At 33.8% G+C, this 72,089-nt stretch overlaps 2 pseudogenes; both read right to left on the bottom strand.

Annotated features, from left to right (window-relative positions):
• Positions 1-16,419: 16,419 nt before the first annotated feature.
• Positions 16,420-16,749, bottom strand: LOC149258053 (germin-like protein 1-3 pseudogene; annotated as a pseudogene).
• Positions 16,750-36,216: 19,467 nt separating this feature from the next.
• LOC149258052 (germin-like protein 1-3 pseudogene) lies at positions 36,217-36,730 on the bottom strand (annotated as a pseudogene).
• Positions 36,731-72,089: the final 35,359 nt, after the last annotated feature.

Below are 72,089 nucleotides of genomic sequence, written 5' to 3'. Positions count from 1 at the left end.
TATCTTCTCGTCATGGGTAAACACCTTTATGTTTTCTAGCCATATTTTTGTTCCATTGGAAAATGAATACATGTATTTAAAGCATACAGATAAGGGTTATAACATTAAAAAGGATTTAATCTAATGAATATTAAAGAGTGTGAATTAAATAGGGTGAAGATTACTAGAAACTATAAAGAATATATTTTCCCTTTCCCCTCTGTAAACACAAACTTATGAACGTTAGAGTGGACATAGGAAACAACTAATATTCTCCAAAGAAATTAACATTAACGGAGAAATACTTCACAAAACTTTGATATTTCTAGGGTTTAAGAAGAAACCTTGAGGGTAAACAAAGAAAATGAAAGTAAATGAAAATAAGTGTCAAGGTGAATCTAAAATGGCATCCATAGTGTCTTTGTGGGATTAATCTTTGGAATTTTATCGGTAATGAAATAGACAAGTAACAATGGAAGAAAAATAAAATTGTGAGCTCCCAAAGGGGAAAGTTAGAGTCGACCTCATCATGAAATTAAAAAGAATATCGCGAAATTGCGTAAAGAGGGAAACATGATAAGGGAGACTGGAAAATTAAGCTGATGGTAATAGAATCAAATTATTTCTAGAGAAATAATGAGGACAATGCATAGGAAATTTGGGGCTGCATACAACCTAAACAACAAGGGTTTCATTAGTGACCCTTAAGAATGTTTTCCCAAATTGCAATTTAACACTGCAAAGAAGGAAAATAGGTGTTACCTCCCTAAGACAACGAGAAACCCCAATGGGTTGCTCTGGAAACCATCAAGTTCACTATCCAAACTGAACCATTCTCTTCACAGAGCTTCTTTCAATTAAAAATAAATGTCAATGTGAAAATTTATTGAGTTGTGACATAAATAGTAAAATACAACCAAACTCTACAAAAAAATTAAGAGTTACTTGGCCAGATAAGCATTCCAAGCGATTTCTAGTAGTTGCAAGAATCATGATTGGGATTTCACTAGTGTACCAAAGGCCATATGGCCAAGAATCTAACATAAAATAATGACACCTCGTGAACTACTAGAGCGATCGTCTAGCTACCACAACCAAAATGAAAATGAATAAATGAACTAGGAGATGGGTTTTACATTCCAAATCAAACCCTAATCGTGGTATCACTGTTAGATTATAATCATAAGATTTGATTCATTGATAGTGCACTGACCAGATAGGCCATGTGAGTTTGCATGGGCCCTAGTGGCATGGCCCTTACAATTAACACCATTTTATGGTCAAATAAAAGCTACATATCTCACATAGAAAGGCCAAGCATTCATATTATAGTTTAAGGAACTAGTAATTCACCTTGTGAAATACCATAGGAAACACCAAAGAGGAATTAATAATGGTACTTGTTGTTGCAACCCATAGAGTTATGGAATCGTATTATAAGAAGAATTTATTGTGTGGCATATAAGATTGTATAAGGGATAAACATTATAAATTCCTAGAGTATATGGGATCACCTACGACTTTAGAGAATCACAAATTATGAACATATGTTAATATCCATGTAGAAAAACATGATAATGGAATGGAAATAGAAATTAATTTGCTTAGAACAATTGCTTTAAGAAATGGTCCATCAAGAGTGTGTTGACGAGATAAAGGACCACGTTCTAATATATGCAAACAACAGATACAAGAACTATATTAAGCAAGATCAACATTAAGAACCATATACAAAGATTTATTATCTCTATTATAAATACAATTTCTTAGTATGGAAAAATAAGAAATGAAAAGGCTAAGATTCTATGGGATAATTATAACATAATATATATGTATGTATGAAATTGATGCAAAAATGAGGTATGTTACATATGGTATCAAAGTTTTAGGTTCAAAAACTAAGTCTAAGGGGCAAACCAAAGTGAAAAAGTAAATTGCAAAAATTAATATGTTTTAGAAAAGCTAATGTAATTTTGGTTTTTTGCAATAAGGTATCATAGAAAGCAACAAAAAATGAAACGTGGAAAAAGCCTCTAACCAACCTCTGGGTGAAGGAGGATAATTATTAATTGAGTTGGGAGGGGAAAATACACCTCCAACAACTTAGTTTCTCGATATTGTAAGAGATTTGAGGAAAGAGTTAGCCAACATTAGAGTCACTCATAACCACTTGCTGAAAGCAAGTGAGGAACAAGAGAGGCTAATAAAATATTTCAATAGAAAGTCAAGCTACAAACCTCTTGATACAAAGGTAGAAGGTGATAGGGAAGACCCTTAAAGAGAAAAAGTGTTTACCATGAAAAAGATAAATTGGAAATTGGAGAATATTCTAACAAAACATCCCCAAAACCCAACAAATTCAGAAAGAAGAATAAAATGCAACTCGAGTGAGAGTATAGAAAGATAGGACAACCTACATTTTATGGAGAGAAAGAAGAAGATGCAGAAGCATGTCTATTAAATATTACTAAATATTTTCAAGTATATGAATATGATAGTAATTTAAAGGCCATATTAAAAGTTTATCAACTATAAGGAAAGGTAGCATTATGGTGGGAAGAAGTAAAAATAGTGTACGGTCTTGATGAAAAAAGAGTCCCTTGGGAATAATTCCATAAACAGTTAAAAGAAAAATATTTAACTGAAATATATAACAATGATCGTGCTAAGGAATTCCATGATTTAAGGCTAGTACAGCTGAGTATGGATGAGTTTGTGGCGATAATTACAAACATATTAAGATATTTTTCATGCATAAAGGAGGAAAAAAAAATTGTACAATGGTTTTTGAGCTATGTTCCACTCTCTTATAAACAAAAGATTGAATTTGAAAATCCTAAGACCATGGATGAAGTTGTAAGGAAATAAATTCTTCGTAATCAGCAATTTAAAAACAAGAATGAAAGTTCAAAATCCTGATCTAATAAAGAAAAGAAAAATGGGAGAGGAGTGAAGAAATTAAAATCCTCTATCATGAAGAACTTTAGGAGAGACCATCAATGGAAGAAATTATGCTGAAATAACAAGACACAACCTACAAGGGCTCAAACCGGTTCTAAAAAAATTTAGTTGAATAATAAAGGGATGATTGGTGAAAGAGAAAGAGAACCTCAAAAATGTTGGGGTTGTATAGGACCCCACCTATTGATAAATTGTTGACACAATGCCAGATATATTTAAAATTTACAACTTGTACATGAGGCAACTACGATAAATGATATTGTCATAAACATACCATAGATTAATGTTGCACTAGAGGACAGATAAGTGGATCATCAATGAATCATGATCAAAATTGAAGGTACTATACTATACTAGCATGTGTTTATACTGGTATATATAAGGTACTCTTAGTTATGTTAGTCCACAATTCATGGAAAAATGAAAATTAAATGATGAAATTTAAAAGAAATCATGGTTAGTCTAGTTAGCTACAACCACAAAGAGAAAAATAACTAGCTGGGTAAAACAATGTCCTTTACAACTAAATGGTTGTAAAACTGAATTAATCTTCAATATACTTCCTTTAGGTTCCTTCGACTTGTTGATAGGAATGGACTGGTAATTTAAAAATAGAATTGTAATAATTTTTTATAAAATATTGTTACCTATATAAATGATGAATGAAATGCACAGATAATTAAAGGGATATATCAGCCTATCTCCACCAGATAGATTCTAGTCTTATAGCTAAAAAGAAGTCCCAAAAAAGGTTATAAACACTTTGTTGTCCAAATTGAAGAAAACACTGAGAAATTAAAAAAAAAAACCTATAGATGAACTCGCTCTAATTACATAATTCAATGATGTTTTCCCAAAAGAATTTCCAGGATTACCATCAAAAAGAGACATAAATTTTTCAATTGATTTGGTAATAGGAGCCACACCAGTATCAAAGGCACCATATAGAATGAGTATTCTTGAATTACTGGAATTCAAGATGAAACTACATTAATTGTTAGATAAAGGGTATATCAGACCAAGCTTTCTCCTTAGGGAGCCCCAATGTTGTTTGTTAAAAAGAAGGATGGAATTTTCAAGATGTGCAAATATTATTGACAATTGAACAATCTCACCATTATGAACAAATATCATTTACCACACATAGATTATTTGTTTGATCAACTCATTGGGGATACAATGTTCTCAAATATTGGCATTAAATCAGGTTACCATGAGTTAAGGATAAAATATGAGGACATACACAAAACAAAATTTACGACAAGGTATGAACAGGAGGAATTTGTAGTATTACCTTTTGGTCTTACCAATGCACCTTCTATATTTATGTTCTTAATAAAAAACGTGTTTAGTAAGTACATAGACAATTTTGTATTGGTTTTCTTAGAAAATATTCTGATATATTTGAAAAACTAAGAAGAACATGAATAAAATTTAAGAATAGTGTTGCAGATTTTGAGAGAACACCAACTGTAAGAAAAATTTGGCAAGTGTGATTTTTATAAAGATAAAATTCAGTACTTGGGGGATATTATCTCTGAAGAAGGCATATGTGTTAATCCTGAAAAATATTAATGCCATTTTAAATTTTCTAGTACCTAAAGAAATATAAAATATGAGGTCCTTCATGGGCATTACTAGGTATTATAGAAGGTTCATCGAAGGCTTTTCCAAATCAACCTAACCCATCACTTATTTGCAAAATAAATATTAGAAAATTAAATAACAGAGAAATGGAACACAAAAAATATTGTGGAAACAAAAACAGAGGAACACATAAAACAAGAGAAAAAAAATGTACGTGGTTCACCCAATTTGGGCTACATCCATGAAGAATTGACTAGCCCTTCCTTTAATAATATACAAAAAAAATGAAGAGATACAACCTACAACAAATCCTCTATAATTTCCTCTTCACTCTCACACAGTCTCCTCTCCCTTTCTCACTTAGAATAATAATCATCCACAATTGAAATACAATTCCCTCATATAAACTAAGGGTTTCCTTATAGGGAGAAAAACCCTAAATTAACATAACTTTTACGTCAGATCAACCGCCTAATGAACGGCCTAGGTTAACTATGAAATTATAATACCTTACAATTTAATTTTTCTTCTATTTATAGCTTTGGGGGAACTTCCCCCAAACCCCCCAGGGGGCCCACTAGCCCCTGGACCCCCATGGGGAGGGGTGTACAATCATCTTGGCGTATACACCCAGCTGAAAAAAATACCTCTGAATCGAGAAGATAATCAGGCTCGACAACCAAAAATATCCCACTGGGAGACTAATTATAACAACTCTAATGTTGCTTCACTTGCTAAACAATGCTTCCACTTTGGACCTGGTTGTTTCGCATCTTCATCATCATACTTAAATACCAATTAAAACTGAGAAGAAACTTAGTTTCTGCCTCGTTACAACCTTTGTTAACATATAAGGAGGATTTTGGCTAGTGTGTATCTTTTCTAGCTTCAAATGTCCATCTTCCAAAACTAATTGTATGAAATGGTACCTGAGTTCTATATCCTTAGTCTTATAATGAAATGATGAGTTCTTTGCAAAAAGAATGATGCTCTATTTGTCGCTGTATAATCTGTCCATCTCCTACTTCTTTCCCATTTCATCGATAAACCTTTGTAACCAAATCATTTTTTACTAGCCTGTGTAGTAGAAACATACTCTACTTTTGTTGTTGAAAGTGCAACAATGTTTTGCAATTTTGAAACCCAACTGCCAGTTGTCCCACCTACAATAAACACATACCTTGTGGTGCTCCTCCTATTATATCTATCACATGCCATATCTCCATCAACATATCCTTGTAGAGAAATGTTTGAACCACCAAGTCATAATGCTTGATTTATAGTACCTCTCAAATACCTAAGAATCCACTTCACTGCTATCCATTTCTCTTTTCACATATTTTTCACATACCTGCGTACAACTCCCACTACATGTGAAATATCATTCCTTGTGCATACCATTGCATACATTAAGCTTCCAAATATTGATGCATATGTAAGTTTACACATATAATCCATCTCTTCCTGAGCCTTGGGACACATCTCATTACTTAGTTTGAAATGGCTAGCTAAAGGTGTACTAACTAGTTTTCCATTATGCATATTAAATCTTTCGAAAACCCTTTCTTTGCACTCACTCTGAGACAATGTTAATTTGGAATTTTTCATGTCTCTAGTTATTCTCATACCAAGGATTTGTTTCGTAACACCCAAATCCTTCATTCCAAATGAATATTTGAATTTTCCTTTGAGCACATTTATTTCCCGTATGTTAGACCATACAACAAGAATGTCATCTACATACAATAACAATATAATATATTTTTCCATCATTTTGTGTTTAATATAAACACAATGGTCAAAGTGGCATCTAGTATAACCCTGTTCATACATAAACCTATCAAAGTTTAGATATCACTGCCTAGGAGCCTGTTTTAAGCTATACAAACTCTTCTTTAATTTTCATCCTAATGTATCCTTCTCTTTGACCTCATACCCTTGTGCCTGTTGCATACATATTTCTTCCTCCAAACCCCCATGGAGAAAGGTTTTCTTTACATCTAACTGTTCAAGATGGAAACTTTTTGCTATGACTAGACTTAAAATAGTTCTGATCGGTGTGATTTTAACAACAGAATAAAAAAATCATCAAAATATAACTTTATTTTGTGCAAACCCCTTCACCACAAGTCTAGCCTTATACTTGCGTTTACCTCTATCTTCTTCCTTCAACATATAAACCCATTTATTCTGCAATGTTATTTTACCTGTAGGATATTGGACTAAGTCCCATGTCTAGTTATGCATTAAGGATTCCATCTCTTCTTCCATGACTGGCTCCCAACTCTTCCTGATTTTTACCTGCATTGCTTCTTCAAATATTTCTACTTCACTAGAATCAGTCAAAAATACATAATATAATGAAGAAGAGCATTGTTTAGGGGTCCTACTTATCTTGGTAAATCTTCTAACACCACTTTTAGGTGTATGAGGTTCCTGATGTTATTGTGGTGGTTGTTGTTGTTGTTGTTGTGGATGCTGATCAATATGATTTTCAAGCACCTTTACCTTTTTTGTGATCTCATCAAGTAATGTGTATTATTTTTTTTCATTTTCCTATTTCGTTTCCTACATTTGATCCTTATACAATACCTTTTCATTGAATATGACATCTTTTCTCCTAATTATTTTTAAATTTTCACAATCATATAAGCGATAACTAAAATCCTTAACATAATTTCCAATAAAGGTACATTTCTTGGGTTTTTCCTCAAGATTTGTTATATTTTCTCAATTGATGTGGACAAAGGCTTCACAACTGAAAGTATTTAAAAATGAGTAGCTTACCTTTTTACCTCTCCATTCCTCCTCTAGAATACAACAATCCAAGTTACTTGAAGGGCCTCTATTTATTAGATAAAAAAAAATATCTATAACAACTGCTCAAAATTGTAAGGGCAATCCTGCATGTGACCTCATGCACCTTGCAAGCTCCATGATTGTCCTGTTCATCCTTTCTGACACACCATTTTCTGCCATTCCATCCAATGGGTCATAGATACATTGATCATTCAATTATAAGTAAAAACATGAGGAGAGACACACATGGTTGTTGTCATAAGACACATACATAATCCATCATAATAGAAACAAAAATACAAATGAGCTCATAGCCATATAAACCACATATAATCCATCATAATTCTCATAGATATACAAGGAGAAATAACCTTTCATTAATAATGAAAAATCTAAACCCAGGATGGGACTTCCACATTCCACCTGATCGTAGAATGGCTGAGCCAAATATCTCTTCATTCATTCACTCTCATGCCATATTCCAAGAATTAATGTGGGATATCATAGATGTTAGAAAATTATATATATTACAGAGAAATGGAACACATAAAATATTGCAGAAATATAAACACAGAAAACGCATAAAACAAGAGAGACACAGATATACGTGGTTCACCCAGTTTGGGCTACGTCCACAGAGAAACAACCAGTCGTTCCTTTTATATTATCCAGCAAACCGAAGAGATACAACCTACAACAGATCTGTTGTAATTCCCTCTTCGCTCTCAATCCCCTGTCTCTTCCTCACTCAGAATACAGATCTGCATAGACGCAATAGAATTCCCTCATATATAGCAAGGGGTTACCTTCTAGGGCAAGAAACCCTAAATTAAAAATAACTTCTACCGTCAGATCTCTGCTTAATGAACGGCCCAGATTGACTATGAAATTACAACATATTACAGGGCAATTTTACATCTATGTTTAGCTTCAAGGGCGCTGCCCCCGATCTCCCCACAAGGGGGGCTCCCAAAGGTTGCATTCTCCCCCCCTGCAGCGAATATTTTACTGGTGGAATTGCCGCCCCATTACGAATTGGTGTCTAATGCGGTGATACCTTTGAATACAGAAGATAATCAGGCTCCACACCCAACAATCTCCCACTTGGAGACTGATTATAGCAACTCCACCGCAGCTTCATTTGTTGGATAATGACTCCACTTTGGACCTAGCTATTTCTCATCTTATTCATCATACTTGAAGACCAATTGAAACTGAGCAGATTCTCAGTTTCTCCTTGGTTACAACTTTTGTTAACATATTTGCAAGATTCTAGCTAGTGTGTACCTTTTCCAGCTTCAACTGTCCATCTTCCAACACTGACCGTATGAAATGCTACTTGAGTTGTATATGTTTAGTCCTGGAATGAAATGCAGAGTTCTTTGCAAGATCTATGGCACTCTCGCTATCACTGTATAACCTGCCCAACTCCTACTTCTTACCCAATTCATCCAGAAACCTTTATAACCAAATCGTTTCTTTATTAGCCTCTGTAGCAGCAACATACTCTGCTTCTGTTTTTGAGAGTGAAACAACACTTTACAGTTTTTAGACCCAATTGACAGCTATTCCACCTATAGTAAACACATGTACCTTGTTGTGCTCCTCCTGTTATCTCTATCACCCACCATATCTGCATCAACATATCCCTGTAAAGTAATGTTTGAACCACCAAAGCGTAATTCTTGATTTTTGGTACCTCTCAAATACCTGAGAATCCACTTCACCACCATCCAATGTCCTTTTCCTGGATTGTTCATGTACCTGTTTACAAATCCCACTACATGTGCAATATCAGGCCTTGTGCAGACCATTGCATACTTCAAGCTTCCAACTGCTGATGCATATGGAACTTTAGACATATGAGCCATTTCTTCTTGAGTCTTGGGACACTCCTCCTTACTTGATTTGAAATGGCTGGCCAAAGGTATACTAACTGGTTTTTCATTCTAGATATTAAACCTTTTCAACACATTTTCTATGTACTCACTTTGAGACAATGTTAATTTTTTATTCTTCCTGTCTCTAGTTATTCTCATACCAAGGATTTTTTTTGCAGCACCCAAGTCCTTCATTGCAAATGAGTTCACCAATTTTCTTTTGAGCACATTTATTTCCTGCATGTTAGAACCTGCAACAAACATGTCATCTACATACAATAACAATATAATATAGCTGCCATCATTTTTCCTTTTGAGATAAACACAATGATCAGAGTGACATCTAGTATAACCTTGTTCAGACATAAACCTGTCAAATTTTAGATACCACTACCTTGGAGCCTGTTTTAAGCCATACAATCTCTTCTTCAACCTGCACACTAGTTTCTCCTTCCCTTTTACCTCATATCCTTGTGGCTGCTGCATATATATCTCCTCCTCCAAATCCCCATGGAGAAAGGTTGTCTTATATCTAACTGCTCAAGATGAAAATATTTAGCTGATACTAGACTTAAAATAGTTCTGATTGAAGTCATTTAACAACAAGATAAAATATCTCATCAAAGTCTATACCCTTTTTCTGTGCAAACCCTTTCACTATAAGTCTAGATTTATACCTTTTTCTACCTCCATCTTCTTCGTTAAACTTGTAAACCCATTTATTCTACAATGTTGTTTTACCTACAGGAAACCTGACTAAGTCCCAGGTCTGGTTATGTGCTAAGGATTCCATCTCTTCTTTCATGGCTTGCTCCCACTTCTTCCTGGTTTCTACCTATATTTCTTCTTCATAACATTCTAGTACACCTGAATCAGTCAACAATACATAATATAATGAAGGATAGTATCGTTCAGGGGGTCTACTTATCTTGGTAGATCTTCTAACACCACTTCTAGGTGTTTGAGGTGCTTGTTGTTGTTGTGGTTGTTGTTATGGATGTTGATCATTATGATTTTCAAGAACCATCACTTTTTCTGTGATCTCGTCAAGCACTATGTATTCTCTATTTTCTTTTTCCGGTTTATTTTCCTGTAGCTGATCCTTATACAAAACCTTTTCATTGAATATGACATCTCTGCTCCTAATGATTTTGTGTTTTTCATAATCATAAAAGAGATAACCAAAATCATTAACACCATATCCAATAAAGGTACATTTCTTTGATTTTTCCTCAAGCTTTGTTATATTTTCTTTATTAATGTGGAAAAAGGCTTCAGAACCAGCAATATCTACAACATCTGCCCAAAATTGTAAAGGCAATCCTGCATACAATCTCATGCACCTTGCTCGCTCCATGATTGTCCTATTCATCCTTTCTGACACACCATTTTCTTGTGGTGTTCTTGGAACTATCTTCTCTCTGTGAATTCCATTCTCTGAACCGTACCTATCAAACTCTTTGCTACAATATTCACCTCCATTGTCTGATCTAAGACACTTAAACCTTTTTCCTGTCTCATTTTCAACCAAAGGTTTCCATTTCTTGAAACTATCAAATACATCAGATTTATTTTGAATACAATAAATCCAGGTTTTTCTGGTTGCATCATCAATAAAAGTAACATAATAACAAGAGCCACCAAGAGATGATACCTGAGCAGGACCCCATACATCTGTATGCACAAGCTCTAATTTTTTGCTCTTCTTTTCTTTGCCAACTCTGAGGAATCTGACTCTTTTTTTGTTTTCCATAAACACAATTCTCACGGAATTTTAAACCAGCATGCTTCAAACCTGGCAACAAATTTCTTGAGTGAATAATCTGCATCCCCTTCTCACTCATGTGCCCGAGCCTATGATGCCACAATGTCGTATCTTCTCCTGTAGAGGTTAAAGCATTAATAGAATTAGAAATACCATTGCATAAATACAATGTACAAACCTTTTCTCCTTTTTCTATTACTAGGGATCCTTTAGTGACTTTCCAAGTTTTATTTGTAAAAGTAGTCACACAACCTTCACCACCCAACTACCCTATTGAAATAAGATTTTTCTTCAGATCTGAAACATGCCTTACCTCCTTCAATAGCAATTGATTTCCATTTTGTTGTTTTATGAAAACTGTACCCACTCCAATGATTTTATAGGGTTTATCATCACCCAATCGAACCTGTCCCAAATCTCCTTGAACGTAATCATGAAAATGTTTCCTATTAGGTATGGCATGAAATGAGGCCCTGAATCTACCACCCAGGCATCAATAATATTTTCTAAAGAAAGAATCAAAGCATCTTGCAACACATCACCTGTTACATTCACTTCATGATTATTTTCTTGTTGCATGTCTCCTTCTTTTCCCTTCTAAGACTTGCAGTATTTCTTCAGGTGTCCTTTCTTCCCACATTTCCAGCACACTATCCCCAATTTAGACTTGGATCTACCTTTTCTTGACTAACTATGATATCTAGGACTCTTTCCTCTTTCCATTTTTCTTCCCCTAATCTCTGCAGTCAAATCATTTCCTGATGTCTCACCGGAGCTTTTCCATCCCATTTCCTCTCTAAGGATTGCACTGACAACATCATCAAACTTTAAAGTACTAGATCCAAAGGCAGAGTTACTAATGGCCATAACTAGACCATTCCAACTTTCTAGCAATGAGCACAAAAATAACAGAGCCCTAACTTCATCATCAAAAGTTACCCCTACAGAACTTAACTAACTAGTAAATGTATTAAATTCATTTAAATGATCAGCAACGGATCCACCTTCTGACATTTTCATATTAAATAAATGCTTCATAAGAAATACCTTATTTGGGGCGGAGGATTTTTCGAATACTTTGGCCAATGTCGACATTAAACCCTCTGTTGTCGTTTCCTTTGAAATATTAAACGCTACCGATGCCGTTAGGCACAGCCGTATTGTTCCAAGTGCCTTTCTGTCGAGAATATCCCATTCTGGGTCTGTCATACTCGTCGACTTCTTTTCCTTTCCACTCAATGGTTGGTACAGATCTCTCTGATATAGATAACCTTCCATCTCCATCTTCCACAGCTAGTAGTTTTGGTCGTTAAATATTTTGACCCTAAACCTACCATATTCTGCCATTGCTCCCACTCAAACTAGGAACCCTTCTCTCTTGTGAGTTTATTATCCAAATAGACCTTCGGCTCTAATACCAGTTGTTAGAAAATTATATATATTACATAGCAATGGAACACATAAAATATTACAGAAATATAAACACGGAAAATGCATAAAATAAGAGAGATGCAGATATATGTGGTTCACCCAGTTTGGGCTAGGTCCACGGAGAAACAACCAGTCCTTCCTTTTATATTATCCAGCAAATTGAAGAGATACAACCTACAACAGATCCGCTGTAATTCCCTCTTCACTCTCAATCTCCTCTCTCTTCCTCACTTAGAATACAGATCTGCATAGACACAATACAATTCTCTCATATATAGCGAGGGGTTGCCTTCTAGGGAAAAACCCTAAATTAAACATAACTTCTACCATCAGATCTCCACCTAATGAACGGCCCAGATTGACTACGAAATTACAACATTTTACAGGGTAATTTTACATCTATTTTTAGCTTCTGGGACACTTCCACTGATCCCCCCACAAGGGGGGGCTCCCAAAGGTCGCAGTCGCCCCTCCTGGACCCCCCTGCAGTGAATATTTTACAGGCGGCGTTGCCGCCCCATTATGAACTGGGGTCCAATGTGGCGATACCTTTGAATACAGAAGATAATCAAGCTCCACACCCAACAATAGAACACATCAATCAAACTTATCCCGCGCTTCCAAAGGCCATCCATCTCAACCCATCAAAGAGTGATGCCACCTCATGGTCGGACATCACAAAAGCATCATCAAATTGGTCTCCATCCAAGCCTTCTAAGGCTTCCATAGCATTTGTTCCAAACAAGGCTTCTAGGACTATTAACTCAACCCACAACTACTGTGAGGCTTCCAGAGCATTTGTCCAACTAAGGCTTCTAGGACTAGTAACTCAACCCACCAAGGGCTTCCAGAGTGTTTTTCCAACCAAGGCTTCCAAGACTAGTAACTCAACCCAAGCTGTTACAAGGCTTCCAGATCATTTTTCCAACTAGGGCTTCCAGGAACTAATAATTCAACCCAAGCTAAGGAAACATGAGAACCAACAAAAAAAAACAATGAAAATAAACCCACAATCAACATGGCTATCCAAGAAATACCAAGGCTAGGAAATCCACTATCAATTCAAGCAATCCTCCATGCCAATGATAGATCACAACCAAGAAACCACATGCATGTGTCATGCATGCCAAAGCCAGTGAAGGAAACATACATACAACTCGGTACCTGCAAGAAAATATGATGTAACTTTGTTAATCCCAATGCCTCCTGATGCTCTCCTGCTTTTCCTTTGCCTTCCTGCTCCAAGAATCCAAGTATGCCACACCCTCCAAGAGTGCTCCAAGAAAACTCTAAGTTTCCAATAGTATCAGAGAGAGAATAATGAGAGAGAGTTCCAACAATGAACACACAAAAGGTTACCAATTGATCCTCGGAAACCTTTTTATGGATGAGGCCTCTATTTTATTTATTTTCGTTATTTTCCATCATTTTTCTCCTCACATGAAACTTGTGACTGTTCACCTCCCTTTTCTCCTAATTTCCATTATTTTCATAAATAAATATGCCAAAAATGCCTTTTTCCCTTTCCAAATCCTTAGTCATTTCCTTTTCCAATTTCCTTAGCCATAAACAACCAAATGAACACCCCCTAGGATTTCTTGCCCAACATTCAGCTTGGAATAAGTGTCCCAATGACCATGGTTATTGTTTTTAAGTTTTATTACATGGAATTTTTACCAAGGGTATTATAGAACCCTCCCCCTTGGGGGACACTGTCCTCAGTGTTTAATAACACATATACCTCAGCAACCTACTGAAAGAGGGCATATTTCTCATGGAACTTTATAACACAACTCGATTCAGTATTTACAATGAAATATCTGCTCAGGATAAAAACATCAGGACAACATGACAACATACAGCATAGTGGATCTTTATAACACAACTCATTACAGTATTTACAATGATCATCCTGCTGAGTGCCAACTCATATAACATCATGATAACATAACCACATGATGGCATAATAACATGACACCCATACTGCATAGCGGAGCTTTACAACATAGCTTGTTACAGTATTTACATCCATACACAGGTGTACATATAGAAACATCATCAAAAATATAGATACCAAAACATATGTCAAATCATATACCAACGCATATATCAAAAAATATACTAAATACCATGTCTAAGTATATATCAAAACAACATATAGCATATATCAAACCATCATAAAGAATATATCAACCACCATAAATAAAATATCAAACCATCATAAATAATATACCAAACCACCATAAGCAAATACCAAATCACCATATCAAGATGCTTTGCCTCAACTGGAAAACAAGGAACGATACATGGCCTGAATCGTGTCCACCATCTCCCATGTAGCTTGGTTGGGCCCAAAGTGCTTCCATTGCACTTTAACTTGCTCTATTTGCTCGGTTCTGGAGCATGAGCACCTTTTTCTACAATATACACTGAGACTCCTGATGGAATTATCCATTTGGTTCCACCTACATTACAGACCAGTCAATTACAAGATCAACATCTTTAACATACTTCTTAATAAATGATACATGGAAAACATCATGGAATTTCATTGTCAGAGGCAATGAAAGTCGTTAGGCTACTACCCCAATCCTCTCAATAATTCTGAAGGGTCCAAAAAATTGTGGCGCCAGCTTGGTACATGAGTCAATCCACAAGGTGCTCTTCTTCAGTTTGATGTGCAAGTACACTTGTTCCCCAACCTGAAACTCATTGAACAACCTGTTCCTATTTTCATAGCTCTTATGCCTATCTTGTGTTGCCTTAATATTTGCATTTCCTATTCCATGTCTACCAAAATATTTGGTCCAATCAATACTCTGCTAACCGGATCACTCCAACTAATGGAAGTATTACAACTCCAACCATACAATGCCTCAAAAGAACTCATTGTAAATGACTCTCGATAACCATATTCATATGTGAAATCTACCAAAGGGAGATATGCTTCCCACTTCCATTGTTTATGCATCACATACATCCTCAATATGTCCTCCAATATGCTGTTGACCCTCTCTGTCTATCCATCTGTCTATGAATGATAAGTTGTCCTGAAGGCCAACTCTATGCCCAAACCTGCAAATAACTCCTTCCAAAACTTGGAAGTGAACTTTGCATCCCTATCTGACACAATATTCTTCAGAACACCATGTATTCTAACCACATCTCTGATGAATACCTATGCAACATAACTAGCTGAGAACATAGACTTCACCGAAATGAAGTGCGCAACCTTTTTTAACCTTTCCATAATGACCATGATGGAATCATGTTGGTTCACTGTCTTCGGTAACCCTATGATGAAGTCCATGGAAATGACATCCCATTTCCATTCTCGAATCGTGATTGATTGTAGAAGTCCACCTCTATTCTTACACTCTACTTTCAATCACTGACAATAAAATAATCTATCCACAAAATCTACTACATCCCTCTTCAAGTTCCTCCAATATTAGAACTATTCATTACTGTCAATGTCTTCTGGTAACCTGGGTGACCTAAATATGGTTTTGCATGAAACTCCCTCAAGATCACATTCTTGAGATCACTGTCATCTAGCACATATATCCTATCTCGGAACCTGACCAATCCATATATTATAAGAAAATAGTCCAAGTCCTATGCACTTGCACCTGTACCTGTACCTATACATTTACTTATACCATCACATGTACCTATACATGTACCTGTACCTGTACTCTGCTACAACCTGTACACAATATCCATAATACATATCTATGACATCCTATTATCCTGCCTGCAAGATCCTATAATATAAATCTATCCCATAAGAGCTCATACCTACTAAATGATCCACCTATACCCGTCTGCTAAGAGAATCTGCCACTCTGTTCTCCTTGCCTTTGATGTATCTTATCTCAAAGTCGAACTCGTTAATCGTGGCCAACCACCGATCTTGCTTACCATTCATATTTGGCTGGTCAAATAGATACCTCAACCAACTATGATCACTCATTAATGTGAACCTCCTACCCAGAAGATAGTGTCTCCACATCTTCAGTGCATGTATAATTGTTGCCAATTCAAGAGGAACACAAACACGTCTCCCTTCTCCAGCGTTGTGGAGAACAGAGTGTTGTTAGTGGCGATAAATAAAACTAAGAGAGTACCCTTGATCACCACCAAGATTTCGGTGGCCCGCGGATGCGTGTGAGGGGGATTAAGGCCGAGAGGAGCAGCGAAATCCAGCCGGACCATGGCGATTGCCAAGGTGTTTAAGCCTGGTAGCTGCATTACAAAGGCTTGTGTTACAACGAATCCCAACTGGTTACTCGTATATCCTGGTTTATCTAGGCCCCTCAACCGGAAGTCGTTTGTTGTAACCATCATCGCATTCTTACGTGAAACCCATTTACAATAACTACACGCATATGAATTCAAATCAAACAATAAATATATATATATATATATGTGAAACCCTTGGTCAGTTCACATACATTACCAGACATATATATATATATATATATTACAACGTGAATACAATACATTACCTTTACTTTTCAAATCATCAACAAAAATTTCTTGTAAAGGATCTGCATCACTTGCACGCACAATAACAATCCTATTTGTGTATGAAAAGATCACTAGTACTACAAGTGCTAACTTCTTATGATATGATTCCATTAGCTTGTGTGATTGTGCTTGATTCATTAATTCTTAGCAGAGTTTTATAAGATCCAACTGAGAGGTGAAGCTCTCTAGGACCTCTCTGAGCCTCACCTCCCATCAATTGCAAATCAATTGGTATCAAAACAAGTCGCTCCTTGAGGCCTGATCTAATTTTTTTTTAAATTATCGTTTATCTAATGCCTCTCTTTTTTTTCCACCTGCTACATGTTCTTATTTTCCAATCATTCTACATTCACTTTATTTCTTAATATTTATCTTTTTCTTCACACATTCCCTAGCTACAATGTCTCAGTTCCTCTGCATCATCACAACATCTACAGCACCCATGGCCACTTTTGTTACAAGTCTATGACACATTTACAATTCACATATATCTCTGTTGTTTCTTGTTTCTGTACCACACCTAGAATCCATGAGTTTTTACATCAGGAGTAGCATTTGAAGCGGGTTCCCTTTGGAGATGTGCCCTCCTATCTCGCTTTAGTAGGAACCTGCTTCAAATCCATCAGTTTCAGCATAGTAGCATCTGGCTTGGGTCCATTTTGATGCATTCCCTCCCTCCCCAAGCTATGTAGGCACGTGACTATTTCATCGACAGTCATAATCACATCAAATCAACTCCAGCAGCATCTAGCTTGGATTCATTGGAAACGTGCCCTCCCACCGTAGGTTACGTATGAACCTGATACTTCATCAAGAGTGAAAATCACATCACATCAACTCCAGCAGCATTCAAAAATCATTTCAGCCATGGCTTCACACTTAAACCGGGAGGCGGAAAGCAGGGGACGCTTTCCATCTAAACCAGGAGGAATTGGGCAACCAAGATTCCTGGCTCATATTCGTAACATCTAATCCTAGGAAACTTATATCAAGAAAGGAAATATCTAAATAATGTATTAATCTTTTACCCAACCATCAATGCCACCCAAGGCGATCAATTACTCACAATCACACTCACACCCTCTAACTTATTTATTGCTTCTTCACTCCTATAACATTGAAGGCCTTTATTTCATGCTTCATCACTCACAATAACATCGAAGGCCTTTATTTACTGCTTCTTCACTCCACCTTAGATCCCAGTTAGCAAGCCCATCACCTAACCTACCCCCACCCCACCATATATGGGGCCAGCTATTTGGAAACTCATAAGAAAGCAGGCATGTTCTATATATGTATTTGTCATCTCTTTAAAAGGCTATCAAGCCTCATGATAATAGAAGTGAATGTTACATTCTTCTATCTTATCTTGTGTTTTTGTGTTTGATTCATTAATTCTGAGTGGAGTTCTGGAAGATCCAACTGAGAGGTGAGGCTCTCTAAGCCTCACCTCACATCAATTACCGATCAGTAGTCAATCTGAATAGTACGTTCAGTGAGTTATCTCCACTAATAATCTAAATTATTCACACCAAGGGAATGTCAAAAAGTAAAAAATTAGGGTTTGATACCTACACATACATTTTCTAGCTTCGATTTCGAGTTAACGTAAGACTTCTTCATCCAATGAATCCATTGTACTCAAACGATGAAAAATTTTAAGTCAAAAATCCTAGAATTAGAACTCAAGAAGGAATACAAGCAGAAAAGCCCTCGTGTTACTGGGAAAAAAAATCATGATAGGGTGAATTGAACTTTCAGGTGTCATGGGTTCGAGTTTTTAGGAGTATTTATGCTCATGCTTCCATCGAACGCTTAAAACAATGTATAGATTGTAATGAACAGAATGTGCCAAAGTAGATGTGGTTAAAGGTGTGTTGATCCAGAGGTCCCTCTCTGTTAATATTTTTTTATTTCTAAGACCCCGACTAATTTGTTGAACAACAAAAGGTATTGAAAGGATCTTGAAAAGACCTATCAGAAAACCCCTAAATTAGTAGTCGAGTCTTATTTACTTTGAACCAAAAATCAATCCAAATTTACAATTTAAACTAGGAGATTATTGATAGTTTAAACGAGAGAAGAATATTTAAAAATAATAATAATAAGTTTGAAAGGGTAAAACTCTTAATGGAATCACCATCTAAAGAAACTACGACATTACATATCGTTGCAGCTTCAAACAGTGAAAAATAATCCAAATCACTGTGAAAACAAGATTACCATCATTTACTAGAGAAACAGAACACCAAAGAGTTGAAACTCTAGCCTAACACGGAAGAAATATCAGTCTATAGGGAAAAACTATGCCAAATTACAAGTTTGGGAGGATAGTTGGGTAGCCAGGCTTCCTCGCTCGTAATGGTAACTAATGAGGAATGAAACATCTAGTCCTAGGAAACTTATATTAAGAAAGGCAATATCTAAATAATGTATTTAGCTTTTCCTATTTGGAAACTCATAAGAAAGCAGGCATGTTCTAGATATGTATTTGCGACCTCTTCAAAAGGAAATCAAGCCTCATGATAATAGAAGTGAATGTTACAGCCTTCAATCTTATCTTGTGTGATTGTGCTTGATTCATTAATTCTTAGTAGAGTTTTGTAAGATCCAACTAAGAGGTGAGGCTCTCTAAGACCTCTTTGAGCCTCACCTCCCATCAATTGCAAATCAATTGGTATCAAAACAAGTCACTCCTTGAGGCCTGATCTATTTTTTTTAAATGATCGTTTATTTAATGGCTCTCTTTTTTTTCCACCTGCAAAATGTTCTTATTTTCTAGTCATTCTACATTCACTTTATTTCTTAATATTTATCTTTTTCTTCACACATTCCCTAGCTACGATGTCTCAGTTTCTCTGCCTCATCACAACATCTACAACATCGATGTCCACTTTTCTTATAAGTCTATGACACATTTACAGTTCAAGTATATCTCTTTTGTCGCCTATTTCTGTACCACACCTAGAATCCATGAGTTTTTATATCACGAGTAGCATTTGAAGCAGGTTCCCTTTGGAGATGTGCCCTCCTATCTCGCTTGAGTTGGAACCTGATTCAAATCCATCAGTTTCAGCATAGTAACATCTGTCTTGGGTTCATTTCAATACGTTCCCCCCCTCCCCAATCTATGTAGGCATATGAATATTTCATCGACAGTCATCATCACATCACATCAACTCCAGTAGCATCCAGCTTGGATTCATTGGAGATATGCCCTCCCACCCTAGGTTATGTAGGAACCTGATACTTCATCAAGAGTGAAAATCACATCACATCAACTCCAACGGCATTCAAAAATCATTTCAGCCATGGCTTCACACTTAAATCGAGAGACAGAAAGTAAGGGATGCTTTCCATCTAAACCGGGAGGAATTGGGCAGCCAGGCTTCCTAGCTCATATTGGTAACATCTAATGAGGAAGGAAACATCTAATCCTAGGAAACTTATATCAAGAAAGGAAATATCTAAATATGTATTAATCTTTTCCTATTTTGAAATAGATAAGAAAGCAAGCATGTTCTAAATATGTAATAATGTTGATTGACTTGGGCCGTACCCATAATTTTATTCATTGTAAGATAGCCAAGGAATTAAATTGCTTCCTATATCTAGCACCAGAGTGTCAAGTGATGGTTACAAATGGAAGAACCATAAATTTCTATGGAAAGCGCCATAATATCAAGCTATCCATGGGAGAATATGTGTTGAATAGTCTAATTATTTCCATTCCAATTGGTGGTGCCAATGTTGTACTAGGAGTCCAATGGCTACAATCTTTGGGTACGATAGCTTTTAATTTTCAAGAACTTTTCTTGAATTTTTTTCAGAAGTAAAGGAATTTGAATTAATGGGTATCGCATGGAAAATGGGAAATATAATCAACTCTAATGGCATGAAAAATATTCTAAAGAAAGAATAACATGGCGTAATTCCTCAATTATGTTAGCTAGACGTTCCCATGTCGAAATCATCTATTTCTCTAGATCTCCAAAAATTCTTGGACAATCATTCCAAGGTATATGAGACTCCCAATGGCCTCCCACCTATTAGTGATCATGATCATGTTATTCATTTGATTCCATGAAGGGTTCCTCCAAACATCAAGCCTTACAGATATCCCTATGCCCAAAAGAGTGAAACTCAATGTATAGTTGCAAAAATGCTAGAGGTTGGTATAATTCAACCCTGCCAAAGTTCTTTCTCTATTCCAATAGTATTGGTGCACAAGAAGGATGGATCATGGCACATGTGTATGGATTATATGAAGCTCAACAAGATAATTATTAAAGATAAATTTCCTATTCCTGTCATTCATGAATTATTGGATGAATCTCATGGAGCAATTTACTTCACCAAGTTGGACCTTCGTTCATGATATCATCAAATCAGAATGAAGACTAAAGACATTCTGAAAAAACATTTAGAAATCATGAGGGTCATTATAAATTTTTGGTCATGCCTTTTGGCCTTAGAAATGCACCTTCTACATTTCAAGGTTTGACGAATTCCATTTTCAAACCCTTCCTTATAATTTTTGTGTCAATATTTTTTGATGTTATACTAATCTACAAAAAGTCCTAGAAGGATCAAGTTCAACAGGTTGATAGAGTGCTCAAAATATTGGATGAAAAAAATTATATGCAAAAGCCTCCAATTGTTTCTTTGGAGTACAAGAGGTGGAATATTTGGGTCATATTGTATCTCCTGAAGGTGTTAAGGTAGACCCTAGAAAAATTAAAGTCATTAAGAAATGGAAAATCCCCACATCCATAAAGCATCTATGAGGATTTCTTGGGTTGACAGGGTATTATCGCAATTTTTTTAAGCATTATGGGAGAATAAAAGCACCTCTAACAACATTACTGAAAAAAGTTGCATTTTCTTGGACTCCAGAAGCAACGAAATCCTTTGAACATCTTAAATAGACAATGTGACAAGCACTAGTCTTAGCTATGCCAAACTTTACAAAAACCTTTATTATGGAATGGGATGCCCCAGGAAATGGAATTGGTGTTGTTTTAATGCAAGAAGGAAGGCATGTTGCTTTCTAAAGTCATCCAATCAAAGGAAAGTATTTACACAAAGCTATTTATGAGAAGGAAATGTTGGCGATACTACATGCACATAAGAAATGGCGACCTTACCTAATGGGAAGACACTTCAAGGTAAAAACAGATAATGATAGTCTTGAATACTTTTTAGAACTAATATTATCTTCAAAAGTGCAAAAAAAATGGGTGACAAAGATGCTGGGTTATGACTTTGAAATCATCTACAAAAAAATGGAAGCAAAACATTGTTGGGGATTCACTCTCAAGAAAGGATGAGGATGTGGAAGCATTTATTTGTGCCATTTCTATTATCCAACTAGATTGGATAAACGAAGTAGGGGATGAATAGAAGAATGAAAAAGAAGTGTGGGCACTCATTCAAAAGTTACAACAAGACCCCAATACATCTGATACATTTAGCTAGAAAAATGATTCGATATGGTACAAAGATCGCTTATACCTCTATAAGAATTCCAAACTAAAACAAAATATTCTTATGGAATTGCACATCTCTCCCTTAGGAGGGAACTTGGGGATTTTTAGAACTTACCACAGAGTTAAGAAGGAATTTTTTTGGCATGGCCTTAAATCTCATATTCAAAAGTTTGTGGTGGAATGTTTGGTTTTCCAACAAAATAGAATTGAAACAATTAAGACCCTAGGTCTATTACAACCTTTATCCATTCCAAGTCAATGTTGGGAGGAAGTTTCATTGAATTTTATCACGGTTTTACCCAAGTCCAAAGGAAAGAGTGTCATCATCGTGGTAGTTGATAGACTTACCATGTATGCACACTTTTGTGCATTATCTCATCCCTTTAAAGCCAGTGCAGCGGCTACTGTGTTTATGAAAACAATTCAAAAGCTACATGAAAACCCAAAGATTATTGTAAGTGACAGAGATTCCATTTTCACTAGAAATTTTTGGACAGAATTATTTTCTTGTCTGGGTACTCAGTTAGCTAATAGCTCATCTTATCATCCTCAATCTGATGGGAAAACTGAGATAGTGAACAAATATTTGGAAGGATATCTTCATTGCTTTGTATATGATAAATAGACACAATGGGTCAAATGATTGCCTCTAGTTGAATGGTGGTATAACACTTCCTTCCATATTGTAGCAAAAATGACCGCATTTATGGCACTTTATGGATATCATCCACCGTCCATCACATCATTTTTAAGAGAAAATTCTAAGGTTCAAGTAGTGGAAGATCACATCAAGCATCAACAACAATTTCTCCAACTCTTAATGGATAACCTCACTTTGGCACAAAATCAAATGAAACAATAGGCACATCAACATTGTAGTGAAAGAATTTTTGATGTAGGTGACTAGATATTTCTTCGGCTACAATCGGACAAACAAATGTCCCTCAACCAAGCTAAGAAGGATAATAAATTATCACCAAAGTATTATGCTCTGTACAAGGTGTTGCAAAAGATTGGTACTATGGCATACAAATTGGAGCTTCCTACAACTTCTCAAGTGCACCTAGTTTTACATGTTTCATGCATAAAGAAGGTTATAGGTGACAAGCTCCCGGCTTAAACAATATTGCTAGAACTTGAAAAGGAAGGAAAAATCATATTGGACCCTGAAGTAGTCACATAAACAAGAACTTGATAGCTACGAAATCTATCAATTTTAGAGTATCTCATCAAGTGGAAGAAGTTACCCATTGAATATTCCACATAGGAGGATGATAATTTTATACAGAAGCATCCAAAACTACTCAAGCGTTGAGGACAACATTTTTTTGAAGGAGAAGAGCATGTTAGGTACCTATAATACTAGTGTATTCCCTTATTATTATTGTCATTGTATCCCCTTATTGTTATTATTTTGCCCATGTTGTGCCCATACTCGTATTATTGTGCCCCATAGAAGCCCGTTGTTGTTATTATTGTGTCCTTAGATTATTATTGTTATGTCGGCTTTGACTATATTGTGACCACTTAGACTCCTATATATAGATAGGAGGGCTTATCAGTTGTATCATCCATGAATTGTTCATTTGTGTAATGTAAAGGAGGTTGCCCCCTCGAAGAGGCTGATTTTGAATTTGTTTTTCTATCTTTCTTTCTATTTTCTGAGCTGGTTACATAACAATCATAGATAATTGAAATTTAAATCTTAGGAATACATGCAAGAGTTTGGATATGCTTGAGCTAAAAATTATTTTTCTCGAATAAAAAGCGATGTTGAATGTAGATGATGTAACTCATTCAGTATCTTACCTATATTTGATATGCATCCAAATTATAGGATTCTTCATTGGCCTCATCAATTCCACCTTCCACCAATCAAATAAAGTTGGATTATTTTTTATGATTCTTTTAAATTTATTAGTTCTTTTATTTTCATCTTAACAATTAATTATTGATTTTGTTTCCATATTTATATTTTTCATTATTTTAATTGAGTTAGTACATGTTTATTCTAGAAAAATAGTTGCCATTGGTCGTCCTAAAAAGAATAAACAACCATTATCACTTCTGGGCATGTGATTTTATGCTCATCCACCTTAAAAAAATGGGAGATAATATTTCCATGGCCTTATGATGTAAAATATTGTCATGGGGTTGAAAAGATGAAATATTCATTGTGTGTTAGATATAAAAACAAAACTCCATTTGCTAAAGATGAAAGCACTACTCTTAAGTTGGTAGTCTAAATTCCCGTCATAAATCAGAAGCTCATAAATTGTCTCTACAACGTTTGTATGGAGAAACAAAAAGAAGTAATCCTTCAATTACCAAACATGTACAACTAATAGTATATGCTCAAAAGGATAGAGTTAAATTAGTAATTCAAATATGTATTTTAATTCCATACATGGCTTATGATTAGAAGTGTTTATATCAATTTGTGACTTGAATAGGTATAAATACACTACAAACATCCTTCGAACTAATGAATACTAAGCATATCCAAATACAACATCCGGAAAAGAGTTTCTATAAGCTTCCAAATAGATATATTGGCAAAGGTTAAAATATGAGATTTTCCAGTGTCCATTATACTCAATTTTACATGATGAAAGTGTTACAAAACCATCGACCAATGTTTGATTACTTATATTACATATTTGACAAATAAAGGAAGATGCTAATATGTGACAAGATTCGTAATCTTACTTCAAGTTACGGATGGAACAAATCAGACTATGTTAGCAATGTTAATCTAGGTTGTCATTGATGTCAATATAGCAGTGTTTGTGATGGAAAATTCTTTGATACATGATTACCCATTGATGCCCATTGTTCATAATGCTCATAGAGATGAAAGTTTGATATATGATGATATGATGAGATGGAGGACCCAAGTGGATTGAACAACAGGAGGTCAATTGAATAACAAATGACGCGGGAGGTCAATTGAACAACAATTGAACAAAAAATGACACAAGAGGTCAATTGAATAGCAAATGACACAGGAGGTCAATTGAACAACAATTGATCAAAAAATGACACAAGAGGTAAATTGAACAGAAAATGACGCAGGAGGTCAATTTAATAGCAATTGAACAACATTTGAACAACAAGTGACGCAGTAGATCTAATGAAGCAACAGGAGTAAGAAGCCAAAGAGTAAGATGAAGAGCTTATTGAAAGCCATCAAGGAAAGAATCTATTAGAGTAAGAGAAGCAGGTTATCGCATATGCCCAAGGGTAAGTGTTAAAGAAAGAACAAAGATAAACAGCGATAATAGAGGAGTAAAGAAGAAAACTATCGGAAGAGCATAAGAGTGAAGAGAACTCACAGGAGCAACAGCTATCAGAAGAGCCGAGGTAGGAAAGTATGGACTTCCTTGATCGTGGCTGAAGTCCTGCACTCAATCCTAGTCGTCGATCTCATAGTCAACCCTTAGATCACAGTCAACTGTGGGGGTTAAGGACGTTTTTAATCCATGTGCCAGTCAAAGTCCTATACACCATCGATTGTGATAAGGCTGTGGATCCAACGTATTTATTAACAACTGTTTATTGAAATATTGCATCAACTGCATCACAATTCTTGAAGCCTTGTTGTTACACTGAAATCCTTCAATTGCAATATGTAATACAGAGGAAGTAATAAACAATGGGAACCCTTTCAGCAGTCTATAATATTAGTAGAAATCATATCAATAGTTCTACTTTATGCCACCACTCAAAACCTCCAATTGCAATATGTAATACAAACCTGATAGTTCCATTACATACGCCTTAATCTGATATCGTGTCTGCGACATCGTAAGTCTCTTTAAAGCCTTGTCATGTTGAAACCCCCAATTTCAATTTGAGCTATGGACCCAACCTATTTATGAAAACAATCCTAATGTAATATCACATCCACCTATCGGAATGATCATATCGCATGCCATAAAGGGATGTATATCCATCGGCCGTAGGGGATCGACTATGTTATGAGAAGACCACCGGAAGTTACGATTTTGATTAAAGGTGATGACGTGGCATGTGGGACTTCCATATGGGTAATGTATCTTGGGCGTCTATCACAGAGAAGAGGTAACAGTTCACAACTCGTGAACTTGAAGGAACAGAGGAAGCCAGAAGGTCAAGCAAATGAAAGAAGAAGTTGAAAGGTCAAGAAGCCAAAGGTATGGCAGATGATGAAGGTACAAAAGAAGCCAAAGATCGAGTGAGAGAAGTAAGAAGAAGGATAGAAGCAAGCCATAGGTCCAACAGGACTGAAGGAAGCTGAAGGTCCATCGGGACAGAAGGAAGCAGAAGGTCCAGGAGGACAGAAGGAAGCTGAAGGTCCAATAGGACAAGAGGAAGCTGAAGGACGAAGCAATTTTGTTTATTGGGTTAGTTAATGAAAAGCTCGGCCTTGTGTTTCATAGTGATTCAGATAATAGTTCAAAAGGACTCTCTGCATATCTAAGAAGATTATCTGAGTATGAACAGGGTTGTTCTTAATTGAAGGCACAATATGAAACTGCAACAGTCACTCCTCTAAAGAAGTCACTCCTGAAGCAGTTACTCCTGAAGCAGTGACTCCCAAAGCATTTACTGTGACAGTGAGAACAAAGGCTTGAAACAGAGAGTTGTTTTTGTGCAGAGCTAAGTGCAGTTTATTGTAGACACATTGAAGTTGTGTGAAGACTATTGTAGATCATGATGGCTATTTGAAATCATCATGAGGTAACTAAGCAGAATCTGTGTGGGCAATATGAAGAGTTGTGAAGACTCCTCATATGAAGACAGGTTGTCACTAATGATGTAGCATGGAGACTACAGTGAAGCTGTACGTTGATAGAATTCAGTGAAGAAGATTTTGGGAGCAGAGAATTACTATCAAACATATCTAGACAAAATATAGTAGTGGGATAGAGCCGAGAGGGTTGGTGCCCTAAAGGTTGGAGACTCAAACAGACAAGGTTGGTGCCTTGACAAGATAGGTTTGGTGCCCTTGGGGTTGGTTCCTCAGAATTGGAAGGATTGGTGTCCTTAGAGTTGGTGCTCCTAAATACAAGGTTGGTGCCTTGAGAAGATACGGTTGGTGCCCTAGAGGTTGGAGCCTCAAAAAAGACCAAGTTGGTGCTTGGCAACGGATTGGAGCCTTATATATATTGTATCTGATTTATTGTAAAGATTATATTAATAAAAACATTTATTCCTATTGTTCACTTTGTGTTCTAAATATAAATGAGTTAACTGGTAGAAATAACAATTGAAAAGGAATACTGATTCACCCCCCCCCTCCCGCTCTCAGTATTTCCAACAATCGGTATCAGAGCTAGTACGTTCACTCAAAATCCTAATAGCTTGAAGGTTGATCATCATAACACAAATGGTGAAGCCAAGGAAGAAATTCTCCAATCCTCCTAAAGATGTGTCTCCCTCTACCACTGAAATAGAAGTCAATCAATTTGTGAAGGCTCCATGGTTCAATGAAAACTTTGATATATGGGAAGCAAGAATGAGGAATTTATTAAAGACTCAAGGCATTGAAGTATGGGAATCAGTAATTACTGATAACATGATGAATGGAGAATACAAGGAGTACAATGCAAAAGCGATGATGGCAATCTTGATTGGGTTACCAGATTCTATAAAGAACAATTTAGGAAAATGTTCATTAGTGAAGTGTATATGGGATAAACTTCATGATCTTCACTTAAAAGGAGCATTGATAATCATCTCTAGTCAATAAAATGATGGAAAACAAGAATAAAATCTAGAGCCCGTCAAGGAAGTTGAAGATAAGATTGATGACATCAAGGCTAAAGAAGACCTAGAAAATGAAGAGAATGAAAAAGACTTTGTAGAAGATCTCCTCACTAAACTTATGGCTGCCATGGAAGAGATTATCAATTTGAAAAAGGAAAATGAGGAATTTAATAAGAAAGCACTAGCTGGTGACCAAGACCAAACAAGGAAGAAAGTTGACCTTGTTAAGCTTCAAGTACAAGAAAGGGATGAAGAGCTTGCCAAGCTTAAGAAGGAATTTCATTAAAGCAAAAGAAAACATCATGAAGAAGTCATATCCCTGATAAATCAATTGGATAAAGAAAAGAAATGGGAAGATACCTTGTCAAGTCAACTTGAATAAAGTCAGAAGAGCTTGAACAAACTTGAAGAAGAGATTGGTCAGTACAAGGTAGAGGTCTCCTCTCTCAAATCTCAACTACAAGAAGAAAGAAAATTAGCACAAGGAGCCGAGAATACAATGGAAGCATTGGAAATCATAGAAGGACAGGTTGATGAAGTAGAAAAGGAGAGAAACACCATGATATATCAACTATAAGCAAAGGATGGAGAAATATTCAAATTAAAATCTAACATCAACCTTATGAAGGATGAAACATGTAAAGCTACAAGGATCAAGGAAGAAATGGAGAGCAGTCTAGCAAAGGAAAATGAAGAAATCTTCAAAATGAAGTCAGATATCATGTCCCTTAAATTAGAAGCAAATGAAGCAATACGTATTAAGGAAGAGATTGAGAAATAACTTGCTAAGAAGAATAATGACCGTGAAAAATTGGAAGAAGAGATTGTCTCCCTCAGGAAAAAGGTTGAAGGGATGGATAAAACCTTGAAGAGCTCTCAAGCCTTGGATGACATGCTCAGCCATCAAAGATGTCCTATTGATAAATCAGGTCTCGGGTATGAAGGTGAATCCTCAAGCAAGAATGATAATGCTTCAAACAACAAGGATATGAGGAAGTCAGAAAGAAATTTTGATGCTCCTAGTTTCAACAAAGGTAAGGTTAAGAGTCAAGGCGTTAATGAAGGAAGTCATGTTCCAAGAAGAAATGAAAATGTTGTCAAGGATGCGAGAAGCAATAATTATCATCAAAGGATCTCAAGGCAGAAAGGCTTCAGAAGTACATCAAGGAAATCTCCATCTCCGAGGTACCAAAGTTTATTTCTTGGTTATTTTTATTCTTGTTCAAACTTTGGACACATGGCAAAATATTTTAGGGCTTATAATAATCCCCGTCAATCTCTGAGAAGCAATTTCGCAAGAGGAAGTCATGAATTCTTATTCATGAACAACATAGAATTCTTCAAGTGTCATAACATTGGTCATATGGCATGTAATTGTAACTTGATTTGGGCACCTTCTCAAGCTAGAACCATACTAGAAAAGAAATTTATACAAGTATGGAGAAGAAAGAAAATACAATTTGAAAATCTCTTGAACCCTCCAGCTAGCAACACATGTTGTTGACTTGATGAAGATATTCTTCATATTTCGAGTGCTTTATGAAGGGATTCTGCCAAAAAGAGACCATGCATACAGTTAAGGGGAGCATGTGATTCTTGATCATTATTGCAGAAGCTATTCATGAAAGGGTCCTTGTGAAATCCTTGTTGAGCTATATTAACAATCATCCTATGATAAAGATCATTTCTCAGGAGCACTACATTGAAGAACATCATCTTGTAACCATTCTTTGGACTGTTGTTGAAGATGTTTTCCACTTGATCACTAAGTATAAATTGGAGTAGCAGAGAAGGCTATCCAATGCTAGAGAAATAGGGCAAATAACTATGTTGTTGGTATTACAGAAATTGAATGTCTCGACTTAGGGGGATAATGTGAGAACTGGTAAATCAAGGACAGTAATAGAGGCTTTGTTTGAAGGGAAAATCAACTTATCGTTTTCAATTTTGTAGCAATAACATGAATCTTGATATGATTCCAAAGTATATGAGGTGTCAGTTGTTAGAGGAAGATCTGCAAGGAAGGATTTATAAGGGCACAATGCCAGAAACAGGGGAGGAGGTGACTCTCAAGGTCACTTACATACATTTTACAGAAGGAATTCCCCCCACTTCCATTAGAGAGATATCAATTTTTTGGATGCTATTTGATAACGCCTGCAACATTGTCAAGTTATGAGATGTGGAACGCCGAAAGAGTCGACACGGCCAATTTTGCCTTCATATATTATTTGATGATATGAAGTTGAATCTTTTTTTTATTTATCAACAGATATCGGACGTAGTCACTCACAATGCCACCCCTGGTTATCAAGGAAATTATGTACGAGCTTGTGAAAGGCATTGCTACTATGCATGGCCATGGTGTCATGCACAAAAGCCTAAATCCTAAAACTGTATGGATAGCAACGAAGGACAGGGAATTTGTGTCACTGAAAATCGTAAGGTGTTTTCTGGGAAGAGCTACCAATTTATCTCGCAAGACTTATACGAAGAGGGTATGGGTGCGCTAGTACGTATCTCCTGAACTGCTCTTGGGTCAGGATACCTACTGTCTTTCTATTGATATGTGGAATGTTGGCTGCATTTTTGTTGAATTGTATAGAAGGGAGCCTCTCTTTGTGGGATGGAATGATTTCAAGATTCATCAGGTGATCTTCAGCTTGCTCAGAACTCCAAATGAAGAAGTTTGGCCAGGAGTTTCACAACTCAATTATTGGCATCCTTTTCCTTGATGGGAGTCCTGTGATCTCAGAATCGAAGTCCCAGATTTAGATGATGATGTTTTCGATTTTTTATCGAAACTGTTGTATTGGCTTCAAACTACAAGAACATGTGAAAGAAAATATGATTTGATGCTTTGAAGGAATCCTGATTTGAAGAAAGATAGCGAGAATGACAATTTTAGTGGCATCTTCTCCTAATTCGGACTATAAAAACTCCTTAATTCTGACTATGAAGACAACAAAATTCGGATTGCAAAAGCATAAAAACTTGGACTTGAACATTTGGTGTATGGCTATTTGGAGCCTATTTGGAAGCACTGAAATGGAGCATCTTTAAGTATTGTTGAAAGCATTATGAAGAAGTTTTAAGACATGAAGAGGGGATAATGTGCTAGTTGATGATGAGGCAGCAATCCTTCTATCTTGAGTAAAAAGAAGAGCACCATGACAGGGGGAGTAACATACCCATAAAAATATACTATTCATAAAGAACAGAAGCAGTTCGACAGGGGGAGTCCTTGTGCACTCCTTTTCCATTGATGTCAAAGGGGGAGAGAAGAAGAATATTGCCATGAATGACAAAGGGGGAGATTGTTAATCTATGTTGTCATTCATGTCAATATAGTAGTGTTTGTGATGGCAAATTCTTTGATAGATGATTGCCCATTGATGCCCATTGATCATAATGCTCATAGAGATGAAAGTTTGATATATGATGATATGATGAGATGGAGGACCCAAGTGGATTGAACAACAGGAGGTCAATTGAACAACAAATGATGCAGGAGGTCAATTGAACAACAATTGAACAGCAAATGACGGAAGAGGTCAATTGAACAACAATTGAACAACAAATGACGTAGGAGGTCAATTGAACAACAAATGACACAAGAGGTCAATTGAAAAGCAATTGAACAACAAATGATGCAGGAGGGAAATTGAACAACAAATGATGCAGGAGGTCAATTGAACAACAAATGATGCAGGAGGTCAATTGAACAACAAATGACGCAGTAGATCTAGTAAAGCAATAGGAGCAAGAAGCCAAAGAGTAAGATGAAGAGTTTATCGGAAGCCATCAAAGAAACAAGTCATTGGAGCAAGAGAAGAAGGTTATCGCATATGCCCAACGGTAAGTGTTATCAAAAGAACAAAGAGAGATAAGAATAATAGAGGAGTAAGAAGAAAACTATCAGAAGAGCGGAAGAGTGAAAAGAAGTCACAAGAGCAAAAGCTATCGGAAGAGCGGGGGTACGAAAGTACAGAATTCCTTGATCATGGTTGAAGTCCCGAACTCAATCCTAGCCGTTGATCTCATATTCAACCCTTAGTTCATGGTCAACTACGGGGGTTAAGGATGTTTTTAATCCATGTGCCAGTTGAAGTCCCGCAAACCATAGATTGTGATAAGGTTGTGGATCCAACAAATTTATTAACAACTATTTATTAAAATATCACATCCACTACATCACGAGTCTTGAAGCCTTGTTATTACTAAAATCCTTCGATTGTGATATGTAATACAGAGGAAGTAATAAACCATGGGAACCCTTTCAACAGTATAAAATATTAGCAGAAATCATATCGGTAGTTTTATTTTATGCCACCACTCAAAACCTCCGATTGCGATATGTAATACGGACCCGACAGTTCCATTACATACGCCTTAATATGATATCGTGTCTGCGACATCACAAGTCTCTTTAAAGCCTTGTCATGTTGAAACCCCCGATTACGATTTGAGTTGCAGACCCGATCTATTTATGAAAACAATCCTAATGTAATATCACATCCGCTTATCAGAACGATCATATCGCATGTCATTAATGGATGTATATTCATCAGCCGTAGGGGATCGACTATGTTAAGAGAAGACCTCTAGAAGTTGCGATTGTGATTAAAGGTGATGATGTGGCATGTGGGACCTTCATATGGGTAACGTATCTCGGTCATCTACCACAGAGAAGAGGTAACAATTCACAACTCGTGAACTTGAAGGAATAGAGGAAGCTAGAAGGTCAAGCACACAAAAGAAGAAGTCGAAAAGTTGAGAAGCCAAAGGTATGGCAGATGATGAAGGTACAAAAGAAGCCGAAGATCGAGTGAGAGAAGTAAGAAGAAGGATAGAAGTAAGCCGTAGGTCTAGCAAGAAAGAAGGAAGTTGAAGGTCCAGCAGGATAGAAGGAAGTCGAAGGTCCAGGAGGATAGAAGGATGCCAAAGGTCCAACAGGACAGGAGGAAGCCGAAGGACGAAGCAATTCTTTTGATTGGGTTAGTTATTGAAAAGCTTGGACCTGTGTTTCATAGTGATTCAGATAACAGTTCAAAAGGACGCTCTGCAGATCTAAGAAGATTATCTGAGTATGAACAGGGTTGTTCTTAATTGAACGCACAATATGAAACTACGATAGTCACTCCTCTAAAGAAGTCACTCCTGAGGCAGTTACTCCTAAAGCAGTCACTCCTAAAGCATTTACCGTGACAGTGAGAACAGAGGCTTGAAACAGAGAGTTGTTTGTGTGTAGAGCTAAGTGCAGTTCATTGTAGACACATTGAAGTTGTGTGAAGACTATTGTAGATCATGATGGCTATTTGAAATCATTATGAGGTAACTTTACAGACTCTGTGTGCGCAATATGAAGAGTTGTGAAAACTCCTTCATATGAAGATAGGTTTTCATTGATGATGTAGCATGGAGACTATAGTGAACCTGTAGATTGACAGAATTCAGTGAAGAAGATTTTGGGAGTAGAGAATTACTATCAAACATATCTAGACAAAATATAGTAGTGGGTTGGAGTCCAGAGGGTTGGTGCCCTGAAGGTTGGAGCCTCAAACAAACAAGGTTCGTGCCTTGAAAAGATAGGGTTGGAGCCCTTGGGGTTGGTGCCTCAGAATTGGAAGGATTGGTGTCCTTGGAGTTGGTGCTCCTAAACACAAGGTTGGTGGCTTGAGAAGATATGGTTGGTGCCCTAGAGGTTGGAGCCTCACAAAAGGCCAAGTTGGTGCCTCGCAACAGATTGGAGCCTTATATATATTGTATCTGATTTATTGTAAAGATTATATTAATAAAAGAATTTATTCCTATTGTTCATTTTGTGTTCTAAATATAAATGAGTTAAATAGTAAAAATAACAATTGAAAAGGAATACTGATTCACCCCCCCTTTTAGTATTTCCAACAAGCAAATATGGATCTATCCTTGATGAAATTAGCTGGATTTGGATCTCATGGAGCTTCTTCCATGAGTTATACACGTGAAAGTTTATCAACTAAATTGTGTTGACATGCTCCTCATTTATTATATGTCCATTGTATAGCTTATCCAGAAGCATTACCAACACATGATGCTTCATCTCATTTTCTAGAGCTGCAATTTATTGACAACTTCTCAAATAAAGTTTATTCTTAGCTTGGAAAAAAATCTAAAACATATGGAGAACTAAAAGATCTACTGGAAACATTTCAAATCACCACATTAGAGGTGCTTTAAATTCACTAAATTAGGTGGTTGTCGGGAAGAATGGCCATGGAAAGACTTGTTATACTCATGCCTTCTTTGTTAAAATATTGGGAGTTAGGGGAGAAATAAATTTATGACTTGGAAACAATATTTCAAGTACAATTTCACATCCATTTATTTGTAGATGTAATTATTGAGTTAAATAAGTTGCATCAATGTTCCAAGATTATCAAGTGGGTATTTCTTCTATTGGCACTACTTTAGATATTATAATTAGCATGCTTCATCAGTGGTTTTTAGGAGGCATATTTGGAGTTGGTACACCACACACATCATGCAAAAAACATAGAAGGAAACTCTTGGGTTTAAAGATAGTGCAGTTATACTACATGTACATCCATTGAGGTTCAAGAGTTGTCACAATAAATATAGATCAATGATATTAGATGATTGCATTATTTTGGGAAAAATCTTTGTAATGAAGGTAATGATTCTCTAAATATGAGGTTCACAGATTTGATAAATATTTAATGCTGCTAATTTTTTAAGTCCTGGCCATTATTATGAAGAGAGAGATGATAGAAATGTCCAACCAAAAAGGTTCAAATAATATAAACCACCAGCTAATTATTTTAATAATTTTTAAAAATTCAAATAATACAATTCACCTTTAGCAAAATGCAATTAACATTTTGAAAATTCAAATAATACAATTCACCTTTAGCAAAATGCAATTAACATTATAAATTATTGACAACTTTCATTAAATAAATTACAAAAATATTTGTAATAAAAAGATTTTAAAATCTCAAGTAATATTTTGAAATAAGACTTCTAGAATTTTAATTTAATTATCAATAATTATTAAGTGGATGGTAGACATTTATTCTCCCTAGAATATTCTAAAACATTTTTAATGATATACACAAATAAAAATTAATATTTTTTTCAAATTAATTATATTTTTTTCCCTTTTAATTAAATTCTTAAACATCTACAATTGATAAACTGTATATTAGATAATAATATTATAACAAAATTATTTAAAAATAAAAAATCTTCATATTTATATATATATATATATATATATATATATAAAATTATATAATTTAAAATATAAATATACAACAAATAAAAAAACTTTAAAATCTTACTCTCTTTCTCATGTAAACAATCCTTTCCATCAAATGTCCATAATTTAAATATCCTTTTGAATAAATTAATATTGATAATAAAAAACATTAAAATCAGACATGCTCTTTATCGTGTAATCGTTTAATCTATTCTATAATCTAATTAATAGTTGATAATATGCAGACTCTGGCTCTTAGTTCTGGCCATCCTTAAGTGCATTGCAAATTTCCCAAGATTCGGAATGCTATGGCATGGGTGTGGTCAATTTTTTGACCGTGCAGACGGATATGGGTGCGGTCAATTTTTTGACTTGCTCAAAATTCCCAAATATTTGGGAAATCTGCGATCCAATTGACGTGCCCAGAATTCCCAAATATTTGGGAATTCTGCGATCCACTTAAACTCACCGCTTAGTTCTGTCACTGAATTTTCATAAAAGCATGTCGTTCTCTTTGCGACGTTTGATTCGTCAGCTTTTGTCTGAACCGTTAAAAATTGATACAAACAGTTCAAACGAACACCAATACCTGATGTCAAATCTTGTCATTCATGTATATCGTACGCAATGTCAGATTCCAAATACCGAGCTTTTATTTATATAGATATGGACGAGGATACATATCAGATACTGTACCAATATTATTCTGTCACTCATGGAGTAAGCTAGGGAGCTTCGTTGTAATGCCAGAGCTTCGTTTTATTTATCATCAAATCAAGATCACGAGGATGTGAACTTGTGCTGCAGAATTTCGACGAGCTTGTCATCGATCTGGAATGCTCTGGCAAGAAAAGAGACAGAAACCGGAGGAGAGGCTCCGAACAAAGCCGGCGCAACCTGCTGAGTTCTTGGATTCTGGCTGTTGAGTGCAGAGATGGCCACTGCGTTGACAGGGCCAATGTTCTGTTGGAAATGCAGAAGGCCTCGCGGGAACACAAACACGTCTCCCTTCTTCAGCGTTGTGGATAACAAAGTGTTGTTAGTGGTGACAAACCCAACTAAGAGAGTGCCCTCGATCACCACCAAAATTTCGGTGGCCCGCGGATGTGTGTGAGGAGGGTTAAGGCCGAGAGGAGCTGTGTAATCGAGCCGAACCATGGAGATTCCCAAGGTGTTCAGGCCTGGCAGGTGCATTACAAATGTCAAAAGCTGGCGTTACGGCAAATCCCAACTGGTTACTCGTATCTCCTGGTTTATCTAGGCCCGTCAAACGGAAGTCATTAGCTGTGACCATCATCGCATTCTTACATGGGAACCCATTCACAATAACAGCACAATTCGCGAAAAAAGATATATATATATATATATATGATGATGTTAACACACATTCCCGAACTCACCAGACATATATTATATTGCATGTAATTACATTTCATAATGTGTTCAAACATAACGTGTATGGAGTCTGGACATCAACAACATAATGTGTTCAAACATAACGCACCATACATATCATAAGATCACCAGTACTGCAAGTGCTAACACCGGAAAGGATTCCATGGCTGTATCTCACTATTTTTCTTTTGGAAAATGAAAAGTGGTACTGAATTTTATGAATATTGAAGAGAGTTGCTCCCTTTTATAACAATCGGAAAGGATGGTTTTAATTTTTGGTAGTCCACGAACCATAAAGATACTGACCCACCGAACCCTCTCTGCCCCATATGACAGTGTCGGTGTTCTGGTTGGTTAAATATATGACAGTGTCGGTGTTCTGGTTTGTTAGAAAATAAAAATCTAGGTAATGTATAATTATCTCAATCAAGCAAGCAAATCAATTTTAGAGTTTGTCTGTAAATCAAAGTAGGTTTATTTGTGGAGTAGTCATTGTTTCATATTCATTTGGCAAGGAAAGGAGGTTGAATTAAGGGGTGTCACAGGGAAATTAGGAAACATAATATCTAATTTCATCACAAATATTCTAAAGAAAGAAAAACAGGGTATAATTTCACAATTATGTTCACTAGAGGTTCAAACGATGAAATCATCTATTTCTCCTATTCTCCAGAAACTCTTGGAGAATAATTATAAGGTTTAAGCAGTGGAAGATTACGTTGAACAACAATATGTTCTCAACTCTTAAAGGATAACCTCACTTCACTGCAGAATCGAATGAAACAATAGGCAAATCGACATCACAGTGAAAGACGTTTTGATATAGTCGAATGGGTATTTTTATGGCTACAACTATACAAACAAATGTCCCTCAGGCAAGCTAAGAAAAACAATAAATTATCACCAAGGTACTATGGTCCTCACAAGGTGTTGCAAAATATTGGTGCTATGGCATACAAATTTGAGCTTCCTACATCTTCCCGAGTGCACCCAGTTCCCCATGTTTCATGCTTAAAGAAGGTTATAGATAACAAGCTCCTAGTTAAAATAATATTTCCAGAATTTGACAAGGAAGGAAAAATAATATTGGAACCTGAAGAAGTCACAGAAACAAGAACCCGAAAGCTATGAAATCGATCAATTTCAAAGTATCTCATCAAGTGGATGAACTTAGCTGCTGAAGATTCCATATGGGAGGATGAGAATTTTATACAAAAGCATCCAAAACTAATCAAGCCTTGAGGACAACACATTGTGAAGGAGACGGGCATGTTAGGTCTCTATACTATTAGTGTAGCCACTCGTTGTTATTATTTCAACACCGTTATTGTATTCTTGTGTCCATGTAGTCCCCATATTGTTATTATTGTGCCCCATAGAAACCCACTATTGTTATTGTTGTGCCCTTACATTATTATTGTTATGCCGACTTTGAATATATTGTGACCCCTTAGACTCCTATACATTAAAAGAAGGTTTTTTCACTTGTCTCATCCAAGAATTGTTTATTTTTGTAATGTAAAGGAGTTTTTCCCCTCAAAGAGACTTATTTTGAATTCGTTGGTCTATCTCTTCTTCTATTTTATGTGCTGGTTGCATAACATAGCTTAATGTTGATGTGATAATGTGTTATTTTATATTATTGCTACATGATATGTTGTCGATGCACACAATGGTTTTCAATTATGAATGTGAAAATATAAATTAGTATTAAAAGTTAAAATTATCTTTAATACTAATTCACCCCTCTTAACTATGGTTCAACAAAATCATCTTCTATGCACTTTAATATACAATCTGGTTACTAAAAAAAAAAATAGGTTTCTATTCGTGGAACGTCAGAGAAAATTCCGAAAATAAAACATTTTTGAAAACCCTTCATTTATTTAATATCTTTCGAAACAAAATAAACAAATATCAAGATTATTAACCAAAAAATGAACTACTATTTCTTTTCCATTATATTTATATATACCAAATATATATCAAGTATTAAAAAGGAAAAGGAAAACTGACATGAATAAATAAACCTGTGCAAATTAAGAACTTATGTTCATTTATTTTTAAAATGGTAAAAATGTTTACCTGACACAATCTGGATAGAGTAAGACATAAGTTTGAAATATTAATATGATCCTTCCTTTACTTTCATAGTAAATATACTTTGAATGGCATACATATCATTAATAAATCAATATAGTTATTTGATAAAGATGGTATTTGATAAATCTATGATATGTTTGCATTCAAATAAAAATTGTTTAAAAAATAATAAAATTCCAAGTAAAGTTATTTATGGTTGGAGAGTTTATTTACTAATATACATTTTTTAGTGGGATAAAAGGAAAATTATAAATGGTATTAAACGTTATGGTGTAGTTATATAATAAAGGAAAATAAATTAAAAACCAATTATTCAAAAATAAATGTATACCGTTGATCTTTGTTTATATAATTGAATACGTAAAATTGAGATTATTTTGGCTAGTTTTAGAAGCATGCACTACTAGATCAAGGGTACTTTTAAGAAAAAAGAAATCTTTTGTCTTAAAAAGTCACTTTTTATTTTAATTATTTTACATTAAAATTCAATATCAATTGAATTGTCTTAAATAAAAAATTTAAGATAAAAATGATTTGAGACAAAAATTGATATTTAAGACAAAAACAACTTAAGACAAATATATTTTAAGACACAATTTTAAATTTAAGACAAAAACAGTTTAAGACAAAATTATTTTAAGACAAAAATTTATATTTAAGACAAAAAAAGATTCAGACAAAAATATTTTAAGACAACTTTATATTTGAGGCAATGGCCACTTAAGATGAAACCCATTAAAGACAATTAACAATTAAGACAGAAACATATCAATTTAAGAAAATATTATCTAACAACTACAAAATTGAATCTCACGGTGCACCGTAAGTCTGCTAGCTTGCGGGCTATCACTGTATCGCACCGATACCAACACTACTATTTCACTTTCCAGTCATGTTATCTTATATAAAGACAATGACTTTTTGGGCTCTTTGTTTTGTGGGGATAGTTGACTCTGAAGAACATGAAAATTTTCCGTAGCAATATTTCCAATACATTAATTTCTCTTTTGTCCCTTCAATCTTTGTTGATACATTTAGAGACAAATTTTATGTATTTACATTCAACACTACTACATGGAGGGAAATTTTATAAGACAAAATAAATCTTTTGTCTTAAAATTTTCAATATGCGGCGCTAGTAGAAAAGGTAAAGGATTAGGGGTTCGTCTTTATGCTATTGATGGGTTGCTCGGGAAGCTGAGCAATGAAGGTTGACAAAAGCTAATGAGATTTAGGGCAATGGAGGCTGACAACAAAGGTGTACATTGTGAGAGGAGTGATTAAGGCACTTTCGATGAATGTGGGTAGGTGGTAACATAGTTGAAGTAATTTTCAAGGTCTCCATCGATTATGTTTTGATATGCGTTTTTTGACTGTTTTATTTATTTTGAACACTACTTATATCCATTGGTTGTTGTTATTAGCACATTGTTGTGCTAGATTGGCAACATGGATTAGATTCACCTAAAGGATTGTTGAAAAATGCAACAAGAAATTCTCAATTTGATTTTGCCTTGATTAAATTGAGAAAATTTGAATTTCCACATCAGCAGACAACTTGGATGCAATTAGCTTGTATGACATGGCTTGTGTCACCCATTTTACTCAATAAATTTGAGTTGGAGGAGTTAGAGTTCAGTTAAGCATGTGTGATTGCTAATTTGTAGCAATCAAAGTCAATTATCTCAAGTTGTTTTCAATTAAACTAGTTCTAACTGTTGGAGGAACTAGTGGAAGGCTAGTTGTGCAGTGGGAATTTAGTCAAATGCAGTGATCATCTAGTTAACTGATCAATCAACTCAAAATATCTAGTGCATGCAAAGAATTTGAGTTCCCCAGCTATGGTGGAGATTCCAAAGCAATTTAATATTAGTTGTAGACTAGTCTTGAGCGTAGAGGCGTGCATGCAATCACATGATCAACCTTAGGAATTGGGCAATCCATTTTGGAAAAAAAGCCTAAATAATAGGGGCCTAATTTCTTAAGGAATTGCACAAGGAAATAAGGGCTCAAGGAAAGGCAGAAATTGACAAATTTTAGGTTTGAGCTTCCTAGTGTGCAGAGAGATAAGTTATTCACTTAGAGGTTGTGCACAATTGAGTAAAGAAATTGTAATACATCTATATTCATCATATTAATGCAAGAAGGAATTGGAGTTTTTAGCAGATTTCTTTCCCCAGGAAAAATATTGTGTGCGTGTGCTTTATTTTTTATTGCATGTCTGAATTTTTTGTTCTAAATTGTGAATTAACTTCTGTAGAGTAATAGAGTAGGTTTGTGTCTTATGATTTTGAAAAAACTTCCTGAGCAGTTGCAAATCTACACCATAATTTCTACATCATATCATAAGAGGATTCACATTAGAGTAGGAATTTCGAATTTGTTTCTCAAGAGGTTTGAATTTGTAGTTTAGTGTAGAAACATCTCTTAAGAGCTGAGAAGATGACCTTCAATGGGTTGAGTCTAGAGTATGCCTTGGAAGGAATATCTAATTTCATTAATTGGAAGGATCACATGGAGGAGGTATTCGATGACAATGGATTGCTAGAATACATCAAGAGAGATGTTACAAAACCAACAGAATCTAATGCCCAAAACCTTGCTCAGTGGAAGAAAATTGTAGCCAAGTTGTGGAGAATAATATTGGAGGGAGTATAGGACCACATTGTCAACAATATCCATGGGAAAGAAAATTCTTATGCAATGTGGTAGGAACGGACAAATCTATTCTAGAATAGTAGTGACCACAAAAAATTGGTGCTCAAGGATAAACTTTGAAATATCAATATGTAGAAGAATGACTTTATCCTCCAATATTTGAGGAGGTTCACACAATTTTGTGATGAGCTTGCAAGAGTTGGTGTTACTATTTCAAAGAATGACTTGGTAAGAATAGCCCTTATGGGCCTTCCCAAGAGTTAGCATAGCTATCAAGATTAAGTGAATAGGAGGGAGAAACTACTGAATAGCGAATACTTATGATATGATTTGGTACATGAGGAAATAAGGCTGAATACCAGAGATGGGACCTTATCCAAGGGTAAGGATGAAGAAAAGTTTGCATTGGTTGGAAAGTTAAAGAAGGGAAAAGGGAATAAATCTCAAACTAGACCAGAATTTAGCCAAGGGGGAAAGAAGAAACGTTTGTGAAAAAATAAATGCTTCCATTATCATGAATATGAGCATTGTGCCATGAAGTGCCCACAAAAAAGGCAAGCAAGAATACCTTAGGAGGAGAAGTGGGTGAAGCCTTGGCTTCACAGTTCGACCTTGACTTTACCCTTATCGCATGCATGTGCAACACAGTGATGGGGAGCATGTGGTACTTGGAATCAAATGCATTGATCCACATGATAGGGTGTAGAGATTTTTTCAATGACCTAGAGGAGAAAGATCTCCATATGCACATCAGGCTTGGGGACGATGAAAGGTACAACATGACCAGTATTGGTACAATCACGTTTCAGAGCGAGTTAGGCTTCCCTCTGAGGCTCAAGGATGTCATGTTTGGTCTATGCCTAAAGAAAAATCTCATCTATGTTGCAGTTTTGAAAGACCGTGGTTATGACGTGATCTTCAACAAAGGAAAAACATTCCTCAGACACATAGCCACGAGATAGGTGAATAATATCGAGGTTTGTGTGAAGAATCTATATAAGTTAGATGTGGAAGATTGTGTTGCATTAAGCACTAAGGAAGATAAAGTGTAGGGCAATGATGTATGTTAAATTTAGCACATAAGACGTGGTCATTTGCATCATGGCACCTTGAATATTATACAACAAATAGCCACTAGCCTCCCTCAAGGAGCACTTGAGCCGTAGGATGTATGCAAAGGATGTACCTTAGGGAAGTACATAAAAACTTCATTCCATGATCGGGACAACAAAGCACATGCAGTCCAAGAAAGGATCCAATCTGATGTCTGTGGACCTTTCTTGATAACCCCCACTACCATACACAAATATTTTGTCCTTTTTATTTATGACTTCTCACATAAGTGTTGGATATTTTCATGCGGAAGAAAGATGAGACATTCTCCAAATTCATAGCATTCAAGCCACTAGTTGAGAAATAAACAACCAAGAAGGTGAAGTCTCTGAGGAGAAATAATGGAGGTGAGTATGTGTTGAATGAATTTAAAAATTTATGTGTGAACGAAGGCATTTGATGAGAGTTGAAAACACCCCATAACCCACATCAGAATGGGATGGGTGAGAGAAGGAACTGTAGCATTTTGAGAGTAACGAGAGTGATTTTGCATGACCAAGGCCTACCTCTATATTTGTGGGTCGAGGCATCCAATACAACAGTCTGTTTGTAGAACCGAAGTCCTCATTGGATTCTTGGTATGGTTACATCGGAGGAGGCTTTCTCGGGAAGAAAGCAGGATGTGTCACACATCAAGATTTTTGGAGCCTCTCTTTACTGCCATGTCTCCAAAGGATCAAGGAATAAGCTTTAGTTGACCACAGAATTGGGGGTATTTGTGGGTTACACAGAAATTCCCCACAACTAACATGTGTACTTGCCATCACTCATAATTATAGTTGTGCGAAAGGATGTAAATTTTGATGAGGAGAAAGCTATGTGGTCCTCTCATGAGAGAGAGCTTTAGATCCCACTAAAAGATGAGATTTTAGCTCCAAAAGAGGAACCTCGGGAAGTTGTAGAGAAACCACAAATTGTGGATTAGAGAGTGGAGACATTCAATAAAGTAAAACCTCTAGAGAATGCAGAAAAATAACTAAGGAAGTTTATTGACTTGTGCAAGATGCGAGGGAGAATGTGGGATATCCTTCAAATTTGCGTAAGAAAAGGAGATCACCTGAGAGGTACACTGGCTACATGGCTCTTATGATTGAGCTTATAGAGATTGAGGAATCCTATTTTGAGGAAGAAATAGAGAAAACTATATGGTTTGATGAAATGGTGGAGAATAACGAATCCATTATATAGAAAAATGTTTTGGAAAGGCTCTTAAGACTAGCATATAAATTAATAGTGGGTTTGATATGGATCTTCAAGGTGAAGCATGAAACTGACAGAAACATAGAGAAGTATAAGGCAAAATTTGTGGCCAAGGGGTACTCTCAAGTTGAGGGAGTTGACTATGAGGAGAGCTTTTCTCTAGTAGCAAGGTACTCATCCATTAGATCAATTCAATGGTTTGGGCTTCACCATAAGTGAAGCGAACGTAAACCTCATCACATCTAGATAGAAAGTAAATTTCTTAGTATTGCCTTATATGTTGATAATTTTATTTTAACTAGTGATAAGTAGTTGATCATATCTTGCAAGGAGGACCTTGTAAGTAAATTTGAAATGAAGGACATGGGTCTCAAGCACTACTTTCTCGGGTTAGAAGTATGGGAAGGTGATGGGGAATTGATTGTCTCTAAAGGCAAGTATGCAAATGAGATACTGCAGATATTCTACATGGAGAGTTGTAAACCTATGGAGACACCTCTAATGAACAACTAGAGGAAGGAGGATATAACTTTAGGTGAAATGGATGGTACCATTTATTGGCAGCTAGTGGGTCCACTCATGTATATTGTGAACACATGACTAGATATGTGTTGTGCATTCAACGAGATAATACAAGATATGGTTAGGTAAACTAAACTATTTTGGAAGGCACCCAAGCATGTTTTACTATACCTCAAAGGCACTACCCAGTTTGGACTATGGTACAGATGAGCATAGGGAGTGAAGTTGTGTGGCTTCATAGATGCAAATTGGGCATGAAGTCCATTAGACCAAAAGAGTAAATTAATTGGAATTTTCAATGTTGGGTCCACAGTTGTTTCTTTGTACAACAGGAAGCAAATATATGTGGTGGTCAGCTAGACAGAAGCATAATACATGGGTGCAAGTCAAGCTACACGTGAGGCGATATGGATGAGAAAGATACTTGATGGACTATTTGTTCAGATGATGGATCCAATTGTGATAATCAGAGTTGCATAAATCTCTCTGAGAATCATGTATTTCAAGATTGATCCAAGCATACAGATATCCAGTATCACCATTTACGGGACTGTGTCTAGAGGCAGATGATGTTGCTACACTCCATTTTGAGAGAGGAGCAAGATGTTGACATTTTGACAAAAGCATTTTCAAGAGGGAAGTTCGAGTTCCATAGGTGCAGGGTAGGGGTGGTTAATAATCCCTTTCTTGTAGAGAGGGAGTCTTAAAAAATGTAGTAAGAAATTCTCAATTTGAATTTTCCTTGGTTAAATTGAGAAAATATGAATTTCCACATCAACGGAAAAATGCAGTTGAATTGTGTGACATGACTTGTGTCACCTGGTTTACTTGGTAATTTTGAGTTGGAGGAGTTAGAGTTCAATTAAGCATGTATGATTTCTAATTTGTACCAATCAAAGTCAGTTATCTCAAGTTTTTTCAGTTAAACTAATTCCAACTACTTGAGGAACTAGTGGAAGGCCAATTGTGCAATGGGACTTCAGTCAAACTCAGTGATCATCCATTTAACTTATCAATCAACCCAAAATATCTAGTGCATGGAGAATTCGAGTTCCCCTATTGTGGTGGAGATTCCAAGGCGGTGTAACATCAATTGGAGACTAGTCTTGAGTGTACAGGTCTTGCATGAAATTAGATGATCAACCTTGGGAATTGTGCAATCCATTTTGTAAAGATTCCTAAATAATAGTAAGGAATTGAGCAAGGAAATATGGTCTCAATAACAGGTAGAAAGTTACTAGGTCTAGGTCAAAGCCTCTTAGTGAGAAGAGAGACAGGTTATTCACCTACAGGTTGTGCTCATTTGAGCAAAGAAATTGTAATACATTTCTATTCATCATATTAATGCAAGCATATATTGGGATTTTTGGCATATTACTTTCCCTAGAAAAAAAATTTTGCAGGTGTGTTATTTCTTATTGCATGTATGAAATTTTTGTTCTAAATTGTTAATTAACTTCCACAGAGCAGTAGAGTAGGTTTTTGTCTTGTGATTTTGATTAAAAATTCATGAGTAGTTGCAAATCTACACCATAATTTCTACAAGGATGGTGGAGGCAAATTACAGAATATTCGTTAGTAGAAAATATGCCTACTTGAAAATATCTATGACAACTTTTGCGAGAAGAAAACATTGAGTACAAAAGATTAGATTGTGGAAGAAGTAGTCACAAAATTCACAAGGGAAGTAATTTCGGTTGCAGGGGTGGAGGTAGATGGATTAAATTTAATTTTGGCTGCACATGTGTAGGTAGACAAGTCAAAGTTACTCCTTTGATTTTTTTCAGTGATGTGTTACTCTTTGGTAGATTGAACTCTTTTGATCAGTCTTTGGATTGCTTATGAATAATATTAAATCTCATATCATTTCTGCTTACCCAGATGATGGATTGGTACTGGAGATTTATCATATTTTTGTTGTTATCTGCACTACATTAGATGTAGATTTTAAATATCTTAGATTTATGCTCCAACCTAATTGTTATGGAATTAAGGATTGGAGTTGACTTATAGAGAAAATCCATTGTAAGCTTTTATCATGGGCACACAGGTGGCTCTCCCTAGGGGGCAAGTTAACTCTAGTTCAAGCAGTCCTTCAGATCATCTATATATGTTGGCTTCACATTTTCTCTCTGCCTAAGAATATCATTAAATATATCTTTCTGGCTTCAAATTGGCATGGGACAATTTGTGTGATAAAGGATAGAGTGGTTCTGGTTCTTTTTTACTCTATATGGAGGTCATGGATGACCAAACTCATCTATTTCTTTGGTCCACCATAGAAAAATTGATTTGGAATGGTGTATTTAATATATTACATTTACTGGCAGATTAGAACTACTCTTTTGTGGTTGATTGTATTCGGTACTAGATTATTGAATATAAAACATTTGGACCACTTCAAATATACATTTGGGTTTCGACCCAATGAATGCATTATCGTCCCAAGCTCCTTTGTTGTGATACATCCACCTCCATCCTTGTCAAACAAGATAAAAGCCTCCCTGAACTTAGACATAACCTCCATCCCATATTCCTTTAGTAGATAAAACCCTTCTCTCATTCTCTCACCATGCCAATCTACCCTCCATCCCATATTCTCTCACAAGCCCTGTGTAAACCACCATTTCATTCAAGGATGGGGATTTTGATGCATACTTTAACCATATTTGTTAGATACTTTCCCCCTTTTCTTTCTTATGGTTTCTTGAGTTTGAATCCTCTAAATATGCCGTACTCTCAAATTATTTGGAGGGTAGCCTTTGGTTGCTAACCCCATTTTACTCATCCAAAAGAAGCAAGAAATAATTTGTTAACATTATCAAGAAGTCAAGGTGATCTTCCTCTAAGACAAGGATCACTATTTGAAGGAATACATGTTCTTCAAAAAGAAATATTATATTATCATATCATCATCAAAAGTAAGAAGGAAGAAGATTGAAGATATTTTCATCAAGGAGTATCTTCACAAGAAATTAACTTTGTGCCCACATATGAATCTATCAAAATTTATTTTTGCAAGGAGAGCAATAGGTTGGTTGGGTCATTAATCTTTCTTACATGGAAGAAGAGGACAGGTTTAATCCTCATATAAAATGAAGTTGTGGAACATGTTAAGGGCTTAAACACAAAAACTCCAAAGGAAGAATCTCAATCTCTTAAAAAGTACATGAAAGGGGAATTAAGGGCTCAAAGGCTTCTCATAGAATCCATCAAGGATCCCCCCATTCCCTATCTACCAAAATTAGAAACATCAAAAGAAATATATGACAAACTTGTAGAATTGTTCTCTGTAAGCACTGTAGGAGAAGTGATCTCGTTAAGGCAAGAACTCTACAATATGAAGATATCAAAAGAAGAAGGAATGACCTCTACTTTATGAGGGTGTTAGAAATAAGAGACCAACTCCATGAGTTGGGAGAAATAATGTCTAACAAGGAAATGACTATCATAGTGCTCAATGCACTACTAAAGGAATGGAGCAACTTCACATCAAGCATCTACGGGAAGAAGGAATCTACTCCATTCAATGAGCTATGGTCATTATGAAAAATCAAAGAAACCAAGTTGAAGGAAAAAATTGATGTAGGATCAAGTGAGAAAAAGATACACTGAAATTATGAGATTTAAAATCTCACAAAATTGCAAAGTTATTGGCATATTTGTGTTGCAAGGAATTTTATTGTTTTGTTATTTTGGGTCCAACTTTAATGCAAATCTAGCTATTGCATTTTCAACCATTCCATTCAAAAGTATCATTTTAAATTTAATAATATTTGTGACAGCTTTGTAAAGTGTTTTTTTTTAATTTATTTTGAGAGTGATTTTGATATAATTTCGGTTGTGATTTTAATTTGGAAGTATTTTTATTTTAACTATTTAATTGAAAATTGTATTGTAATTTTAAATGAACTAAAATTAATCAAAATTTTCAGTTATTGATATTTTATTTTCATTACAGGAAATTTGATTTTAGAAACTTAACATCGAATTTCCATGTCATAATATATAATCCAATCAAAATCTTTTAAAATTAAAAAGAGATAGAGGTACCCAATATGATATGGAAAATTTTAATTATCTAATTTGGATATAGGTCAATTATTTTAATAATATGGTTTACCTACATTAAACATCAATGGTGCCGAAATGGCATATAACTATATTAAATATTAAAAATAAAATTAATAATTAAGGAAGAATAAATCATGGGTTGATTATTAATTAGAGAAAACAATTAAAATTTCTAGCTCATCTAATATTAATATATATTTTTCTATGCACAAACATTTAGAAACATAATTCATAAAATTAGAAATATTTTAAATATTTTCTTTTTTCACATTTAAGAAAACCACCACTTTCCATTTCCATTTATTTATTGAGATTTCACATTTAATTTTGATACTCTTTCTTTCTTTCCTTTTATGTTCTAGAAATTTATTAATAATATAATATTTTATATAATATTAATAATATATTTTTCTATCCACAAATATTTAGAAACATAATTCATAAAATTAATAATATTTTTAAAATTTTTAAAATCTTTCAAATAAAATTAATATTTAAGGAAGGGTAAATCATGGGTTGATTATTAATTAGAGAAAAAAAAATTCTAACTCATCTAATATTAATAATACATTTTTCTATGCACAAAAATTTAGAAACATAATTTGTAAAATTAAAATATTATCTATTTTTCAAAAATCTACCACTTTCCATTTCTATTTATTGATATTTTACATTTAATTTTGATACTTTTTTTTTATGTTTTCGAAATTTATTAATAATATATTTTTCTATCCACAAATATTTAGAAACATAATTTATAAAATTAGTAATATTTATAAAATTCTAAATATTTATCTTTTTTCAGAAAATTTCATTTCCATTGTTCTTTCAAGATTAACAACTTTTCAAGGTTTTTTAAGATTTCAAAATTTATTATTCTTCTCTCACTTTATCATTTTCAAATCACTTGGCTAGTCTAGATTCTATATGGAGGAAGCAAGGAATTTTAATCAGAGGAATATGAGATTTTTTTCTAAGAGATTTACGGCTTTTCATTTTAAGATTTTTTTCAAGATTTACGACTTTTCACTGTTTTTAAGATTTCAAAATTTTTTATGGTTTTCTCACTTTATAATTTTTCAAATTACATGTGATTCTAGGGCACTCGCTATTTTGGATTCTACACGGAGGAAGCAAGGAATTTTGAACTAGAACGAGAGGAATATGAGAAAAAAATTTCAAGAGATTTACTGCTTTTCATTTTAACAATTTTTTTTCAAGATTTCAAAATTTATGATGCTTCTCTCACTTGTCTATTATGGATTCTACGACACTTGGCTATTCTAAATTCTACACAAAGGAAGCAAGGAATTTTGAACCAGAATGTGAGGAATATGAGATATTTTTTTAAAGATATTTACCGCTTTTCATTTTAATATTTGTTTTGAAGATTTACAACTTTTCACCGTTTTTTAAGATTTCACAATTTATGATGCTTCTCTCACTTTATAATTTTCAAAGTACAGGTGATTCTATGGCACTTCGCTATATTCTATGACACTTGGCTATTCTGGATTCTACACGGAGGAAGCAAGGAAATTTGAACTAGAGGAATATGAGATTTTTTAAAGAGATTTACCACTTTTCATTTTAAGACTTTTTTTTCAAGATTTACCGCTTTTCAATGAATTTTGAACCAAAATCAGAGGAATATGAGAAACTTTCAAAGAGACCCTCTCACACACAATGGAAATTAGGATCGAATTATTATTAATTTAGATAAGAATTATTATTTGTAAAACTTAATTGTTGTTTTAATCATGTAAACTTATTCTCAATAATAATAATAATAATTGAAAATTATATTGTTGAATTGAGGCTTCTGTGATCCATATCAAGTTTAAGAGAAATTCTTCGGCATAAATCACAAGATAAATCATTTGTCGACTCGTTTCGAACCAACAAGTGTGGTTCATCGTCAGGACGATGAACCACACTTGTTGGTTCGAAACGCGTCGACAAATGATTTATCTTGTGATTTACGTCGAAGAATTTATCTTAAACTTGAAAATTATATATATATAACATGATATAAATATATATTAATATAAATGGTTATATAATGTAAGAGACCCTTATATTACACCACAAAGGTAATCTCAATTAGCCTCATTACATATGGCAAAAACCGGGGAGAGGGTTTGTGATGACTATCTTAAAAAGAATTACCTTTCTTATTAGCTATTAGTTAAAAATATGTGAAAAGACAAGCAATTTTGATAATAAAATGTTTTCAATTCAAATATTTGGAAAAATTTATTTGATTATGTTATTTTTTGTGCATATTTGTTTTTATATTAAAAAAAGAAATATTGTTAAAACAAATGTTACTAATTTTAATCATTTTTTATCAATGACTAAATTAATTCCTTATATTTAAGAATTTATATGATAGATTTGTCCCTTATATTTAGGAATTTATATAATAAATTTGAAACAATATATTAAATTTTGAATTACCAAATTTTATTAAATCTCGTGTTAATAAAATAATTTAAATATCAAATATATATAGAGTTATTTTGATAAAAGTGACATTTATTTGGGTGATTTTGGTAAAAATAAAATAATAAAAATGAAATATAAAAAAATTGTCTACATGACATTATTTTATTATTTTTTTAATTTTTTCTTAGGTGGTTATTTTTGAGTTGAATTTTCCTCTAAGTGAATTTTAATTGTATTATTATTTTGTTTAACCAAATTGTTTTTAATAGCTATTATTTTTATTTCCATTTTTATTGCGAATCTTTAAAGGATGCTAGCACAATGGAAGAGTACCTGCTTTATAAAAAGGAGGTTGGTGGTTCGATTCCACTGTGTCCTAATATAAATTAATCAATGGTATTGTAGTTTATTTTTAATTAAATACTTTTAATGTTGGCTTATTTCAATGGTGAGATATTTTTCTAGATTCATCATCTTATATTGTCTCTAAAGAGACAAAAGTGATTTTGTATTGTTTTTGAATGTAATTTTTTATTGTCTCTAGAGAGACAATAGTTAGGATCAAAGACATTGTCTCCTTAAAGCCAATATGTCTTTAATTCCAACTATTGTCTCTCGAGAGACAAAAATGAAAATGAAATTGTCTCTGGGAGACAAAAAGGTTTCTGTTATATATTATCTTTATAGATATAGTATTTTAAGACAATTTATTTTTATGACAGTTTAATTTGAGACAGTCAGTTAAAGACAATATTTGAGACAATACACAAGTTTTCTTTTGTCTCAAGTTAAGACAATTTACTCAAAAATTGTCTTAAATGTTGTCTTAAAACCCCACTTTGTGTTGTAGTGATGGTTGTAACTTTCTCTACCTATGTTCATTTCATGAGATAGACATAATTATGGGAAATATTGTTGATTTTTTTTATTATGAAAAATATCATATAAAAAAGCATTATATAAAATGAGTTATGTTTTTTGACATGTGGTATTGATAAACCATAGTATTGGCCCATGGTATTGTTATATGGAAATACCTAATTGAAAGATGTAATTATTTGAAAATTATCTAATTGCAAAAATGAAAATATGTTAAAAATCTATCTAATTATTTGAAAATTACTTAATTACAAAAATTGAAAATTGTCTTATTTCAAAAATAAAAACAAATTAAAATGAGTTGTACCTTCTTCATTGGAAATTGGAATGGAATTATACTAATAAGGTAACAACATGGATTTTTCTTTCTATAGGTATCATTTGATTCACATCCATTAATAAATTAAAATGGTAATAAGTTATTAACATGGTTTTTTCTAAGTATCGTAGATTGACATGGATCAATAAATTGGACTGTTAATATTTTATTAGTTAATAAGTTCATTTTTATATAAGTATTGTTGGATATTATTGAATTCATCAATAGACATGGTTAAGAAATATCATTAATGGTTAGTGGTTTGACAAAGTTGATTGACATGGTAATAGAGTTGTTAGATCTGGACATAATCAGGATAAGATATTATTTATACATGTATGTGATGTAATAGAGAGGCGTATTAGTTGAAAATAATAGCATGAGCTCTAGTCTAGAGTATAGTGTGTTTTTAGTATATGTTTTTTGAGTAATAGTAAAGAGATTTCAAGCTCCACATGTTTTCATATCTGCATTTTTAGATCTATGTGTATTGTGCAACTGTAAAAATACTTTCAACTATAACATATTCACATGCATGAGTTTATGTAACACATGCATGATGGATTTATCTAAAAGATATATCTGTACAAAGAGTAGTGGAATTTGAATGTTGCACCCATGGAAGTTATTGCTTGTAAATTATTTTATTCGTTGGAAAATGGTAGTGTATAGAATAATATTCTAAATATTTTTCTTATGATGATGATAGATTGATAATTATAGTATGATATTTTTATGTTTGGGTTTCCTGACATAATCCTTGTTACTATTTTTAATCATGATTACTTTGCATATTTTAGAAATTATTTAAAATTAGGAGAGATGAAAAAGAGCTTGATCATTTGTTTTGGATATTTTTAAATCCATTTTCTACAAAAAAAAATTGGGATTTACAAGAACGTTTATCGATTAACCTTTCTTAACAAGGTATGTCACATTCACATCGATAAATGTATTTATATATTAACTCAATCATTTATTCGTGTTGAGTATTTTATTTTTTCAATCTAAAACTATAATTTTGATAATTTGAATGAATTTACTAGCCATGAAAAATGGTTAAATTGCAATTTTGAATTTCTTAAGTTACAATTTTGAGATTATTACTATTTCAAGTACAATATTTTGGTCAAAATCCTATTTGAACTATAATTTAGTTAATAAGTAACACCTCCATGCCTTGGTTTAAAAAGAACCAACCCCATGCCTTATTAAACAATAGATGCAATTCAATAAATTTCATAAAATTGACACTACAATTAAATATTTGCATTCAAATTATGCATTTCAATAAATTTCATAGAATTCGTAATAAAATTCAATATTGACATTCAAATTATTCTTTGGATGATGATCAATATTACTCTTTTCCTTTCTAAAAACTGAGTTTATTTCAATTAATCATTGTTAGGTCCCTATAATACTAGTGTATTCCCTTATTATTGTCACTGTAGCCCCTTATTGTTATTGTTGTTCCTATGTTGTCCCGATATTGTTATTATTATGCACTATAGAAGCCCACCATTTTTTTGTTGTTTCCTTACATTATTATTGGTATGTTGGATTTGACTATATTGTGACCCCTTAGACTCCTATATATAGAAAGGAGGTCTTGTGAGTTGTAACATCCAAGAATTGTTCATTTGTGTAATGTAAACGAGGTTTCCCCCTTGAAGATGTTGATTTTGAAGTCATTGTTCTATATTTTCATCTATTTTGTGAGCTGGTTACATAATAGCTGGTATCAGAGCTTTGGATTCTAGGGTTTCGCTGCTTCAAATAGGTCATCGTGGAATTTCAGCTATAACGTTTTTGATAAGATGTTGAAGAAGCTAAAAGTAAAACCCATTTGAGCTGAAATATTGAGGAACCTTGGGTACGAATTTCAGAGCTTGTATCACTATATTTTCAACATTATGATCCAAGGAAGTTAGGGTTTTTGTAGGCTCTCGAATTATATCTCAAACAGACAACCTGGGGAAAAGCATCATAACATTCTCTCTGAGCATTAGATTGAAATTTAATAAAAATGAAAAGAAAGAGGATGGATTGTAGTTTTTTGTGTATTGTTTTCAGGTCCGAAGGTCTAAACCATGACATGTGGCACTTCATACACATTTTCTCTACTAAAATAACTTAGAATGAGGTCTTTGTGGGAGATTTATAATAACGCTTTCTTGGAGAATCCAATCTTAATAAGACTTGCAGGGTTGGAATGCAGACTCAGAGGGATACCACAGGATGAAATTTTAGACCTTGGAGATCTGAAATTATAGAGATACAATAGATTCAATATTGAGCTCCTACAAAACCAAAAAAGGTGAGTAGTCTTTTTAAAAAATTTCATAAGTTTGGTTTGAAAAATTAGTTTGAAGGAATTCAAAGGAAATAGTGAAGCATAATTATCATTAACTGATGCCTCGAACAAAGAAAATAGAAACACCTAGTAAGCAACCTAAGAGCTCTAGCATGACTCATGAAGAAGAGGAAGAAATACAACATGATATATCAAAATTATGAGACTAAGTGTAACTAATTTCACTCTCACAAAAAGTAATAGAAGCTAAGATGGATGGTTTAAATAAAGGTGTGGAAGCTAAGATGGATGGTTTAAATAATGGCATGGAAGCTAATATAGATGGCATGGAAGCTAAGATGGATGGTTTATAAGTAAACATTGAAGATTTGAAGAAATACATGGAATGTTTGAAAGGAGGTTTGGCAAAGTTGCTACAAGAAATTCTTCCTAATGGCGAGAAGGTAGCAGAGGAAACTCATGACGAAAACAAAAGAAATTTTAGTCATGATTTCATAGACTCTAACTTTGGATTGAATACCCACCATGTTCCAGAGATTTATATGAGGAATTTTGATGGCAAGGATCCTGTAACATGGATACTACAGATGGAGCAATATTTCGATCTCCATAATGTGCAAAACCAACAAAAGGTACGCATTACGACTTTATATCTGGAACCCAAGCTGTTTGTATGGTATCGATGGCTTTTCTCTCATAAACAAATTTTGCCTTGGGAAATTTTTACAGAAGAAATGATAGCACATTATGAGGATACAAAAACAAACACCATTTTTAGCCAATTCATAAATATCAAACAAAAAAGTTGAATGGTGGAGCACATTGAGGACTTCCAAAAATTGAATATACAGGTAAAATATATTCTAAAGGAGCATAGGATTGATGTGTTCATAGGGACATTAAAGGATAACATCAAACATGAGGTTCACCTTTGGGAACCTGATTCATTGGAGAAGGCATTCAGGTTGGCATTAGAAATTGAGAGCAAAATTATGGCAACAAGGGAGCCTACCAATCACAACTATAAAGATGGAAGTGTTGTTGCCCCTAGCCTTCCACAACCTACAAGGCTGACACCACAACAATTGGAACATAAAAGAGAAAAAGGGCTTTGTTACAGTTGTGATAGAAAATACACTAAAGGTCATAAGTGTGCTAATAATAAATTATTTTACATAGATTGTGAAGCGGAAGAAGAAAAGGAACAAGAAACATCAAAAGAAGTAGATACACACCAGGTACAGAGCCTAGAGGAAGAAGAAATGAATCCGACCATGTCCTGTAATGCATTGGCCAGAATAAAAACTCCTCAAACTATCAAGATAGAAGAACATATCAAGAAGAAAAAGGTAACAATGTTGATTGACTCAGGCCCTACCCATAATTTTATTCATTGTAAGACAGCCAAGCAATTGAATTGCTTCCTATATCCAACACCAGAGTGTCAAGTGATGGTTGCAAATGTAAGAACCATAAATTGCTATGGAAAGTGCCATAATATCAAGCTATCCATGGGATAATATGTGTTGAAGAGTCCAATGGTTACAATCTTTGGGTACGATAGCTTTTAGTTTTCAAGAAATTTTCTTGAATTTTTTTCAAAAGGAAACGAAGTTGAATTATGGGGTATCGTAGGGAAAATAGGAAAGATAATCAGCTCTAATGGCATGACAAAGATTCTAAAGAAATAATAACATGGCATAATTACACAATTATGTTACCTAGAGGTTCCCACGTCAAAATCATCTATTTCTCCATATCTCCAAAATGTCTTGGACAATCATTCCAAGGTATTTGAGGCTCCAAAATGCCTCCCACCTATTCATCATCATGATCATGCTATTCATTTGATTCCAAGAAGAGTTCCTCCAAACATCAAGCTGTACAAATATCCTTATGCCCGAAAGAGTGAAATTGAATGTATGGTTGCAGAATGCTAGAGGCTGGTATAATTCAACCTAGTCAAAGTTCTTTCTCTGCTCCAGTGGTATTGGTCCACAAGAAGGATGGATCATGGCACATGTGAGGGGATTATATGGAGCTCAACAAGCTCACTATTAGAGATAAATTTCCCATTCTTGTCATTAACGAATTATTGGATGAATCACATGGAGAAATTTACTTCACCAAGTTGGACCTTCTTCAGGATATCATCAAATCAGAATGAAGACTGAAGACATTTTGAAAACAACATTTAGAACTCATGAGGGTCATTATGAATTTTTGGTCATGACTTTTGGCCTTACCAATGCACCTTCTACATTTCAAGGTTTGATGAATTCCATTTTCAAACCCTTAGAAAATTTGTGTTAGTATTTTTTGATGTAACTTATACTAATCTACAACAAGTCCTCGAAGGATCATGTTCAACATGTTGATAGAGTGCTCAAACTATTAGAGGAGAAACAATTATATGCAAAAACCTCTAATTGTTTCTTTGGAGAACAAGAGGTGGAATATTTGGGTCATATTGTATCTCATGAAGGTGCTAAGGTAGACCCTAGAAAAATTAAAGCCATTAAGGAATGGAAAATCCCCACATACGTAAAGCATCTGTGAGAAATTCTCAGGTTGACTGGGTATTATCGCGACTTTTTTAAGCATTATGGGAGAATAACAGCACCACTAACAACATTAGTAAAGGAAGATGAATTTTCTTGGACTCAAAAAGCAACGCAATCCTTTCAACATATTAAAGAGGCAATGTGCCAATCACCAATCTTAGCTATGCTAGACTTTACAAAAACTTTTATTATGGAATGTGATGTCTCATGAAATGGAATTGGTGTTGTTTTAATGCAAGAAGAAATACCCATTTCTTTCAAAAGTCATCCAATCAAAGGAAAGTATTTCCACAAAGCTATTTATGAGAAGGAAATGTTGGCAATACTACATGCACTTACGAAATGGTGATCTTACCTAATGGGAAGACACTTCAAGGTAAAAACATATCATAATAGTCTTAAATACTTTTTAGAACAAATATTATATTCAGAAGTGGAACAAAAATGAGTCACAAAGATGTTGGGTTATGACTTTGAAATCATTTACAAAAAAGGGAAGAAAAATGTTGTTGCAAATTCACTCTCAAGAAAGGATAAGGATGTGGAAGCATTGTTTTGCGCCATTTTAATTATCCAACCAGATTGGATAAACAAAGCAAGGGATGAATGGAAGAATGACGAAGAAGTGTGGGCACTCATTCAAAAGTTACAACAAGACCCCAGTACATCCGATACATTTAGCTGGAAAAATGATTCAATATGGTACAAAGATCACTTATACCTCTGTAAGAATTCCCAACTCAAACAAAACATTCTTATCGAATTGTACACTTCTCCCTTAGGAAGGCACTCAGGGTCTTTTAAAACTTACCATAGATTTAAGAAGGAATTTTTTCGAATGGCCTTAAATCTGATATCCAAAATTCTGTGACAGAATGTTTGGATCACCAATAAAATAAAATTGAAACAATTAATACCCCACGTCTATTACAACCTTTATCCATTCCAACTAAATTTTGGGAGGAGGTTTCAATGGATTTTATCACAAGTTTACCCAAGTCCAAAGGAAAGAGTGTCATCATGGTGGTAGTTGATAGACTTACCAAGTATGCACACTTTTGTGCATTATCTCATCCCTTCAGAGTCAGTGCAGTGGCTACTATATTTATAGAAACAATTCAAAAGCTACATGAAAACCCAAATATTATTGTAAGTGACAAATATTCCATTTTCACTAGAAATTTTTGGATAGAATTATTTTCTTGTCTGGGTACTCAGTTACCTCATAGCTCATCTTATCATCCTCAATCTGATGGGGAAACTAAGATAGTGAACAAATGTTTGGAAGGATATCTCCATTGCTTTGTATCTAATAAACAGACATAATGAGTCAAATGGTTACCTCTTATTGAATGGTGGTATAACACTTCCTTCCATAATGCAACGAAAATTACTAGAGAAAATTCTAAGGTTCAAGCAGTGGAAGATCACTTCGAGCATCAACAACAAGTTCTCCAACTCTTAAAGGATAACCTCACTTCGGCACAAAATAGAAGGAAACAATAGACAAATCAACATTGTAGCGAAATATGTTTTGATGTAGGTGACTGGATAGTTGTATGGCTACAATCAAAGAAACAAATGTCCCTCAAGCAAGCTAAGAAGGATAATAAATTATCACCAAAGTATTATGGTCTGTACAAGGTGTTGAAAAATATTGGTACTATGGCATACAAATTGGAGCTTCCTATAGCTTCTTGAGTGCACCCAGTTTTACGTGTTTCATGCTTAAATAAGGTTATAGGTGACAAGCTCTAACTTCAAACAATATTGTCATAACTTGACACGGAAGGAAAAATCATAATGGAACCTTTAGTAGTCACATAAAAATGAACTAGACAACTACGAAATCAATCAATTTCAGAGTATCTCATCAAGTGTAAGAACTTACCCACTGAAGATTCCACATGGGAGGACGAGAATTTTAAACAAAAACATCCAAACTACTCAAGTGTTGAGGACAACACTTTTCTGAAGGAGAGGAGCATGTTAGGTACCTATAATACTAGTGTATTCACTTATTATTATTTCCATTGTAGCCCCTTATTGTTATTATTGTGCCCCATAGAAGCCCACTATTGTTATTATTGTGTCCTTATATTATTATTGTTATGTCAGCCTTGACTCTATTGTGACCCCTTAGACTGCTATATATAGAAAGGAGGTCTTGTTAGTTGTATCATCCACGAATTGTTCATTTGTGTAATGTAAAGGAGGTTTCCCCCTCAACGAAGCTGATTTTGAAGTTGTTGTTCTATATTTGCTTCTATTTTGTGAGCTAGTTACATAAGAATCATAACTCATTGAAATTTAAATCTTAGGAATACATGCAAGAGTATGGATATGGCTTGAGCTAAAAATGATTTTTTTTGAGTAAAAAAGGATGTTGAATGTAGATGATGTAATTGATTTATTATTCTACCCATATTTGATATGCATCCAAATTATAGGATTTTTAATTGGCCTCATCAATTTCACCTTCCACCAATCAAATAAAGTTGAATTATTTTTTGTGGCACTTTTAAATTTATTAGTTCTTTTCTTTTCATCTTAACAATTAGTTATTGATTTTGTTTCCATATTTATATTTTTCATTATTTTAATTGATTTAATATGTGTTTATTCTAGAAAAATAATTTCCATTGGTCGTCCTAAAAATAACAAACAACCATTATCTCTTATGGGTGGGTGATTTTATGCTCATCCACCTTAAGAAAAAATGGAAGCTAATATTTCCATGGCCTTACGATGTAAAATATTTTCATGGGTTTGAAAAGATGAAATATTCATTGTCTATTGAATATAAAAACAAAAATCCATTTGCTAAAGATGAAATCACCACTCTTAAGTTGGTAGTCTAAATTTCCATGATAAATCGGAAGCTCATAAATTGTCTCTACAGCATTTGTAGGGAGAAACCAAAAGAGGTAATCCTTCCATTACCAAACATGTACAACTAATAGTAGATGCTCAAAAGGATAGAGTTAAATTAGTAATTCAAAATTTTTATTTTAATTCCATACATGTCTTACCATTAGAAGTGTTTATGTCAATTTGTGACTTGAATAGGTATAAATTCACTACAAACATCCCTTTAACTGATGAATACTAAACATATTCAAACACAACATCTAGAAAAGAGTTTCTATAAGTTTCCAAAGAGATATATTGGCAAAGGTTAAAATATGAGATTTTTCACTCTCCATTATACTCAATTTGACATGATGAAAGTGTTACAAAACCATCGAGAAACATTTGATTATTTATATTACATATTTGAAAAACAAAGGAGTATGCTAATATGTGACAAGATTCATAATCTTACTTCAAGTTAGGGATGGAACAACTTAGTCTATGTTAGCAAAGATGGATCTATCCTTGATGAAACTAGGTGGATTTGGATCTCATGGAGTTTCTTCCATGAGTTATACACATGAAGATCTATCAACTAAATTATGTTGGCATGCTCCTCATTTATTAGATATCCATTGCGTAGCTCATCCAGAAACATTACCAACACATGATGCTTCATCTCATTTTCTAGAGTTGCAATTTACTGACAAGTTCTAAAAGAAAGTTTATTCTTAGCTTGGAAAAATTCTAAAAGATATGGAGAACTAAAAGAGCTACTGGAAACATTTCAAATCACCACGTTAGAGGTTTTGCAAATTCACTAAATTAGGTGGTTTTCTAGAATAATAGTCATGGGAAGACTTGTTATACTCATGCCTTCTTTGTTAAAATATTGGGAGTTAGGGGAGAAATAAATGTATTACTTGGAAACAATATTTCAAGTACAATTTTCCATCCATTTGTTTGTAGATGTACTTATTGAGTTAAATAAGTTGCATTAATGTTCCAAGATGATCAAGTGGATATTTTTTCTACTACCACTACTTTAGATATTATAAATAGCATGCTTCATAAGTGGTTTTTAGGAGGAATATTTGGAGTTGGTACACTGAACACATCATGCAAAAAGAACAAAAGGAAATTCTTGAGTTTAAAGATAGTGCAGTTATACTACATGTACATCCATTGAAGTTCAAGAGTTGTCACAATACACATATATCAATGATACTAGATGATTTCATTATTTTGGGAAAAATATTTATAATGAAGGTAATGATTCTATAAATATGAGGTTCAAAGATTTGCTAATATTTAATTATGCTAATTTTTTAAGTCCCGACCAGTATTATGAAGAGACAAATGATAGAGATGTCCAATAAAAGTATTCAAATAATATAAACTGCCAGCTAAATCATTTTAATGATTTTTGAAAATTCAAATAATAAAAATCACCTTTAGCAAAATGCAATTAACATTATAAATTATTGACAACTTTCATTAACAAAAAGTTACAAAAATATTTGTAATAAAAAGAATTTAAAATCTCAAATGATATTTTGAAATAGGACTTCTAGAATTTTCATTTAATTATCAATAATTATTAAGTGGATGGTAGACACTTAATATCCCTAGAATATTCTAGAACATTTTTAGTGGTATACAGAAATAAAGGTTAATATTTTTTCCAAATCAATTGTCTTTATTCCCTTTTAATTAAATTCTTAAGCATATGCAATTGATAAACTATGTATTAGCCCATAATGTTGTAACAAAACTTATTTAAAAATAATAAATATTCATATATATATATATATATATATATATATATATATATATATATATATATATATATATATAGAGAGAGAGAGAGAGAGAGAGAGAGAGAGTAAAATTATAATTTAAAATATAAATATACCATAAATAAAAAACCTTTAAAATCTTAAACTCTCTTTCTAATATAAACAATCATTTCAATCAAATGTCTGTAATTTAAATATCTTTTAGAATAAATTAATATTGATATAAAAAACATTAAAATCAAACACACTCTTTATCGTATAATTACTTAATCTATTTTATATTATAAGTAATAGTTGATAATATGCAAACTCTGGCTCTTAGTTGCAACACTAAATTTTCATAAAAGCATGTTGTTCTCTTTGTGACAATGGTGGACGTTTCATTAGTCAGCTTTTGTCTGATCCGTTAAAAATTGAAGCAAACAGTTCAAACAAACACCAATACCTCATGTCAAGTCTTGTCATTCATGTATATCATATGCAATGTCAGATTCCAAATACTGACTTTATATTTATAGATATGGATGAGGATACATATCAAATACTGTACAAATAATATTCTGTCACTCAAGGAGTAAGCTTGGGAGCTTGGTTTTATTTAACTATACAAATACCACCTCAATTGAATTGAGCGACTGGAAGGAAGGGAAAAAGAGTCGACTGTATAATAATACATGGTGGATGTAGATATCATCAGATCAAGATCACAAGGATGTGAAATTGTGCTAGAGAATTTTGACGAGCTTGTCATCGATCAAAATTTTCTCTCTTATTTTTATCAATACATAGATATTACATCATCACATGATCCAAATGATAATTATGAAGAACAAAACTAGTTACATTCTCCAAGAAGTGGGAGAGTACAAAATAGGGAGTTGGGGCTTCCATATTTGGAGATATCTAAGTAAATATTTGAGGTTGGCACCTCCTGCAAGCTCGTCCTTTCATCAATATAAAAATCTGCAAGTTGTTTCTTGCAACAAATCTAAGAGGTTGATGCTTCAATTAGCGCTTCTGGTAAGTTGATAAGGTGTCTACAAGAGAATGGGGTTGGTGCTTCCTGCTAGTGGGCGCTAGAAAACAATCTAAGGTAATTAGTGTTTCTTGTGACTGGTGGCTCACAAATATTCATGTAAATAGAGTAGGAACTCATATTTTACATCATAATACAAACATGATTTGGTAGTTTTTCTCTAAAAAAGGTTTCCATGTTATACCTTGTTAGGTCCCTCTACTACTAGTGTATCCCCTTATTGTTATTACTGTTATGCCAGCTCTGATTATATTGTGACCCCTTAGACTCCTATATATAGAAAGGAGGTTTTGTCATTTGTATTATCCAATAATTGTTCATTTGTAAAATGTATAGGAGATTTCCCTATCGAAGAGGCTTATTTTGAAGTCCTGGATCTATCTCTTCTTCTATTTTGTGAGCTGGTTGCATAACATTTGGTATTAGAGCTTTGGATTCTAGGGTTTCACTGCTTCAAACAGGTCATCGTGGAATTTTTGCTATAACATTTTTTCTACAATGTTTCAGAAGCTGAAATTAAAACAATTTTGAGTCGAAATAACGTTGAAACTCGTGTATGAACTTCAAATATTGTATCACTATATTTTCGAGGATATAATCTGAAGGAGTTAAGGTTTTTGTAGGCTCTAGAATTCGACCTCAAATAGGTGACCTTGGAAAAATCCTCATAACTTTCTCTTTGAGTGTCAAATTAAAGTTTTGTAAAAAGTGACAGAAAGATGACAAACTTTAGTTTTTTGGGTATTTTATCAGAGCTAAAGGTTGAAACAGTAACATGCAGTGCTTCGAGCAACATCGATCTACAAAATGAATCTATAATTAGGACATTGTGGTAAATTTGTCATAACTTCTTCTTTGAGAATCTAATGTCAATCCAACTTATGTGGTTGTAAAGAGGACCTAAAGGGCTATATAGAATGAAATTTCATAACTTGGAAATATAAAATTTTAGAGTTACAATCATTTCAATATCGAGTTCCTAGAAGATAGAAAAAGAATGACTCAAATCAAGAAAATAGAAACACCTAGTAAGCAAATTGGATGGATGATTTGAAGAATGTGGTCGAAGCTAAGATAACTAATTTTGTCTATGGCATGGAAGCTCAGATGCATGGTATACAATCAAAATCAAAAGGAAACATTGGATATTTGAAGAAAGACATAGAAGGTTTGAAGGAAGGTTGGACAAAGTTGCTACAAGAAAGGCTTCCTAATGGTGAAAAGGTTGTAGAGGAAACTCATGATGAGAACAAAAGAAATTTTAATCATGATTTCATAGAAACTAAAGTTGGATTGAAGACCCACCATATTCCAAAAGCCGATATGAGTAAGTTCAATGACAAGGATCCCGTAACATGGATACTATAGATGGAGCAATATTTTGATCTACATGATGTGCAACTACCACAAAAGGTACGTATTGTATCTTTATATTTAGAACTGAATGATTTTGTATGGTATAGAGGAATTTGTTCACGTAAACGACTTCTCGCTTGTTCAATTTTCACAGAGGAAATGATAACACATTATGCGGATACGAAGAGAAGCACCTTCATTAACCAATTGATAAATCTCAAACAAAAGGGTTCAATGGCAGAGCACATTTAGGACTTCCAAAAATTGAATATAAGGGTAAATGATATTCCAGAGAAGCATAGGATTGAAGTCTTCATATGGACTTTAAAGGATAGCATCCAACATGAGGTTCGCCTTTGGGAACCTGATTCATTGGAGAAGGCATATAGGTTGGCATGAAAAATTGGAAGCAAAATTATGGCAATAAGGAAGCCTACCACACATAACTATAAAGGTTGAAGTGTTTTTTCTCCTAGCCTTCCACCACCTACAAGGTTGACACCACAACAATTCGAAGAAAAAAGAGTAAAAGGGATTTGTTACAATTGTGATAGAAAATACAATAAAGGTCACAAGTGTGCTAAGAAGAAATTAATTTACATAGATGGTGAAGGGGAGGAAGAAAAGGAACGAGAAATGTCAAAATAAGAGGATATACACTAGGAACCAATCCCAAAGAAAGAAGAAATGATTCTGACCATATCTTGTAATGCATTGATAGGAATTACCACTCTTCAAGTCTCAAGAGAGAGTGACATATCAAGAAGAGAATATTAATAGTGTTGATAGATTTGGGTAGTACGCATAATTTTATTCAATGTAAGATGGCCAAGGAATTGAATTGCTTCCTATATCGAGCACTAGAATGTCAAGTAATGGTTTCAAATTGAGGAACCATAAATTGTTTTGGAAAGTGTCCTAATATCAAGCTATCCATCAGAGAATATGTCTTGAATAGTCCAATTCTTTCCATTCCAATAAGTGGTGCTAATGTTGTACTATGAGTCCAATGGTTATAGTCTTTGGGGATGATATCTTTTAATTTTCAAGAAATTTTTTTCAATTTTTTTGGGAAGGAAAGGAAGTTGACGTAAGAGGTATCACAGGGAAACTAGGAAATATAACCATCTCCCTTGGCATGGAAAATATTCTAAAGAAAGAACAATGGGGAGTAATTGCACAATTATGTTCACTAGAGGTTCAAACAACAAAATAATATATTTCTCCTGATCTCCAAAATATCCTAGACAATAATTATAAGGTTCAAGAAGTGGAAGATCATGCCGAGCATCAACAACAATTTCTCCAATGCTTAAAGGATAACCTCACTTTGGTGCATAATCGAATGAAACAACAAGCATATCAACATCATAGCGAAAGATGTTTCGATGTAGGCGACTAGGTATTTTTACAACTACAACCATACAAACAAATGTTCCTCAAGAAAGCTAAGAACGATAATAAATTATCACCAAAGTACTATAGTCCTTACAAGGTGTTGCAAAAGATTAGTACTATGGAATACGAATTGGAGCTTCCTGCATCTTCCTGAGTGCACCCAGTTCTCCATGTTTCATGCTTAAAGAAGGTTATAGATGACAAGCTCCCAGTTCAAGCAATATTGCCATAACTTGAGGAGGAAGGAAAAATCATATTGGAACTTGAAGAAGTCACAGAAAGAGGAACCTAATAGCTATGAAATCGATCAATTTCATAGTATCTCATCAAGTGGAGGAACTTACACGCTGAAGATTCCACATTGGAGGATGAGAATCTTATACAGAAGCATCCAGAACTACTCAAGCATTAGGAACAACACTTTTTGAAGGAGAGGGGCATGTTAAGTCTATATACTACTAGTGTAGCCCCTTATTGTTATTAGTGCAACCCCCTTATTTTATTGTTGTGCCCATGTAGTCCCCATATTGTTATTATTGTGCCCCATAGAACCCCACTATTATTATTTTGTGCCCTTGCATTATTATTATTATATTGGCTCTGATTATATTGTGACCCCTTAGAATCCTATATATAGAAAGAAGGTTTTGTCATTTGTATAATCCAAGAATTTTTCATTTGTGTAATGTAAAGTAGTTTTCCCCCTCGAAGAGACTTATTTTGAATGTGTTGATCTATCTCTTCTTCTATTTCATGAGCTGGTTGCATAGCATACCTTAGTGTCTTTTGTGTATACTTCTCATGGTGTGATGTGATCATGTGTTGTTTTATATTTTTTATACATGATATGTTTTCGATGCACACACAATGGTTTTTAAGCATGAATGTGAAAATATAATTTGGCATTAAAAGTTAAAGTTAGCTTTAATACTAATTCACTGCCCTCTCTTAACATTGGTTCAGCAAAATCATCTTTTTTCCACTTTAAAATACAATCTAGTTACTACAAATTTGTTTATGGTTCGATTCATGGAACGTCATGTGTAGAGAAAATTCAAAAAATAAATAATTATTGAAAACTATTTATTTCTTTATGATCTTTGGAAACGAAATAAACAAATATCCAGAATATTAACCAAAGAACGAACTACAATTTCTTTTCCAATATATTTATATACACCAATATTTTAGTAATCAGTGAGCATGAGAAAGGAAAAGACAAACTGACACGAATAAATAAGCTTGTGAAAATTAACAACATATGTCAATTTATTTTTAAAATGGTAAAAATGTTTACCTGAGACAATATGGATAGAGTAAGACATACGTTTGAAACATTAATATGATCCTTCCTTTACTTTCATAGTAAATATAATTTTAATGGCATATATATCATTTATAAATCAATATAGTTATTTGATAAAGATGGTTTTGAGGATGCACCACATTAGTTGGTTCGAAATGTCGACCAAATCCTAATAATGTGATTAATCTGGAAGACATCTATCTAGCTCCACATGTTTTCATTTCTGCATTTTTAGGTCTATGTGTATTCTACATCTGTGAAAATACTTTCAACTATAAGAGATTCACATGCATGAGTCTATGTAACACATGGATGATGGACCTATCCAAAAAATATATTTGTAGAGAGAGTAGCGGAATTTGAATTTTGCAACCATGAAAGTTATTGCTTCTAAATTATATTTTTCCTTGGAAAATGGTATTGTGTATAGAATAATATTCCAAATATTTTTCTTATGATGATGACATATTGATAATTATAGTATGATATTTTTATGTTTGGGCTTCGTCACATAATCTTGGTTAATATTTGTAATGGTGATTATTTTTGATATTTTAGAAATTATTTGAAATTGGGAGAGATGAAAAGGAGCTTGATCATTTGTTTTGGATATTTTTTAATCAATTTTCTAAAAAAAAAAATGGGATTTACAAAAACATATATTTATTGACCCTTCTCGGCAAGGTACCTCACATTCATATCCATAAATATGTGTATCTATTAACTCAATAATTTATTCTTGTTGTGCATTTTATTTTTTCAATCTAAAACTATAAATTACAATTTTGAATTGCTTAAGTTATAGTTTTGAAATTATTACTATTTCGGGTACAATATTTTGGTCAAAATCACAAATAAACTATAATTTCATTTATAAGTAACACCTTCATGCCCTGGTTTAAAAAACACCAACCCGTGCCTTTTTAAACAATAGATGCAATTCAATAAATTTCATAAAATTTACAATACAATTAAATATTTGCATTCAAATTATTCATTTCAATGAATTTTATAGAATTTGTAATAAAGTTCAATATTTACATGCAAGGGTTTGGATATGGCTTGAGCTAAAAATGAATTTTATTGAGCAAAAAAAGATGTTGAATGTAGATAATGTAATTGATTCATTATTATACCTATATTTGATACGCATCCAAATTATAGGATTCTTCATTGGCCTCATAAATTCCACCTTCCACCAATAAAATAAAGTTGAATTATTTCTTGTGATGCTTTTAATTTTATTATTTCTTTTGTTTTAATCTTAACAATTAGTTGTTGATTTTTTTTTCCATGTTTATATTTTTCATTATCTTAATTGATTTAATATGTGTTTATTCTAGAAAAATAGTTGCGATTGGTTGCCCTAAAACGAATAAAGAACCATTATCAATTCCACCTTCCACCAATCAAATAAAGTTGAATTATTTTTTATGATGCTTTTAAATTTATTATCTCTTTTGTTTTCATCTTAACAATTAGTTATTGATTTTGTTTCCATATTTATAATTTTCATTAGTATAATTGATGTAATATGTGTTTATTCTAGAAAAATAGTTTCCATTGGTCACCCTAAAAAGAACAAAAAACCATTATCGCTTCTGGGTGGGCTATTTTATGCTCATCCACCTTAAATAAAAATGGAAGATAATATTTCCATGGCCTTATGATGTAAAATATTGTCATGCGGTTGAAAAAATAAAAAAATATTCATTGTGCCTTAAATATAAACAAAAGTCCATTTGCTAAAGATGGAAGCACCACTCTTAAGTTGGTAGTCTAAATTCCCATGATAAATCAGAAGCTCATAAATTGTCTCTATAACGTTTGCAGGGAGAAACCAAAAGAGGTAATCCTTCTATTATCAAACATGTACAACTAATGGTAGATGCTCAGAAGGATAGAGTTAAATTATTAATTGAGAATATGTATTTTGTTTCCATACATGACTTACCATTACAACTAGTTTTGTCAATTTGTGACTTGAATAGGTATAAATGTACTACAAACATCCCTTTAACCGATGAATACTCAACATATACAAATACAACATCTGGAAAACAGTTTCTGTAAGTTTCCAAAGAGATATATTGGGAAAGGTTAAAATATGAGATTTTTCAGTGTACATTATACTCAATTTGACATGACGAAAGTGTTACAAAACCATCACCAACATTTGATTATTTATATTACATTTTTGACAAATAAAGGAAGATGCTAATATGTGACAAGATTCATAATCTTACTTCAAGTTAAGGATGGAACAACTAAATCTATGTATGATGCAGTCACAACTCTTTTAGCAAAGAGGGATCTATCCTTGATGAAATTAGTTACATTTGGATCTCATGGAGCTTGTTCCATGAGTTATACACGTGAAGGTTTATCAACTAAATTATGTTGACATGATACTCATTTATTAGATATCCATTTCATAGCTCATCTAGAAGCATTAACAACACATGATGCTTCATCACATTTTATAGAGTTGCAATTTATTGACAAATTCTCAAATAAAGTTTATTCTTAGCTTGGAAAAATTCTAAAAGATATGGTTCAAATCACCACATTAGTGGGGTTGTAAATTCACTAAATTTGCTTGTTTTCTAGAAGAATGGCCATGGAAAGACTTGTTATACTCATGCCTACTTTTTTAAAATATTGGGAGTTAGGGGAAAAAGAAATGTATGACTTGGAAACAATATTTCAAGTACAATTTTTCATCCGTTTATTTGTAGATTTACTTACTCAGTTAAATAAGTTGCATCAATGTTCCAAGTGGATCAAGTGGATATTTATTTTATTGGCACTAGATTAGATATTATAATTAGCATGCTTCATAAGTGGTTTTTAGGAGGCATATTTGGAGTTGGTACATTGCACACATCATGCAAAAAGCAAAAAAGGAAACTCTTGACTTTAAAGATAGTGTAGTTATACTACATGTACATCCATTGAGGTTCAGGAGTTGTCACAATACACATAGATCAATGAGACTAGATGATTGCATTATTTTGGGAAAAATATTTGTAATGAAGGAAATTATTCTCTAAATATGAGGTTCGAATATTTGCTAATATTTAATGTTGTTAAGTTTTTAAGTCTTGGCCATTATTATGAACAAACAGATGATTCAGGTGTCCAAACAACAAGATTCAAATAATATAAACTACCATCTAAACCATTTTAATAATTTTTGAAAATCCAAATAATACAAACTACCTTTTGAAAAATGCAATTAGCATTATAAATTATGGACAACTTTCATTAAAAAAATTAGAAAAGTATTTGCAATAAAAAGAATTTAAAATCTCAAATGATATTTCTAAATAGAGCTTCTAGAATTTTAATTTAATTATCAATAATTATTAAGTGGATGGTAGAAATTTAATCTCCCTAGAATATTATAGAACATTTTTAGTGGCATACAAAAATAAAGGTTAATATTTTTTCCAAATTAGTTATGTCTTTTTTTCGCTTTTAATTAAATTTTTAAATATGTACAATTTATAAGCTATGTATTAGCCCATAATATTGTAACAAAAGTTATTTAAAAATATATATAATATATATATATATATATATATATATATATATATATATATATATATATATATATATCTTCAGTAAAATTTTAATTTAAGATATAAATATACCACAAATAAAAAGCTTTAAGACATTTGACTCTCTTTCTAATATAAACCATCCTTTCCATCAAATGTGCATAATTTAAATATCCTTTTGAATAAATTAATATTAATAATAAAAAACATTAAAATCAGACACGCTCTTTATCACGTAATTACTTAATCTATTTTATATTATATGTAATAGTTGATAATATGTAGACTCTCTGTCTTAGTTATGACACTGAATTTTCATAAAAGCATGTTGTTCTCTTTGTGACAATGGTGGACGTTTGATTCATCAGCTTTTATCTAAACCGTTAAAAATGTTGGAAATATTAATCTCAACCACCACCTTAAACACACAAACAAACACCATGCTTTTCCAATCAACCACTACACGGTTGCGATTTTGTTTGTAGGTGAAAGGACTGAAGTCAAAGTAGAAGTACAACGCTGACCATTCCACAATAAAGAAGAGAGTTTAAGGCATTTAATAAATTTTCGTAAATAGATATGGGCAAATATTTACTCTGTGACTATTTCCCACACTCCACAACACGTGCAAGATTAGAAAATCAATTACTATGTAAAATTGCCTACGTTGTGTATTAATTATTTGCTTTGTTATGTATTAATGTCAAATTTGTATGTTGAGATAAATATGGATGTAAAAGACATTTGTAATGTTGGGCAAGTTAGAGAGCGAGAGTCTATGAGATAGTGAGGAGAAAATCGTCGAGGAAATATTAGTGGGCGCGTTAAAACCAATTTTACGTAGTTTTAGAGACATTTACTGCGCAACCCTAGTGATGTGTAAATCGCAGTAAGTATTTAGTATTTTCACTTGGAGCTGCAGCCTCCATTTATCACACAAATGTATTTTCCTATGTTTTATATTATAATCAAGAGTATGTTATGTTGCGATGTGGTCTTAAAATTCCATGAGTAGCTTTACCTCAACCCTTTTGCTTTTACTCTATTTTGTCATGAGTTATTTCTTGTGTTTTATTAAGCCTCTGTGTACTTGCGATTTCCATGTTGCAACATACTACTTACCTCGATGCAACTGAATTCTCATAAGACTTACCTTTCCGCAACCAAATTCTGAGTGAGACTCTTCTCCTCTACCCCCGTAAAACTTTTCTAACATGGTATGAGAGGGTTAAACTTTGTTAGTGTAAAAGCAAGTTTTTTTACTAAGAGTTAAAATTGTTTTGAGGGTAGATTGTTTTTTAGCATATTTACCAGAAGGTAGAAAGTTTTTTTTCACACTCAGATATGGAAACATAAAGAACAAGCTTGACTAATCCTCAGATACGTTAGTTTAATGGAAAACATTATGAATATTTGGCTATTACAATGAAGGCCCTGTTTTCTTCTCAAGACATTTTGGATTTGGTGGAGAATGGTTTTCAAGGACCAGCAGATGCAGCATCATACAATGCCTTGTCTCAAGTAGAAAGAGATTTGTTAATGGGCAATAGGAAGACTGATTCAAATCCCTCTTCTATGTTTTCCAAGCAATTCATGAAAGTATTTTCCCATGGGTTACAGCAGCAACGAAATCCAAGCAATCATGGGACACCATCCAAAAAGCCTACCAAGGCATGGCAAAAGTCAAGACAACAAAACTAAAAATGTTGAGAAGAGACTTTGAAACACTTTGTATGAAAGAGTCTGAGAA

The sequence above is a fragment of the Pinus tabuliformis genome, chromosome 6 (assembly GCF_031772625.1).
Source record: "Pinus tabuliformis cultivar Carrire ecotype Pingquan chromosome 6, CPIR1, whole genome shotgun sequence".
Classification (NCBI taxonomy): Eukaryota; Viridiplantae; Streptophyta; class Pinopsida; order Pinales; family Pinaceae; genus Pinus; species Pinus tabuliformis.
Note: the sequence above shows the minus strand (reverse complement) of the source record. Positions and strands in the feature narration are given on the sequence as shown.